The sequence below is a fragment of the Strongylocentrotus purpuratus genome, unplaced genomic scaffold, assembly GCF_000002235.5.
Source record: "Strongylocentrotus purpuratus isolate Spur 01 unplaced genomic scaffold, Spur_5.0 spur5_scaffold_9, whole genome shotgun sequence".
NCBI lineage: Eukaryota > Metazoa > Echinodermata > Echinoidea > Camarodonta > Strongylocentrotidae > Strongylocentrotus > Strongylocentrotus purpuratus.
Window position 1 is genome coordinate 16,626,610 of NW_022145615.1, and position 72,089 is coordinate 16,698,698.

The 72,089-nt window shown below is 36.4% G+C and overlaps 3 protein-coding genes across 3 annotated transcripts; 2 read left to right on the plus strand and 1 right to left on the minus strand.

Annotated features, from left to right (window-relative positions):
* The first annotated feature begins 2,793 nt into the window (after positions 1-2,793).
* Positions 2,794-11,498, plus strand: LOC588688 (fructose-1,6-bisphosphatase 1). The gene is made up of 6 exons (XM_030976697.1): positions 2,794-3,185; positions 6,558-6,813; positions 7,187-7,333; positions 8,133-8,270; positions 9,468-9,587; positions 11,121-11,498. Exons 1-6 carry the CDS (start codon positions 2,995-2,997, stop codon positions 11,319-11,321), a joined length of 1,053 nt encoding a protein of 350 aa, XP_030832557.1. The 5' UTR covers positions 2,794-2,994; the 3' UTR covers positions 11,322-11,498.
* Positions 11,499-17,463: 5,965 nt separating this feature from the next.
* Positions 17,464-30,345, plus strand: LOC588706 (transmembrane 6 superfamily member 1). The gene is made up of 8 exons (XM_788376.4): positions 17,464-17,867; positions 21,227-21,324; positions 23,044-23,147; positions 23,679-23,883; positions 25,236-25,337; positions 25,805-25,897; positions 27,362-27,481; positions 29,151-30,345. The coding sequence occupies exons 1-8, from the start codon at positions 17,666-17,668 to the stop codon at positions 29,370-29,372; spliced, it is 1,146 nt and encodes a 381-aa protein (XP_793469.2). The 5' UTR covers positions 17,464-17,665; the 3' UTR covers positions 29,373-30,345.
* Positions 30,346-37,362: 7,017 nt separating this feature from the next.
* Positions 37,363-52,686, minus strand: LOC105446077 (SH2 domain-containing adapter protein F-like). The gene is made up of 4 exons (XM_030976880.1): positions 52,055-52,686; positions 51,502-51,655; positions 46,754-46,873; positions 37,363-43,180 (listed from the first exon to the last, which is right to left on the minus strand). The coding sequence occupies exons 1-4, from the start codon at positions 52,665-52,667 to the stop codon at positions 42,991-42,993; spliced, it is 1,077 nt and encodes a 358-aa protein (XP_030832740.1). The 5' UTR covers positions 52,668-52,686; the 3' UTR covers positions 37,363-42,990.
* Between the last annotated feature and the right edge of the window lie 19,403 nt (positions 52,687-72,089).

Consider the following 72,089-nt stretch of genomic DNA (forward strand, 5'->3'; position numbering starts at 1 on the left):
TAGTACTTGCGTATGCGCAAATGGTCATTTTCCTCGACGACATAAATATATGAATTATTTCGTCAACTTAGTCAGCATCATAGCTATATTTTAATGCAGGCGCGGAGCTAGGATCTTATTTTAGGGAGGGGCGGTAGAGAGCAAGCGAATCACTTAAAGAGTGCGGGAAACGCGCTTATTAGGGGGGGGGCGGGTGATAGGCCTCCCGCGCGAAGCGCGAAAGCTTTGACGTTTCATTAAATTATTATAAAAAGAAGACGATTTGCTGTACCCGTAACCGTTCTCGACTGTTAATCCTTGTCTGAATTCAGTTTCTCCCCTTCCCGCGAAGCGCGGAAGCTTTGACGTTTCATTAAATTATGAGAAAAAAGATAGATGATTCGGTGTACTGTTCTCGACTCTGAATCCTTATCTGAATTCAGTTCTCCCCTTCCCGCGCGAAGAGCGGAAGTTTTGGCGTTTCATTAAATTATTAGAGAAAGTATACGTTGAACCGTGCTCGACTCTTAATCCTTTGTATTTACATTAAATTATGAGAAAAAAGCAGACGATTCGGTGTACTGTTTTCGACTCTTAATCCTTATCTGAATTCACTTCTCCCCCTCCTTCGCGGAAGTTTTGGCGATTCATTAAATTATTAGAGAAAGTAGACGATTCGTTGTACCGTGCTCGACTCTTAATCCTTTAACGTTTTATCAAATTATGAGAAAAAAGCAAACGATTCGGTGTACTGTTTTCTACCCTAATCCTTATCTGAATTCAGTTCTCCCCCACCGCGCGAATCGCGAAAGTTTGGGCGTTTCATTCAATTATTAGAGAAATAAGACGATTCGTTGTACCGTTCTCCACTCGCCAAAATGAAGTTTTCCCCTTCCGCGCGAAGCGCGGAATCTTTGGCGTTTCATCACAATATAGAGAAAGGAAAGTCGTACCGTTTTCGACTCTTAATAAGCCATATTTGTCTGAATTCAGTTTCCCCCTCTCGCGCAAAGCGTTGAAGCTTTGACGTTTCCTTAAATTATTAGAGAAAGAAGACGATTCGTTGTACCGTGCTCGACTCTTAATCCTTATCTGAATTCAGTTTTCCCCCACCCGCGCGAAACGTTTCATTAAATTATTAGAGAAATAAGACGATTCGTTGTAACGTTCTCCACTCGTCTAAATGAAGTTTTCACCTTCCGCGCAAAGCGCGGAATCTTTGGAGTTTTATCACAATATAGAGAAAGGAAAACGATTCGTCGTACCGTTGTTTACTCTTAAACCTTGTTTGAATTTAGTTTCCCCGAAAATTTTAAACCTCTGAATTCTTTAGCTGATATTATACCGGAGTGTTGGCTCGGTCAGTAGAGCGTCCGCCGCACAACCGGGAGGTCGTGGGTTCGAACCCCGGCCGCGTCATACCAAAAGACGTTAAAAGATGGGAGTTGTTGCTACCTTGTTAGGCGTTCAACAGCAAGGGATAGAGCAACGTCGATCTGGCGCTGCTCAGTGGCTGCCGGGCTCACGATCAATTGGGCAAAAAGAATTTCCGTTTCGGTTTAATAAAATTTGGAGTGGACTATTAGGCTATATTATTATTTATTTATTTATTATTTATTATTATAGGACAGTGAAACTTCGAGAAAATACAAGTATTGTAGTTGTAGTCACTCTCGAAGTAGTCACAGCGGATAAAAAGTCACAGTTCGTAGGGAAAAAAACTTGTCGGCCGACCGACAATATACATCTCACCGACTTCAAACTTCTGCATTGATATTAGTAAACGAGGATCGAGCAAGAATACCGACACAGCTGACCCGACACAGCAACATATTGGACCGTGTCTTTCTTGCTCCCTCGACGAGACGACTCCACCCAACAACCCCCTTCTCTCTTTTACTCCCACTCTTCTTCTCTCAGGCTCTTACCTCCCCTCTCTCTCCTTTCTTTCATCCTCCGTTTCTTTTGTTTCCCTTTTACTCTTTTGTTCTTCTTTTTTTCCTTTTCTTTCTTTTCTTTCTTTTCCTTCTTTTCCTTTCTTTCCTCTCCTCCCTCTTTTTCTTTTCTCTCTCTCTTTCTTCTCTTTTCTTTCATTTCTTTTTCTTTCTTTCCTTTCTTTTCCTTTCTTTCTTTTCTTTTCCTTTTCTTTTTTCCTTTCTTTCCCTTTCCCTCTCTTTTTTTTCCTCCCCCTTTTCTCTTTTTTCCCGACGGCAGCGCAATTTTACCGACAAAATCCTGACAGGTGGGGGGGGGGGGGGGCTAAACAATGGAGCAAGAAAAAGAAGTAATTACATACTTTATAATCATATGTAATTAATGACATAGTTTTTACATTAAATATTTTCAGCATAATTACTCAATGAAGGTAATTTCAGTTTGCGTTTAAAAACAATCAAATTTCTCAATGAAACATGCATTAAAGAATCTGTACATAAAGACCACCTGTTTTAAAAGGCCACTGTATAAGGACCGCTCATTGTCTCGATCCGCTTGAGTGGTCTGTATATACAGAGGTTACATGTACTGTACAATAACATGTTATCTCTAACTTTTCTTCATACAAATTTCAAAAAGGAAGGAATGCGTGAATCATCCGCCGTCATTTGCGTTGTTGTTATTAATTTTTTTCTATATTTTACATTTTTTTTTTAAAGTGATACAATCATGACAACGCTCTTTTTTATTCTGCCATGTCACGGCCCTGGGCCGAGTTTGTCAGGGCGGGGAGTGGGCGCGGCTAATTAATATGCATATATCATTGCATTTAATGCACAGAGCTAGAGAGTGATTACTTCCGTATAAATAATACTCGCACACACTACACGTACGTACATACGTTGACGATTTTGCTTTGGAGAAACAATTAACAGGTGCCCGGAGCTTTTCGAAGGTGTGCAAATTCGAGCAGAATAACAAACTTTGTAGCATCGTCACCATTCCAGAGTGTCACAGACGTGTGCAATTTAGGTACATTCCTATCTCATTTCCCCGAGAATCTCAGATATTAGAAGAAAAATGAGTGATACGAAGTCTTGCGCCATGCCCACTACTGTGGACACAGATTTCATGACACTGACGAGGTTTATGATCGAGGAACAGACCCGATGCGAGGGAGCTACGGGGGAAATGACCCAGCTACTCAACTCTATCGCCACTGCCGTCAAAGCAATCTCGTCTAACGTACGCAAAGCTGGTATTTCTCGACTGTAAGTCTTTAAATAGTTTTGTGTTACATAAGACTAAGGAACCTGTTAACATTTGTATTTTTATTGTTGTCCTGGTTGTTGTTATCATTATTATTAATATTATCATCATTATCATTACATTAAAAAAATGTAGACTATTACTAGACAGTCATTTATCAGTATCACTGTTTGTATTAATTAGTGGTAGTAGTAGTACCGGGGGCGTTTCATAAAGCTGTTTGTAAAGTAGTATGACTTTACGAACAGCTTTATGAAACACCCCCTGGTAGTATTATTATCATTATTGTTATCATTATTCATTCATTGAAGACAGAATGAAGAAATTAACTCAACATATAACAATTAATGGAATCATATCTGATGGAAGTCAAATGGATGTAGGAAAAAGAAAGAAAGAAAAAAGATTTTAAATCCGAATGACTTAACCAAAGCTGCCAACTTTTATGGAAACAAATAGTAATTATTACAAATTTCAGACCCTCTGTACGAATTGTGTGTACAACACTTTATTGATAATTCAGCAATAAAGGAACAGAGACGTTATTTATGGCAAAGTCATACAATTATTAGGAATGGAGAAAATTCAAGAAAAGCCAAGGACTTCCTATGCAGGGCAGGCGATGTAAAAAGATTGAAAAAAAATCATTAAAAACATCTTTTATAAATCTACAGAGTAGTTATACAGATTAGGTAATAGGTAGCCACAAAATGTGACACATAGAAAGCCTTGACAAATATTGAAATATAGTGAAAATTAAGTTCTTCATACAATCAGGGCATTTTAATCCAGACAAATTGTAATTCATATCCTGACACTGTCACCTTTAATTATTTTATTAAGACAGCCCCCCCCCCCCCCCCCCCACCCCCTCCTCTCAACCATATAAGTCTGGTATACTGGATCCTGGCCTACTAGAATCACAATATACACCATGGTACACAGCGAAGGGTTGGGGTTTTCCATTTGGGAGTTTTTTTTTAGCCTAATCTTTGACTATCACAGCAAAGCGGTCACCCACCTCAGCAGGTGTGAATGTATCCGCCGATAGGCCGTGGTGTAAAAGATTTGTGCAGCCAGATTGGAATTTAAGTTATTCCATTCTGTAGCACTAGCACGTAACTGGTGTAGAAGTACAAAGTACAGTAACAACCAAGACAGCTGATGAAAATATGTAGGTAGCATGAACTTTTTATATGTGGGACTAGACAAAGTCAAATCAATTCTGAAGATTCCCAGCCCTATAGTTCTAAGCAAAATTAAGTTATATGATAGCATTTATCATCCTCCATAAACAAACTGTAAATACACACCAGGGGGGTGTTTCATAAAGCTGTTAATTCGTAAAGTTACGCATGACTTTACGAAAGACTTGTTTATGAAAAGCCAAATGGGATGCTCAATCCTTATTAATTAACTGCATCAACTAAAGTTGAACTGTGCAGATATATAGTAAATTAACATTCTTATTATAACAAACATTTTGAATGCAAAGTATTTTTTGCCATAATTTAATTTGGGTTATTGGAAATATCAGGAAAAACTTTTGACATATCCTATCTGGCACTTCATATACCAGTCGTTCGTAAAGTCATGCATAACTTTACAAACAGCTTTATGAAACACCCCCCGGAATCCTCCGCCAAAATACTGTTAAGTGAATCACTCCAATGGGGTAGAGAAGTGCAAGATTTGCACATACTAGTCATGCAGCCATATCATACCACCATTTTTTTTTTTTCCTTCAAGTACACTCAATGGCAAACTCATATGATGTCAGTATGTACACACAGTCTTGCATGCTAAGATTGCCTTGTGCACTAGTTGCTATCCAGAGTGTTTGAGTTCAGTGGTACAAACCAAGGAGCTTATACAGCGCATTGGTGGGGGGAGAGATATCACGTTCAGCAATGTACGTGTGCTGCCTAAATCACCATCTGAAAAGGACCCTAAATAAGGTTCGAAGTCCAGAGGAAATAGGAAACCTGTCTACAATGTCCTATTTTTAGACCCAGGGATTTTATATCTTCCATCGTATTTTACATCTTATTCAAGGATTGCTTTCTTTTTATTGTGTATTTCCACAGGAGTTTTAAATCCTATTAAACCCTCTGCTCCTATAACCAGGGCTATCAAATTTCCTACCCTTTCCAGGTGAATGTATCTTCTTATCAACAGTGAATTTGATACAATATGATACCCTTCATGCGTCTGGTGATAAAAAGCTCCCCTTTTTTCACGTTTTGATGTACGCGGATGATGTAACCCTACATCTATTAACGCTCTTCTGTAAATCATAGACCTAGTAAATATACTGGGTAATTCCTTTTGTTAACCCCCTGGTGTAAGGATGTGTTCCAGGAATGGTGTCTACATGAGGGTACCACCAGAAATGGGTATATGTTGATATTGAGTGTGTGGCTTGTAAAATTTAGAATAGCTCTGTATACCCACATCATTGCTATTATTATTAAAACTAAATTGTCAAATATACTTCCTTGTTTCATTTTGAGCTTGTAGAGATTCTGTTTGCAAAGTTGAATTGTTGTATGGAATGAGGAAGCGGGATAAACTTTTAAGGAAATGGTTAGTTTAAAAACAGAAAGTTTAGATGTGAAAAGTTACATAGACTCTATAAGTTTCATTTTCATTAATGTAGCATACACTGTACGTCAAAGAGAGAGAGAGGGGGGGGGGCTCAAGAGCAAGTGTGTGTCTGTGTGTGCGTGTGAGAGAGATAGAGAGAGAGAGGGGGTGATGTGAGGAGGGGGGGGGGGGCTGGGGGTGGTACAGATAGTGAAGGAGGTTGAAAGACAGTGGAAGAGGTGTGCCAGTAAACATTAAATACAGATTTGGGAGGAGAGGGTGCTATAATGCCGCCCATTTTATTTGCACCACTTGACCCTGTGAATTTGAGATGGCCAGTGAGAATTAAATTTTCTGACATTCAAGCAGGCAAAATGAATACAGTGTAGTTGAATCTTGAGTTTTGTTTTGCTCTTATACAGTGTTCTGTACGATCTGATGCTTTTTTTCTCTTTTATTCAGATGAACAGTTGAAAAATTAACCAGGAACTTATTAAAGGGAAAAGCTTGATTTTCTGCCCAGACCAACATGCAGACAATTTATGATATGTGATAGTTTAAGGCAGGTTTAGGTTTAGAATGAAATTTAGAATTTAGAATTTAGAAAATTAGAATGACATTTGTGTCATATATTCATGTAAATTGTTAAACACAAGGGGAGGCATAGATGCCTTGAAAACTGGCATAAAAAAGGAAGTTAGACTGATGTCTAGATGTTCCCATTTTCGGGCAGGTTATAGTGTTTATTCCAAAACTATCTTATGATGTTTTTTTTTGTCGCTCAACAGGTATGGTATTGCTGGTGGTTCTAATGTTACCGGAGATGAGCAGAAGAAGCTAGACATCATCTCTAATGACCTTTTCATTAGCCAGCTCAAGAACTCCTTCACAACCTGTGCCTTGGTCTCTGAGGAGAATGAGAAGGTCATTGAGGTCGAGACCAACAGGAGAGGAAAGTACATTGTGACCTTTGACCCCTTGGATGGGTCATCGAACATTGACTGCTTGGTATCGATCGGTACCATATTTGGAATTTGGAAAAAGGTGAGTAAAATATCTACAGTACTAGGAGATGCAATTCTAATGGGAAGTTGACCAGTTTTCATTAAAAATGAGAATAAAGCTTTTCAAAGATTTGTTACTGGTATGTATTGTCATTGAGGGTAGATTTTTCTTTTGCAGTTGAAGCATAATAGTAATTTTAGTAACCACGCCCCCCCCCCAAGCTTTGTGTCAATTTTTGTAAAATTTATTTTGAGAAATATTATGGAAATGAAGAAATGTCCCAAGTTACTTTTTGCACAAATACAGCCTTGTTTTTGTACAGGTTTGTAGGTTTGTTAACACGTATTAGTTATGAAACTCATGTTAATCAAGAATCTGTGAAATGTATTTTCTCATCTCTCATATCAATTAGGAAGGGGATCCCAAGGGGGAAGTAAGTTCATCCGATGTTCTTCAACCTGGTTCCAGCATGGTCGCAGCTGGTTATGCCCTCTATGGTAGCGCTACAATGATTGTACTCAGCACTGGTTGCGGTGTCAATGGATTTCAACTTGATCCTGTAAGTATATTAATTAATAACCCGCCATTTAGTCCTGTAACAATTTGATCCAGGCTTTACTTGATCAGAGGTATAGGGCTAGGATTGCAATTGGGTTTTATTGTTGATTTAGGGTTAGGATTAAGACATAGGGTTAGTTATAATGCTGGGTCCAGGGTTGAAGTAAAGAATTTGGTTAGTGTAGAAAGTTGAAGCAGAGAAAATGTTGTATAGCAAGCGTCCCTGTTCAGTGCAGGACTAATCCTATTTATCCAAATGGCTTCTTCTAGCATTCTTGATCAGAAGTGTGTTTCAAACTCGATAATGCCTGGGCACCATCCGATTGAATGTTGTGTCCAGTATGAAGGTCGTTTTCTGCTAAACTCAATGAGATGGAGTGCCTAATCTGAGGGCTTTTTTTGTGATCTTTAAAACGATCACACAATAGGGGCAATGTAATTTCATGGGATGGATTAGAGTTTTTATCGCTCACTACGGCTATCTAGATCATGTTCTGTATTCTGTATTGCCAAAACTCTAAAGCTTAATTTAAATGTTTGCTCAGCTGAGGGGCCACATCCCCCTCAAACACCCCCCTGTCGGCGCATGCACAGAAGTAGAACGCGGCGCTGACGCGTCACTTCTGACCGTTTTTCAATGTGCCCCCCCCCATCCCCCCCCCATCCCCCCCCCCCCCCCTTTCCATAATTCCTGGATCCGGGCCTGTATACGCTGACCAAATTGGACTTGTCCAAGTGATAATAATAACTCATATAATCACAATAATAACACATGTTTTATCTGTCTTTTGTGTCTGTAGGCTATAGGTGAGTTTGTTCTGACTGACCGTCTGATTACCATCAAGTCTCGAGGCAAGATCTTCAGCATCAACGAAGGATACTCTCAGTACTGGGACAAGAGTATTGCTAAATATGTGGAATCAAAGAAGTATCCAGGGGTGAGATAGCATGATAATATTGAAATAATGGAATATGATATTGGTGATAGTATTATCTATATAAGGCTTCCTAGTGTTACAATGAATTGGTGTATTCAATATCTTTAGCGCAGTACCTGGATGACTGACCAATATTGTTTTCGCATTGCTCAGTCATCCAGGAACTTCAACTATCGATATCTATATCACACAAAAACCAATCCATATTTACAGAGGTAAGTCAAATATTGTTATTTAATAATAATATTATACAGTAGGTTTGCGAGTGCACCATGTGTGAGAGAGAGAGAGAGGGTTGAGGAGTCCTGAAAAGGACTCGGACTCAGTAATCTTTCTTGGGGGTGTGGTAGTCCATAGAAACCATAACAAACAGTCGTTTTCAGGACTACCACACCCCCAAGAAAGATTTGGTCATCAATAAGGGATAGAGCAACGTCGATCTGGCGCTGCTCAGTGGCTGCCTGGCTCACAATCAATTGGGCAAAAAGAATTTCCATTTTCAGTTTAACTTAATAAAATTTGGAGGGGACTTTAAAAGATTATTATTATTATTATTATTATTATTATTACAAAAGGACACAAATGCATCAAATTTAAAGTGACAAAACCACTAGTCCACCAGAAAGACTATTGGTTCCCATAAGTGTATTCCTGGCATATACATGTATACGATTTGGGAGTTGTTTGGAGATTGAAATGTGAGAAAGTGAACTGTTGTTGAAATTCTACCTCTGTCCTGTTCTTATTAAACTGTAGTGCAGAGTAGATTTCTCTTCAGTACACGCATATCTCTTCCTTAACAAAATTAATGGTAGTCCCAATTTGTTTTTTTAAAGTGTACAATTCACCTAATATTTTGTTTTGACAGCTAGAATACGTTACAAAATCAACCTCAAAAGAAATTTATCTCATATTCTAATGGGGGTAACGAATAAGAAGTATGCAGAAAATTAAACCAAGTGCATGGAACCTAAAGTCAGAATTGGGTTCTTTTTTTCATCGAGCAGGTATGGGTGTGTTGAGTAGACTAGTCGCATGTTATTTTTATGTTAGTTGAGACAGTAAACGTGCAATATAAATAAATAAATTAAATAAAATTGAACTCATATTTTTGTTTATATCATTTAGTGACATGAAACCTCTAACATGCAAAATAAAACATTCTTTAAAGTTGAATCTGCTTTTTTCTGTGTTCAGGAAGGGAAATCCCCATATGGTGCTCGGTACATTGGTTCCATGGTAGCTGACATGCACAGGACGATCGTCTACGGTGGCATCTTCCTCTACCCTGCCCACAAGAAGAGCAAGACTGGAAAGGTACTGATAAGGCAGCGTACATTTATAACAAACAAATCTGTTCACAAATAATAGGTGCAGAAGCAAGTTACATGTAAAGAGTGTAAACGTCTTCACTTCAAATAGGTCTTTTATCTTTCTTTTAATCTGAATGGGCCATTTTCAAATATTTAAGTGCCTCATTACAAATTATTTCATTCACCTGTTACAAAGAATTATATTTCAATGCACCTGGTAGTCAGACTGCAAATTGCATACATGAAGTATTTTTAGGTAAGACAAGCAATAATGTTTGTTCTTACAAAAATTAAAGATAAACTCCAGTTCTGGTAAAAAAAGAAAATTAATTCTCACAGAATCAAACAAAACTTACACTGAATGTTCAAGATTACAAATAAATGACATGTGCCAAACAATTTTGGAAGAAAAGGTATACTGGCTGAGTAATAAGCATAGAAAGACAAGGAAATCAAGGTACTATCCTCGACACCATGTGTGTTGTCCCATATATAGCTTTCTGTGTACAGTGCTTGTTACTTTATCAAGACTCGGCCAAATTTATGATGATTTTGATGACTCCAGAACCTTGCAGTGCACACCAATACTTACATGCTACATGATCAACTGTTTCTGATCCATTCCAAACCTTTTCTTTCACAATGCAATCGCATTACCAGAACTCACCTTTATCTTTAATATATGCAATTTACATTCTGAATATTGAAATACAATTATTCATAACATGTGAATGAAATGATTTTAACATGGCACCTACCAAAGGTTTATAAATGCATTTAACTTTATTGACATACCAAAATGGTCTATTAATACTGAGTGGTTTCTAATTGGTATTCAGAATTTGTTATATCTGTATATACTGTAGTACAATATGCTACATGCTTGTATTCATATTTTTGCAGTTTGGTTCCCAACTGGCAACAGCTGCACAGCTAATGATGTATTACCTCACAAAATATATTTGGAAATCAGAAACCAGATATAGGCTTGATGCTCGGACACAATTATATTGATTACAAGAATCAATTATTCTCCTTTATGGACATGTTTAATCAACCCTTTTTATGCCTACGCCCACCAAACTTGGTGCCGAAGGAATTATAACCCGGCAGTCTTGTGCATTTTGATCAAACAAACAAGTTACCAATATCTGAGTATTATAACATTTGGGGAGGAACCTAGTATACACAGATATGGACGTCTGATGGGCACCTCTGCAGATGAGGTACCACTTGAAACCATTTTTTTGCTGCTTAGGGGCTGCCAGATACCAAAAGATATGGCCCAAAGACCCATTATTTGAGCATTGACCCAAATTAAATAGTGTGTATCACCATAGTAAGACAATTTGATTAGATTGTGGGGTAAGTAGGTCAAATGTCATAGAGGTCAATATCTGAAACTGCAGATTTTAGCCTCACTATTGCAATATCAAGAAATTCACTAGAGGTACGAGCTTGAAACCTGGTGTGATCATGTAATATCATATAAAGACGATCTTATCACATTTGTCTTGTTCTTTTTCATTCACCATAGCTGCGTCTCCTATACGAGGGAGCCCCAATGGCCTTTATCTGTGAACAAGCTGGCGGGAAGGCTACTACAGGAAAGGAGAGGATCTTAGACATCATACCGTCAGATATTCATCAAAAGACCCCGGTCGTCATGGGATCCACGTTCGATGTTGATGACTACCTGGCCATCGTGAAGGAGTGTGAGGCTGAAGAGAAAAAATAGATGTAGAGAAGGAGAGGGAGAATGAGAGAAAGATAGAAATGGATTACTGGTAAATAGAGTACAAGTTAGAGAGGGTTTGAAAGAGAGAGAGAAAGATACATGTGAATAGTAAAAATAAGAAAAGAGAGAGAGAGAGAGAGAGAGAGAGTGAGTAACATGTATAGATTTCAACTAAAATAATTGATACTAAGTCACTAGGAGTTTTTTAAACTTAAAATGATAGTAAAAATAAGAAATCACATAATGTGAGTATAGAAACAGATATAGAGTATAGAGAAGGGAGAGGCTAGATGCAGAGAGAGAGAGAGAGGGAAAGAGAGAGAGAGAGAGAGGGAAAGAAAGAATTTGGTGGGGGTTAAATAAGAAAGAAGGTGAGGAAGTGTAAGCCTTTTAGGCTGCGTTCATGCTTAAATTTTGAAGGCAGAATGAGCATTCTGAAACGCTCATCGTAAACGCTCATCGTGATCGCAGTTCCACGATGCACTGTTCATGCTTACTTCTCTGGCTCCCCCAGGCAATTCTCAGTGTGTGGCCTTAATTGGTCTTCCAGCTGGATTCACAAACCTTCACTGTACATGCTACGTAGACCCACTAGAGGTCAGTGCGTTGACCCCATTTAAACGCGTTTACAAATTGTAAACGCATCTTTTTGTGAGTTTACGATCGGCGATCGTGATCGCCGTTTTTCGGTGATTCTACAAAAGTGAGCATGAACGCAAGCGTGTTTCGAACTAAACGCGTAACAGATGCCTGATTCTGGCCGTCAAAATCAAGCATGAACGCGCCCAAAGTAACTTGGATTGCCCCAATGACCAATCTATCGGTTGAAATTGAGCAGTTCTCCAGCTGCTGTTTTCATGAAATTATGAAGGTTTCATTATTCCTTTTTACAAATCATTCTCTTTGAAAACCTTGAAAAGTATATTTTCTTAGATATTTCCTTCTTTTTTCAGATATATATATTGTTTTGAAATAATGAGACCTTGCAATGAGATTTCATGATTCGAACAGTTATCATTATATTTTCAACTATAGTGTTTTTATGCCTCCGTTACGAAGTAGCCGGAGACATTATGTTTTCAGGTTTTCCGTATATGTATATATGTATATGTATATGAAAAATAGCTTGTAATCACGATATTCTGAGAACCTGTTAAAGGGTTACAATCAAACCTGAATTTAAAAAATTGCTGTTTTGGTTTGTAAATTCGCTCTATGGCAGAGGCATTAGTTTTGACTGCCACAGTCGAAGTTCCATCTAGTTACCATATATATTACCAACAGTACTAAACAAACAGCTCATCACTTTGTTTTTCAATTGCATGCAGCAATATAAGTTTTGATACCCGGTACCTTTGCGAAATGTGGTAGCAATGAAAAGATGCGTAAGGAATGAATAATGCAAAGTTGTCATTGGTGTTGATTGATTCAAAGTTCTTTTTTGGGGACATATCTGAAGGAAAGTTGAGCTAAAATGAAGCCTCACTGAGATGGTATATGATGAATTTACCCGCTCCATGTCCTTACAATGTTGTTCTACCTCTGTGTGATATGATTATAATTTTCAACATTTATGCAGTTTACATTGCAGACACATCTTTTTGTGGCGCTACTTTTTGTTAAGCAACTTCATGGTCATTGCTTTCAAGTAAATGGAATAAGAACTTTTGATGTCCTACCTGTTAAACATAATCATGTTGTAAGTGTTTTCACTGTGTTCATGCTACTTTCAAAACATTGATATATATTTTCTTCTAGGCTGATGTCAAAGTTGTAGAATGATGTTGCATATTTTGTTGTAGAAATATATTTGCTTGAAAAAATGATTTGTTTTTTCTAACGTTTGCACAAATGTTGACTGGAGAAAGGTGATGAAAATGTAATGATTAACAGGTAGTGTAATGCATAAATTTTGAATATCTTAAATTGTTGAATGCTATGAGGCTGATGATAACTTGGTATGGATTTAGACTTTAAATATGAATATGTTCACCATTTAAGGAGTGAAAATGTTTTCATAATGATAACTTGCTGTACTTATGCCTCCTTTACATTATTCAATCCAGGAACATAGAGTGAGGTGCAAGATGTTGAAAATGCTTTCACTCTTCAGCCTTTTTTAAATTGCTAGTTCTAGAGAGTTTCTCTGTGGATGGAACCTATAGGAAATAAATGACATCATATTAAAGGGTTTAACAATAGGATGGATTCACAATTAACAGCGCCCCCACCGGCAAGCCACAACAGGCCATTTTTTTTAGCTCGCGGGTTGACATCTTTCAACCAATGCAGCACAGTAAAAGAATAGGCACCGATCACAATGACAAAAGTGGTCCGAACCGTGTACATTCCTTCAATGAGACTGATTGTTCTGATATAAGTGTACATTTCTATATTGAATTTGGATGTCAAAGTTGACCATCGATTGAAAAATTGCCCTGAATTTGGATGGAAAGTGACAGAAACCTCATTTTCTAGCATCAGGGAACGTTTTTATTATTATTTTCTCATTAACTGATAACAATGATTGGACAAATTATCCCTGACCAAAAGTGACATACTGGTAGAGGTCACTTTGGGCCAAAAAATGGCCAAAATGAACTTAACATCGCAAGGAGGGTCATTTTGCCCCGGGTAAGCTATTCAAACCTTCCCCACCAAAAAATCTGATTAAATCCTCTTATCTCCTCGGTCCTAATTATAACAATACCACAGCTGATATTTTTGTCGACTTTTAGATATGAGGATATAACAGAGTTGAAGTCTTCCATAATGATGCTTCATGGAAAGAGTGTTTAACGTTCTGTTTGCAACCAGAGGCAGTGCCTTATAAAGTCTTTCATGATTATTACTTATTTTGTCTTAATACATATCACACTTTCTTGATGTAAGAAATGCCAATGATACATGTTCATGATTATCAGGTATTAAACAAAAACGTATGAAACATCTCTGTTCCTGTACATTTGAACTTGTTTTACCTGACTCTTTGTATCTCTCATCTTCTCACTCATCATGAGTCAACCCTTCTTTAGCGATAACCTGTCTATGAAGACCACCCCCCCCCCCCCTTGAAATAGCATTTTTGCTTTCCATAACCAAATTTACAAAAAGCAATTCAATCTTTTTTAAATCTTACTCGGTAAGGTAACTTTCTTGGCAAAGATTGTTTTTAAATATTCTATTATTTATACATTGTTGGTTTTCATTTATTGATGAAAAACAATTTTGGATTTGAGAATCTTGTGTTCCTTGATCTTTTGTTTGTTTTATCCAGTTTCTATACAAATTTCCAACAAATTTGACATGCCCAACTTGTCAAGAATTTTCTATTTCTTCAACCAATGTGCCAAGTTTAAATCTTGGTCTTAAAGTATCTAGAAAATTTTCTTTATCATACCAGACATTTTTGTTGACTACTGTGAACTAATCTACACCATCAGTTTATGATTCTATGTTCAAGATATTTCTCTTAGTTGAATCTTCCCCTGGAATCTTCCAAGTTCATCTTAAACTATAAATTTGCTGTTGATTTATTGACTCCCAATTTTTTTAACATTTTATATGAAAGATTTCCAAATCTCAGATCACATTGAATCCCTATACTTCAGACACATAGAGGCACTGGCATACCTATGGGGGGGGGGGCAGGGGAAAAAATGAAAAAGGGGAAAGAAAAGAAAAGAAAGGAAAGGAAAGAAAAAGAAAAAAGGAAAAGGGGAAGAAAAAAGGAAAGAAAGAGAAAAAAGGAAAAGGAAAGAAAAAAAGGAAGAAGAAGAGAAAAGGAAGAAAAAGGGAAGAGAAAAGGAAGAAAAAGGGAAAGAAAAGGAAAGGAAAAAAATTGGGGAAATTAAAAGGCCATGGCCGTACGCACCAGGGGGGGGGGGGCAGTTGACCCCAGATATTTTGAAAACGTACAGTTTTTTTTCCTGAAAATGTAGTGTAGGCCACAGGCGCATACGCAGGGGGGGAGGGGGGGTTTGGGGTTGAACCCCCAATTGAGTTTTTTTTTATGTGTATGTTTTGTGTATGTTTTTTGGGAAAACCCCCCCCCCTTCCTTTTTTTTTTTATAAAAAAAAAAAAAATGCCAAAGGCTGTGACCTTACCCCCCCCCCCCCAACGGAACATAAGGTCAAATTTTCAAATTTCGAGACCAAACAAAAACAAAAAAAAAGTGTCTGCTTACCCCCCCCCCCCCCCCCCCCCTTTGCTTGCTCGCTATGCTCGCTCACCAAAATGGAATTGACACCGCTAACGTGCCCGCCCCAACCTGAAATCTGAAATTTATGAACCAATTATCATTACAAAAAATTTGCTCGCTTGCTACGCTCGCTCGCCAAAATAGAAATAACACCGCTTTTAATTATCACATCCCTGACATGGAACAATGAACCCAAGTTATTTCCCTATAAAAGAGAAGTGATTTTTTTTGCTCGCTCGCTCGCCAAAATAGAAATAACACCGCTTAATAATCACGTCCCTGACATGGAACAATGAACCCAACTTTTATGTACCATATTTTCCCTATAAAAGAGAAGTGATTTTTTTCGCTCGCTAGCTCGTGGAATTATGTGCCCACCACTAACCTGCTACAACATCATTAAAAAGATAAATGTAGGGGGTTGCCTGCCCGCCAAAATGGAATTGACATTGCCTTAAACACGATTGTGCCCGCCCCCGACCTGCAACAATGAAACAAATTTTATATAGCAATTCATTGAAAGATGTATTTTCGCTCGCTAGCTAAAATGGGTATAAAATCACCCTAAACACAATATTGTTCCCGCGCCCTGCATGGGACAATTGAACCAAGTTTAAGTGGCAATTATTAAAAAAGAAGTGATTTTTTTCTTGCTCGCTACGCTCGTTTGCAAAAAAAAATGAAATTAACGTCGCTAACAAGTGAATGTTCCCCACGTTACTTAAAGATTTTTTTTTTGCTCGCTCGCCAGAAGTGAAAATTAGCATCGCCTTTTTTGTTTGTTTCGGTCGCTTGCCCCCCCCCCCCCTGACGGAGTACCCCAGGTACGCCACTGCATAGAGGAGTATGGTAATATTAGTTGGTCAAATAATTCAATTTGAATATCTATATTTGACTCAAGGTGATAATTCCTAGCAAGTAGACGATACATGGCCCTTTTTGCTTGATTTAGTTGCTTCATATGAGCTCTTTCAGAAACTGTTGTTTCTGAAATTGAGCCTTTGAATTTGCGAGACATGCCCCTTTTGGGAATACCTCTTATAATTGTCCTTTTTAACTTTGACACATGTACCTTTTCTTTTCTAATAAAAGTAATTTTTCCTTCTGATAGTGCCCCTTTCCCTTTCTCCATAATATGTGTTCCTAATTTAAAGCGACCAAGAGCAACTTTTTCCACAATTTCCCCCCAAAAGCTCCCTTGCTATGCCTGCTCGCATTTATAGTTGATGTAATTAGTGTTATTTATCCAAGGTCTTTTCTTTCATTCTAAGATTATGCATAAAACACCATCATGATTTTTCCTCTGTATAAGATCTAATTAATTGGTTGCAATGATCTCACAAATCTTTAAATTTTTGCTGATAGCCTTACTTTCTCGCAAATGTAAGACCATCACATCCCCAATTGTAAACTATGATGTAAAATATTGAAATCGTCCCTGGTAATGTAATACCACAATGTAGGAGTTTATACCAATGTCTAAAAGGTGATGTAGATCTACATTTTCCTTATGAGGATTCCCTTTGTAGGTGCACTTTCTTTTTCTTCCGGAAAGTGCCCTTTTTTGTTGGTGCATGCCCCTCCCCCCAAAAAATTAGAAAACGCTCCACGACCCATGGTTATTTTTTGTTTATTTTTTGTTGTGTGTTTTTGCTTGGAATTGTTTGAAATAAATACACCTTTAACAATTAAATGACCATTTTTTTTGTGGTTATTGATTTCAATCCGTTACAATGTAAGATGGGGCGGGAGATCTGCACCCACCACCCACCCCCCCCCTTTTTTTTTCCCACTCTAGACTGCCCGCCAGCGCAGCACGCGTGCTGACCACTGACCTCTACACCTAGAGGTCAGTGGTGCTGACGCTCAAGGCGTACCTCGATAGTCGATCGGGATCGCGACGCGACGCCCGCCACTGCACTTAACTTGCAACTGCACTCACTCGACTCCAAGACTAGACGTAAGACGAGGGTTGCTGTAGGCCAGCGCCTGTACTGCCCTGATCAGACTCTAGTGGTAGTAGATCTAGGTACCCATCAAATTTTGACCTGAGGTATCTCTTTTTGAGCTTAAGAGATTCGACATTCTAATGCGGTGATAATCAGTGAATCTTATTTTAATCAATTTAATCAATCAATCATAATGGCGATGGCGACAGGTGTTTTTGCCCTCTCCCTGACGGCGATTCCCGTCACTTATCTGCTTAACGCTCTGCTGGAGAACCGGGAAGAGGGTGAAGTCCTCGCCGTGGGTTACGGCATGTTGGCCTCCGTAGCCCTGATGAGCTACCTGATTGTGCGGCTTTCCAGGGGCTCACAGAAAGTGTCAGATCCTTTTTTCTATGGTAAGTAAATCAAAGCCTAATGCTAATTTGAACTTACTATCTTAGTGAAACAGTCAAGAGGTTATTACTTCTAGCACTTCTATTTTGGTGTTGTGAAACTTGTGGCTGTGCATTGTAGCAGAAATAACCATCTGATCTGGTATGAGTCATTCTTTAATAAAACTGACATTTGATTTGTCAACATTATGTAACATAGGGAGCTAGGCCTATAGATAAGCCTAGAGGCGGTCAGAGGAGCCAGATGTAATCTCGGCGGAACAACCGTCGATATCAGAGACTGAAGCTTTGGGTCTAGTAGTAGTATGAAGGGGTGACCAAAGTTCGCAAAGATTTTAGAACATATTAAAAAATGTGATATTCGATCCATGTTTCCTCATATTCTACACAAATTATTTATTTTAATTAATGTCAAATGGACGGCAATGTATTTTAATACCAATTGGTTCAACTAGAAAATTTATAGTCAAAGGATTTTGGAGATATCGCGATCTAAAAATTTGATGTCCGATCGTGCGTGCGCGCTGCATCTATAAAAACAATGCACCTAACTTCACGCACGGGGGTTTAAAGCTGATTTATTCCAAAATATGATCCATCAAATAGTTTTTTCCCCAGTTAACCCTTTCGAGAGGCAAAGCGCTCACTGCTTCTGTCGAGTTCTGTGTATCATATTTGATGCCTGGGACAATTGAACATAGTCTATAGAAATACCCATGGAAAAAGAACTGAGGGGAAAGATGATTTTAAAATAAAAACATTGTAAGTACATTATAACCTCTGAAAAACTCTGCAGCTGTATCAATTTATCCAGGGCCCCACAATTCTTTTCTAAGGGGGGACCAGATTGAGCTTTATATGGTTTGTTTGCGGGCAGGTCCAAGCTATTTGCTTTGTGACGTACGGGACATTCAGAGACTTTAAACAAGAAATAACAATGGATGACATTATTTATATGACTATCTTTTGGTATGAGTCTGTGGCTATTATGGGCTAGTTCATTTGTGGAAAGTTTTAGTTCTGACCAATTCATAAATTAATTTTTAATGTAATTAATGTGCTGCGTGACGTACGGGACCAGAGAATTTCTGACTTTTTCAAAAATAAGTTCATCATAAAAGTTCTCTGAATTTATTAAGTTATGAGATTTATGGTAATGATATCTTAATTCATTATGGAATCAAGCATTAATCACAACTATCACCATATTTTTCTGACCTTTCGTTGTTATGTAATATACCAAAACATAAATGTGTGCATGTGACGTACGGGACACGTGACGTACGGGACAACTTTTCCCTATGGGAAAATGCATTGAAATGGAGAATTTTCGTCAAAATTTGTTAAATGTGAACAATTTTAACTGAAATCAGTGACAATTAGAGTGTTTTAGAACCCAATTAGATCCTCTGACCATCACTTATTATCATCTGTGTTAATTTATGAGGTAAATCAATACAAATATTACTTTAACAAAGAAAACAAATTGAATTAATATTCATACACACTATATTACCATTTTTATTCCATTTACCCATCTATCATGTGCAGTCATGCTTCTTTTCTCATTTCTTTTATCCATTCCATTCAAATTTGCAAAATGTTTTTAAACAATAATTAATGAAGAAGATGAACTTGAACTTGAAAACTTTTATTCAAACTTGTTTGAAACACAGGGGCACATTCGGCATATCATATTTTGTCAAAGAACATTTCTTATGTTCTAAGTGTTTGTGAACAAAGATACATTAAAAATATGAAGTCTTTTCTTCATAGCTTGTTTGAATTATTTGATAGTAATATCATAGAATTTGGAAGGAATTCAAAAATAATGCTGGACATATTGTCTTTTTTTATATCCTTTTATCACAGATTAGAACTTGTATATGTTGCTGTCATATATTCAAGAATTTTGATGTACATTAATGTAGCCTACATGTTTGTGAAAGATGGATACAAAAATATAAATCTTGAATGTATTTTGTATTGATTAAAACATCTTATTAACACCACCAGATACAAGCAATTAAAACTATAAAGGTTTGTGTGATCTTTTCCACAATTCAAAAGATTAATTTAAAGCAAAATCAACAAAAATGCATGGGTGTAAAAGTGATAAAAATCTTAAGTGGGTGAGAGTGTGAAAATAAAAAGGCTATCCTTCCTTAAAAGTTATGATTTAGTTTTTAGGAGATCAGAATTCCAGAGCTGGCTCCATAACATGTACAGTGCATGCTGTAATCCTTTACCATTATATATGACATTTATATAGAATATTAAAAAACCTCACATGGAGAGCTTGATAGCATACATGTGCTATTCTTACCTGCAGCAACTATGAGTTGTAAAAGCCAGCTTCTGGTGCATCCACTACCATATAATTTCATTAGACTCATTCCAGGAGCTAGTACACTACTATGATTTACATATTTAGCATCCTGCCAATGTTGGGAGACATCAACTGGCAAAATACCAAAGTTGATAATACCAGGGGTCTGGCTTGAAGACTAATTACATTAACAACAATTACATAAAACAACAACAAAAGTACAAACAAGTTAATTCCTAGAAGGGACCCAGTTGGAATGTTCATACATGTATATCCCTGTATACAACAAGTTTCCTAGCACAGTATATATTCTCCTTTTGGTCATTTCCTTTTTCACATCTCGCATTGGTTTTATATGGGGTTGTCCCGTACGTCACACACTTGTCCCGTACGTCACATTTCTTAATTTGATTATGTAATCAACACAGAATTTTTGAAATTTTTGTTAAACCTATTTTTTGTTAGGTATTCATCTAAATTAGAACTTCCTAGAATATCTTTTAAAAAAAAAATTATTTTCATAATTAAAATTAAACAAATTATGATCAAATTGTGACGTACGGGACATCACACTTTGGAACCTACCTCATTTGCATAATTAATTAATTTTGAAAGTTTTTATATTTTTTTCCTATTTTCTAGCATGATGGTCTTCATGTCCTGAGATATTTAATTTTAAACAAAAAATTCAAATGAGATACAAAAATAAAAATGTAATGTCCCGTACGTCACGCTAATTAATACAAATTGAAGTTCGTGACCTTGGCACTCTTCGTATTTTGATAATTTTTTTAATTTTTTATCAGATTCATAAAATTCATAGTTTCAGCTTTAAAATGAGGTATAGTTTGTTAAATATATATAAAGATGAAATTTGACCCCCAGAGGGGACAATAGCTTGGACCTGCCCTTGCATTAAACCTATAAGTTTTTAACATTTTTTACTTCGGGTTTCAATTTTGTGTCCTGGATGCCTTTAATAGGTTTCCATTCCTGAAATGACCTAATTATCCAACATTTTTTTGTATTGTAGTGTTTGCTGTATTTGCTTTCACAAGCGTGGTGGACATTGTTCTAGCGATGGAGTTGGATGGTATAATTGATAACTTCATGGCATCGTATCTCAAAGAGGTAAGTTAATCATTGAATAACTCTGAGATGTTGACATTCATAGATTGCAATGGAATCTAAAGGGAAAGAAGTGTATACAGCCAGCATGCTGTACTGTGGTTGTATAAGGTGTAATTTAGACACACTTGTGGGAGAACAGCATGAATACATAGGCTTATTGACAATTGCACTTTGACTTCTTTCAATTTTCTGTCTTACATGGACATTGTATGTATTTCTTCATCTTACATATTAAATTGGAGAGATGAAAGTTACTCTCAGCCTTTAAAAAACAAATTGAAATGGGAATTTACCATCAATAATACAGTGCGTCCCAGAAAGAAGAAAAAAAGCCCGAAAATAAACAGATATTGTGAACAAAGCTGTATGAATAGGATTTCTTGCTTTTCATAAAATAGACGTTATATACATGTACATGTACGGTGTATATATATATATATATATATATATATATATATGCTTTAAAATGATACATTGATAACTTAATCAATACAGGCTTCACTGAGCAACATTGTTTTGAAAATGGCATGTCGAAAATAAAATCGTAATCCATTTGTGCCAGATTTGAGTGAAAAAGTGAAGATGCTCGAAAAACATTAGTATCACTTGAGAACAGGACAAAAATTACCTGAAGGAAACCTAAGATTTAAAACCGAATGAGAAGATTATTGTCATGTGATTCTGTTAATAATGGGGCCATGGGGGCAATTATATTGCCATCATCATAAAATAAAGGATCATGGAGAAACTGCCAAAGTTGAGGGTGAAAAGGGCAATTGGTATGAACAGTGATTTTAGCATTTTTGGAAACTGCAACTTTTTTAAAGAGCAAAGCTGGCAGTCTATTGATATTTCAAAGTAAGGGGCATCGTGCATTTTTATAATGGGGGAGGGTTTGGTGAACTTTGGTCCAATGGGCACATACTGTACATGTGTGTAAGACAAAATGTGTAATTTTTCTGTCAGGATTGGCTTTTTTAGTCAATAAAACTGCATTTTTTCATAACTCAAGGGATATCTATTGATTTTGAGAAACCTGGATGTTCCTTGATATTCATAATCACCTCTATTTTTAGTACTGCTTTAATATGTAAATGCCCACCATCATTGAATGGAAATATTGTATTTTAAAGCTTACATTTCCCTAACTATAATGCTATAAGTTGCTAGTCGTGCATTGCATGAAAGCAAAGATGCAGGTATATCCTTGTAGATCAACCATAAGGATGACTGTGTTAGCCTCACGCATGGATATGGATACTCGATCAGTCATAAACGGGATAGGCTGGTATGGCTTGGTTTAAATATTCTTTTAAATTTGAGAAGCAAGCCATAAATGCATGTACTGTATATTGCTTTCTATTGTGAAAAATCCATGAAGCAAAAACCTTAATGTAGTTAATGCCTTGGGAACTTACAGTTGAAAATTTACTATAACACAATATTTAAACAGTTTTAAAAGTGATTTATAGGAAATTGTTGTTTTGAGCCATTGCACATATATTTATTTTTGTAAATCTTCAGACATGCACTCTGACCAATCATTAAATCTATCCCATACATAATAAAAACAAGTAACTACTGGTCTTATAAATGTTTGTAAAGGGTGATTCTAAGTTGATAGGCCCCAAAATCACAAGGAAAAGTTATGTCAATCAACCCATCAACGTAAATCACTGCTTCATGCATTTTCCTGTGAAATGTTTGGATTGCTTATAGGGGGAGCCATACCTGAATACAGCACATGGGACTATGATCAACTACTGGGATGGATCAGGTCATTACTGCATGTATCTTATGATGGTTACTGCTATTGTATGGGGGTAAGCTTAAGTTATAATTAATAATGATATAGTATAGAATTTTATAGTGCACTGTCTGACAAAAATGTCACTCAAGGCGATACAATAATTAGCCTCATTCAATGATGTTGTAAACCGAGGCATTCTTGTTTAATAATGACATTCAGTAATACGCTAAACATTTCTGTATCATAGCATGGTGCCCAAGCCTCTTTAAGTAAAGTACCAGCCAACCACCACCATATTACCTTAATTGATTTATAATTAATTACCTAATTACCTAATGATAATCAATCCTGTTTCTTATAAACTGTTTTAGCGTTTAGTGACAAAAGTGCTTGCAGGATTATTATTACCCTGGTCACTGAATTCAATTTTTATTCTACACATTACAGTGCTCATTCTCCACTCCCTTGGGAGCATTCCAGCTAGAAATTTACAGACTCAAAATCCATTTTATATTGTACACTCGTGAAACTTCAAAGAATGCTTTTAAATATTTGCCATCAATAATATATTTCTTTTCTCTCCTATATCCCCTTCTCTTTATAGTCAAAGCTACCGAGAAGTTGGTCTTTACTGGGCAGGATCCATCTTAAACAGTATGATAGTCTTCATGCCAGGCAATGTCTCTGGGAAGTACGGTTCTAACGTGAAGGGTTCTTACTTCCTCAACGTCCCTTATGTCCTCTTCCCTGTCCTGGTTGCTATAAAGTGTGTACGTCAGAGCCCACAAACTGATGTCGAAAGCAGGGATGTGAGTATCTAAAGAGATTGTTGGTATACAAAATTGAGGGATGCCAGTTTTCAGGCAAAAGCCTGAATTCAGACCCTGGCGAGTTATTTTGAGGCCATACTTTAGGCTTTTTTTGTGTACAAAATAGCTCATTCTAGGTGATTTTCAGGCCCTCAGATTAATTCTAACTGGCATCCCTGAAAATTGAAGAAAAGCAATTAATACAGACATGATAAAGGGCAATTCCACGGTAACGGAAGGACACTCAGACAAGATTTTTGAACTTCAGGTTCATACTAAAAGAAATGTTTATTAGTATGTATTAAACTATGGGGAACAAAATGTGTTTCAGTCAAGTGGAAAGCTTCATCAACTTCACAAAGTTTGGATAAACACTAATTAACTGGAAAAACCATGTCCATTTTTATGTCCTTCCGTTACCGAGATAATTAATATGCACATTCTTAAACTACTTAACTATAATGACAATTTTTTTGGGGAGAATTAAAGGCACTTATATAGGTATTATATCTGTACTGTTTCACATCTTATACTAATAAAACAGTTCTTTTAGTATGAACCTGAAGTTCAAAAATCTTGTCTGAGTGTCCTTCCGTTACCGTGGAATTGCCCTAAAGCTTTTTTGTCTTGCTTTCATCAGAGTAAATCGCAAGCATGAACAGAAAGGTGTTTTAGATTTTACATGTAAGAATCAAGATTTCATGTGCAAAACCCACAGAACATATCTATACAGTTTATTAATGTTTTGCTTATTAACTAGGCCTGAGTCATGTCAGGATTTTCATAAACCAGGTCCCGACGGCCTTGCACCGAAATCAGCTCGCAGGATTTGTCACTTGCCTCTATAAAAAGTAATTTTCAGCTTTTAAAAGAAGCATGCGGTGTTCAAAATCAAAGAAAAAATATCTATTTTGTCTTTTAAAAATTATTATGTTTTAGAAAGCCGTTTTATTATTCAAACATTAATGTTTCTTTCAACCTGATTTATTAATCCTGCCGAGAGACCCGGCCAGTACAGTAGCTAGCTAGCAGCTGGCAACAACAACCCCATGGGGCGAACTGCTTTGCAACCCATATTTATATCAGCAGTTCGGATTGATTCAGGATGAGCTAGAATAGGATTGGGAACTGGCAATAAACATACCAACAAATTGAATTATTTGGAATAGGCTGCTTCATCAAATTTTTGTAATGAGAACTGTTCATTTATACGAAAATACATACAAAAATATCTTTTTCAGCCTTGTGCTTTATTTTTTATTGAAGGTATAAAAGTATCCTGTGCATCTTTGGTGACCAGTTTACAATATAATTTGTTGCTCAGCATTTATTTTCTTCTTTCTTCCATTCAGGTGGTAGCTGCACATAAAAAGAGTATCTGGAAGAGGCCTCTGGATCTGTTCTTTGTTCTCTTTCTCTTCTGTGCCATCTTGATCTCTTTCCTACGGATGGCTGTAAGTATCTAAAGGCTCAATTAAGCATATAATATATACATATATATATTGGCAGTTTCTACAAAAAATTGCCAATATATACCCGTAAATCTCTGTGTATGAGACGCACCCCTTTTTAATGGCTGAATGACATCTCCTGATGGAGCAGCTTTTAAACTGGAGGGAAATTATATGTGATTATAGTTTCAGCGCTTTGTAACTGCCAGGAAAAGGCGCTATATCAAATATCTTGGATTGGATTGAATTTATCGTTTCCTCTTTGTACCCACCCTTCCAATGTATGTTTAAATTTCTTTCAAAGTCATTACAGTGAATTATGACCTGCTAGTTCAGTCTCTGAAATAGTGCCGTAAAAATACCTTGAAAACATGCCTTTTTTCTGTGCAGTGCAGCACAATGAAAGATGACAGAAAATACTGTTGGTTCATTGTTAAACATTTGCTCATTCATGGTTTTCTATGTTACAGGTTGCTTTGAAGAGCCCAGCTTCCATCGCTGTCTACTACCTCAATAATGTTGAGCCATACTTCCAAGATCCAGTCTTGTATCCTATGATTCAAGTAAGTCCATACAAGTAAATGTATCAGTAAATATGAGCAAGAATAGGGTTACACATCATTATACTTGTTTAAAGCCCCACTGTCCTACTTGTAGCTACTTGCTCCCTCTATATAGAAAACTTCCCCAATTGGTGCCTGTTGGTCCCCCATGATCCTCTTTTTCTTATGTTAGTTGAGAGCTGAGTTAATGAGATAACCACCTGTCAGTGACCTCGCTGTGTGGTCTTATCCCTTCTGGCCCGGTAGTATTGACGGTCTTTAATTCATACAGTTAGTAGACTGTGAGGGCGATGCAGAACATTTCCATTTGTATCTTGCACTCCAGTTTTACAAAATTGAATCCTACCAACATACCAGCAAGTATATTAGTCATGGCAAATCTGATATCCTCATGCCTTTGTTTTATAAGTAACAACAAATATGTTTAGCTGATAAGATAGATCATTGAAGTGGTTATTTTGTTATTATTTTATTTAGAATGTAAACTTATGCAATAATTTGAAATACATTAATAACAAGTTAGCATTGAAAAACAGACACACTAAAGCTTTTGAGTCTTGCCCTCATCAGAGTAATTCGCAGCAATGAACAGAAAGCCGAAATCAGACAATATAAGTAGAAGCTAAAGGAACAAGCACACAGAAAATTAATGGGCTGTAATTGGCTTCCGGAAAGTAGACGTAAAGCTACCTGTTTAATGACCATGGGCTGAGACAATGCCAGCTAGAATAACACAAGTAGAAATCAGACAATATAAGCTGAAGCTTGCATTGTTAAAGCCCATGGGCATTAAACGGAAAGCTTTACGTCTTCTTTCCATTAGGCAATTACAGCTGTTATTTTTGTGCATGCTTGTATGTCCTGTTAGCTTCAGCTTATATTGTCTGATTTTAACTTGCTCTGATGAGGGGGGTTTTACTAACTTTTTTACTTTGCAGTATGAATCATCTCTTTCAATACACTGATACATGTAATATGAACTGCCATTTTAATAATCATGTTGGATGTCAACATTTTCCTTTAAATATCAGCTACAAAATATTTGTATATAATCTTGTTCAGAGATATGTTCCTGTATATAAAGACTCACAAATAAGCACTGCACTATAGGTTTATGGGAACCAAAAAATAGGATGTGAAGTATTATGCATCATGTTCTCATAATATAGAAGGGTGAATATTGTCCTTTTTCATTTGTGATTTTTTTCTTCCCTTTGTTTGATGGATAGCTTTAAATTTACCAGTTTGCTGCCACTCATTCCTTTTATCCTTTTATAATGTTTTTTTGTTGTTGTCGTCTCTTGCTTGTTTTGTTATTGTTTGTGCTTTTGTTTTTATTTTTGTCTTTAAAAATATATATATGTATTTTTTGTAATTGAAACTTGCATGTGTGTTTGAAAAAGATGGTCTAACCTTCAAAACTTGAGAGGAAATTATATATTATTTGTTTGTTTTTCCTTGCAGGCATTAGTATACTGGTTCTACTTTGTACCTTACTTTGTGTGTGCAATCTACGGCTTCTTCAAGCCCGGCTGTACATGGATGTCGGACTGGGCATTGTTGAGTGCTGGGGCATCAGCTCAGGTGACTTAGCATAGAGTTTACTCTTTGTATGGCTCCGTGACCGCTTAAACTTTTGCTGTGTTCTGTAGGTGCATGGTGCTCAGGTTATATCACTGTTTAGAGCATAAATCAAGGCATTCTAAATATCCTCTCTCTCTCTCTCTCTCTCTCTCTCTCTCTCTCTCTCTCTCTCTCTCTCAGAGTCTTCTTTAGTTCTGTCTCCATCCCCTTTCTCTTTAACCTTCTTCTTCATTATGTCAAATGATTTGTCATCTGACACCACCCAGATTCTTGGTCTTCCTCTTTCTTGTTTACCATCTGTATTTCCTTATGAGATGCCCCTGACTGAGCATGTTTCAAGTTTCAAGTTTATTTCCACTTTATCAAAGATAACATAATCGCACATATTATGTACATGGTAATAGTTATGACAAAAGATACAATCATAAGTATGATAAATACATTGAAAAAAAGCTAAATAATGTCGGGATCTCCTAAACAGCAAAGCTTGTATTATGAAGGTCCAGTTAATAGGTTTGTATATAAATTAGGATATCTGAATAAACATACCGGTAAGATATTTACAAAAGCATATGTTTATACGAGGGTTATCTTTAAGTGACGTATTTTACTAAACATAGCGTAGAAAATTGAGAAAAAAGGGAAAAGTTCTGTGCTTTCCTCAGCATAACCAAACGTATATAAATTAGATATAAGGATCAGTGCTTATTTTACCACTACTTGTGAGGAAAGAAAGAATAATTGCAAGGAAACCAATTAAGAAAAGAGAAAAGGTCCGTAAGATGATTAACGAGAGTGGAAAGTAAGAAGAAAAATAAAGGAAGAAGACAAATAAAGCAATACAAAATAAAATAAAACAAGGTATAGAAAGACAGTCAAGTGATTATGTTGTGAACAAGCGGGAAAGAAAAAAAAAAGGGGGGGGGGGAGAGCTAGCTCTCCCCCCCCCCTTTTTTTTTTCTTTCCCGCAGGGGCAGAGATATCAGAGATATCAGAGAAGGAAGAATTAGCTTAGGGATGTGTCCTATCCAGGTTTTTTCCCCGTCTCCATAAAATGCCACTATAGACATTTTTTGAGAAAATTGCATTTTTAATAGGATATTTTTAAATATTAGCATTAATCAATGGTAAATGAATGAGGAACTGAATCGTAAAGGACTAAAAAGGAAATTACAACAATTTTCATTTATGAAGTTGTATTCTTTAGGAGCTTTTGTTTTCATTAGAAAGGGTAATAAATTTCCTACAACTTTTTACCCTAAATGTTGTGATACCAAACATGGTTAAGGAAGTGCCTGTATTTAAAATGTAAGCATTGCTTGAGTTTTGGTAAAATTGCAAAATCTGTAGCACAGTATTATTATTCTTGAAGTTATAGACATCAACTCATTGGTTAAGGTTCCACTTTTAAAAACACATCTCAACTGGGTTCAATCCTCAGATTTCCTTTGCTTGGCATTAAATATACCATTAAACATTTTGACATGGTTATGAAAGTAGTTAAATCATTTGTGAATATTGTTTTCAACCAAAATAACAATCAAGATTATTCTCGTCAATAATTTGATTCAAATCTGTAGCATGAAAAATAGGGTATTTTCTTTAATAGAAATGTATTTTCAGTGTATTAACTTCCATAATTCTCATTCATTCTCTCTGCCTCTTACAGGGCCAGTTTTCACACATTGGGGCTTCCCTTCACAGTCGCACGCCGTACATCTACCGCGTACCTAGTGATGGTCTTTCAGCTTTCTGGCTGATCAACATGGCTCTTCTGCTGGTACCGCAGCTCATTGCTTGGAGGTGTCTTACCTGGCCAGAGTTCTTTGAGGCCAAACCCTCGGAGAGGAGAGACGGTAAAGCCAGCTTAGAGCAGCAGAAGGATAAATAATAACAAGTAAATGTTGCAGGTGATGATATAGAATGAAGATGAAGCAGTTGATATTTCTTATGTAGAGAGCCAGAAGGGTGTTACTGTTTTTATTCACCATGGATTGAAATTTTGGACTGCCACTTTGTTTGGATTATAACCTGTACGTGACATGTTAGCTTTCACGTGGTATATTGTCCATTGCATGGGCTTAGGTCAGTATTAAAGAGCATCACTGAATTACTGTTTAGTTTTAAAACAAGAATACTATTGTTATCAGGAGGCCGGGAAAGGATACATGATTGAAACAGTTGCTTCTTCTCTCTTTGGTTAAATGTATATACTATGCAGAATATAGGGGGGGGGGGGGGTCATGGTTGGGGCACTCTCCCTGCCCCCTCGATGCAGTGTATGAGGGCATTGTTGGGCACCTCCCTCATAATTACCAGGTGTATGTTATGCAATGTACATGTACGAGGGGCATGGCTCCCCCAACATTAAATGTGTAATTCCAGTCCATGTATGATGCCAATCACTCACTACTTATCGTCATTGTAATTTAGGTAGCTTTGGCAAAATGTAGTGGCATAAAAAGCCTTGTCCAGAACACAAACGGCATAACAATTGGTGACATCTGTGCATTACAAGTTGTAATTTGAAATTCCTTGATGACCATTTTTGTTTGAGTTTGATAAAGGTAATGGAGAGCATTACTAGCTCCATGTCCTAATGATGTTGTTCTACCTCAATAGCATACCAATATGATGTTTAACAATTTTGCATGGTATACCAAAATAAAATCAGATTTGACAGGTTAAAGGTCATCTTGATTTTATGATAATGATCAAACAGCACTTATCATACAACCAATTCAACAAAAATAGCTGCTTAATATTGATAGTTGTAAATAGATCCACTTAATGATTATATATGAAGATAATGTGCAATGGGCTTAGTAAATACGAAATAAAAATTGGCCTGGAACTCCTTATTACTCCTTTTTACTATTACTCCTTATTACTCCTTCTTACTATTACTCCTTTTTACTATTGATCTTTAGTACTCCTTTTTACTATTACTCCTTATTACTCCTTTTTACTATTACTCCTTATTACTATTACTCCTTATTACTCCTTTTTACTATTGATCTTTAGTACTCCTTTTTACTATTACTCCTTATTACTCCTTTTTACTATTACTCCTTATTACTCCTTTTTACTATTGATCTTTAGTACTCCTTTTTACTATTACTCCTTATTACTCCTTTTTACTATTGATCTTTAGTACTCCTTTTTGCTATTACTCCTTATTACTCCTTTTTACTATTGATCTTTAGTACTCCTTTTTACTATTACTCCTTATTACTCCTTTTTACTATTGATCTTTAGTACTCCTTTTTACTATTACTCCTTATTACTCCTTTTTACTATTGATCTTTAGTACTCCTTTTTACTATTACTCCTTATTACTCCTTTTTACTATTGATCTTTAGTACTCCTTTTTACTATTACTCCTTTTTACTATTGATCTTTAGTACTCCTTTTTACTATTACTCCTTTTTACTGTTAATTTTTTTTTTTACTATTACTCCTTATTACTATCACTAATAGTGTGATTTATCTGGAGGGGGAGGGGCAGGACTTTTAGAATCAGAAATAGTTGAACTGAAATTGAGGTGATTTAGTCTAGGAATAATTTAATTGATTCAAGTTCCCAGGTCAAGGAAGGACCATTCAGATCTCTCTTATTGCAGGCATATTTGACAAAGAATTGTACATGAAATAGTAATTGGTGCAATTGATGCAACATTTGATAAGTATTTGGCTCACTTCTGTGTTGGTGCTGTGGTGTGTAGCAGGATTGTTGTGTTGTGTGTGTTTAGATAGATTGTGAGTTTGAAGATAATGACTATAGCGTGAATTTCCAGAAAAAAAATTATGACCAGCAAACACAGTTTATGTGCTAAAATAAAGTGCAGTTTAATTGATCTTGAGTCAACGAATGATCATGGGTGGGGAAAAAAGACTCACTATTTAACAAAGTAACTGTAAACGAGGTTCACAAATCCGCTTGGTAAAAGTAAGGGAAATATGCCTGTTATGTTTTCTGTTTTATTTCAGAAATTGTTAGCTTACAATCACTCAGAATTATCTTTGTCTCTTTCCCTTTAGTATGGAACAGACATACTGTCACTTGGGGGACTTCTAGATATGTTTTGCTAATGATTCAACAATAATAAAAATGGTGGTTCCATGAATCAAAAAATAATTTTAAGCACTTTCATGAAAAGGTAGTCCATATATATTACGTCACAATTCATTCAACACTGAATTGCCGATGAAAATTGTCCTCATTTCAATACTGAAATTACATGGGTTTTTTTAATTCTGTCTTTATTCCTGAAACTTAAAATGTCAATTTCTCTGATCTTTCTATTTTCAGTCAGTTTTAAAACTATGTAGAATGTTTTTATAGAATGTGTCAGAAATTGTATGTCAATGCAATGTGCATGTATAGTGAATTGAAGAGTGGATTTGATTACCTATTCTGAAATAATGTTCATTGTGATGATGAATCATGTTGATTGAAAGAGTCACACATTTTGTATAATTCTCTATATAAAAATTGTAATATTAATCATTTGTAATATGAACATGTACTTTTTATACTGAATTTGATAACTTGCAAACAGTACCACCCAATGAATGATATGTTATAGTTCCATCATACTTTTATATGAGTCAATTATTCTTTTTTTCTCATGTTCCTTCGTCATATGTAGTACCAGTACTATCTACTGATGGTAGAATATTCATGGTTGTACTCTGCATGGGTTTTATTGTTCATTTTAAGGGGCAAGTCCATCCTGATAATATCTTGGGTTTTAATCAAAGCAGAAAATGAGAGAAACTAACTAGTAAATGTTTGAGCAATATCTGATTAGGAAAAAGAAAGTTATGCATTTTTGAAGTTGTCATCAGTGAAACACAAATTGGCAACACTGTGACGTATCTTGCAAGCTCCTCCCCAATTTGATCTGTACAGCGAATTAAATCAACTTTCATATTCTTAGTTATTGATGACGGAATAGACTGGTTTCAAACAGGGGTTGTATTTTTTTTTAAATATATGCATTAATTTAAAAAATTCAAGGGAAAATATAAAGTTTTTCAGTACAGGGCGAATGGGAGGGGACCTTGCGAGATACGTCACAGAGTTGCTGATTGGACTTTCAGATATCGCACCTTCAAATTTTTTTAATTTTTTTTTATTGGTGTTTGCTCAAACTTAATGAACTGACCTCTCTAATTTGTTAGCCTCTATTAGAACCAATGTGATATCAGGGATTCGGGGTGCACTTTCCCTGCAAAGGGTGCTTGTGGCTTTTTTGAAAAATGTAAAGAGGACCATGTAAACTAATTGATAATGTATTGTTATTAATACAAAAAACATATATATATATATATATATAACTTTTGATGCTCATCAATTGTAAATCTATACCAAAGAACTTCCATTTATACTTTCAAATGTATTTATATATTTGCACCATTTATACCTAATTTGTATATTTTCGCTTTGACTTTAATTTAGTCTACATTTGAGCTCATTCGTTGGTCTGTGTCAAAGTCATATGAAGGGCAAAATTTAAGAAATGTGCAAATGTCTATTTGAGCATACCCTTCAATTACTGACTGATATGCATTTAAACTGCCAAAATATGTATAAGCTATGTATATATCTTTGCCAGTACATTGTACTTGAATATTTCATGAAATTACAGAAAACTTTCCTCGGTTGGTAGAATCATAACATGTAGTTTAAGGTTCTACCAACCTTGCGATTTAGATTTCATGATTTTTCATCCACTCCTGTCTATTTTCTCAAGCCTGTTATTGCTGAACAACAGAGTTACAACAGAGTTGTAAAGCAAGAACCATCATTGGATTTAGCAATCTATTCTCTTGTTTACATTAACTAAAAAGCTGCATAGGATTTGTTGACCAAATTTCTAATTTCTTCAAACCTTTAATTTTGACAAGAATCTTTCGATCTTGTGTTGGACAAAATAAATGTACTTGATTTTAAATTTGGAAAAAAAAAGGATACCCAATAGACAGTTTTGATTAAGTTTTGTTTGCTTACAGATTTTTTTGTCTTTTAGATTTATTATTATTTTCTGCTGTTAATGCACAGAAATATTGGTTCTGTAATAAGATTCCTTTTTACAGTTTTAGACTTTTTAATTTTGTTGTACTTCATTTTGTTTTTATTTTTTGCTGTGAATAGAATGATTTATTGGAAAAATCAAATGGATCAAACTGTTTTTGTCAAATTGAGTACAATGTGTTTATACTGATCTGTGTGGTTTTACAGACATTCTGTGATCTAAATAAATCTCTCACTTTGAATAAAAGCATTTGCCTTTTAAATTGTTTCATCTGTTAGAATAATTCTAGACTCTGACAATGTGAGTGCTGATAAGTGTCAACATTTGTGAGCTATTAACAACGTTTGAAGTTCTGTTTCAAAATATGAATTTCCATGCACTTTGGAAGGTTGATGTGAATTATCATTGAGAATGAAAGAGCCCCATCTCTTGACCGAAACATTATATGCGTCCATGCTGATCATCTCTTTGTCTTCTGAGATTGTTTAATACTATCTTTAATTATGGTAGCTTATTTACATGAAGATCTGAACCATTTAATTAGACAATAGGGCCTCTTGAAATATATTGCGGGGATGAGGGAAGCTGCACTATTCATTTTCAACAGAAGTGATGCATTTAAATTTCCTTTGTGTAGAATTTTGTAAAATCTTCAGTGCAATCCTTTGACTACCTACATGTGCCCTGTGTGATGTAAACAGGAAATGCAATGGTTTCTGAACAAGGCTGTTCTTAGAAAATGAATGATTCATTATCCAATCAAATGCCAGGTAGCAGCAGGTGTAAATCAGGGATTTTAATTCTATTCACAGACGATCTTGGCAGTTTTGAAATTTAAAGTTTTGTGGGAAAGGTGAATTAAGTAATTAATTTGTTTGCTAACTTATTTGCTTTTATTTCTTGATTTTGTTTTTGATCTATTCATTTATTTAATTAGGTATTCATTCTTTCATTCGCTCTTAATTTTATCCATTCATTCATTCACCAAATCATAGGGCAACACATATCATAGTAAAGTGATATATTCATGTATAACATAATGGATAGAAAACGACAGCATAGCATGGCTTCCTCTTAGGTGAGTTTGATCAATAGTAGTATAACAATGGGTCAAATTTCAGTGTAGTTGTGACTCTGATTAGTATGCATGCTCTATGGAATCTTAACCAATATGTTCAAGAATAGAAAGGGGGAAAAGATCACTAAACAGAAGATACAGCAGATACCTATGTCATATAGGTAAACGCTGGTTCTGTTGATACATGTATGACTATTTCAAGAACATTTGAAAACCATTCTGCATTTTTTGTCTTGTAGTATTCGGGCTAATTGGGCCAGCAAAAAGAAAGAAAAAAGGACATAAGGACAAAAACTTTATACTGAAAATTACATGCACTCTAAAACACCACCTCAGCGATGCAAACTATATATATATATATATGGATTTACATGCTTCATTGGCAAACTGGAGAGCTTGAATTTCTCAGTTCATTGGTGCTTTATTTCTCACTGTTTATTAATTTCTCTTATAAAAGAGGATAACTTTTTTTCTTTAAGGAAAACGAGCTAAAATATTTGTAGAGACACAGATAAGTGGATGAATTTCCTTTCTCTTTGAAAAAAAAAAAAAATCTTTTTTTTTGGTTAAGAAAGTTCTGTTTGATGACATTTGCTAACACTATGTGGTTATCTTTGTAATGATGGTGGGTCTTTTTCAATGAGAAATCACAGTATTTCCAGGAAGGTCATTCAAAGTCTCTAGTCATGTCAAGACACTTCTTAATCCATACCCACATAAGGTTTCATCATACACCAGCATCACACCTGCATGTATCACGATTATGAATTTAAGAAGTAACAGACATCTTTACTTCCAATTTTTTTTGTCACAGCAGAGTTGTTTATTTGTTTACATTAACCAAAACATATCCACAAACATCCTCAGCTGTACAACAAAGATAAAAACAATATCAATCGACAGGAAAAACCACACAATATCTCATAATTTCTCATCTTCTATATATAGTTTAGAACTTTTGTACAAATTTCATCCAATATAATTTCTGATGGTGTATTACGCAGTGAAAACAAAAATACACTTAACGTGTACGTGGTTATATCATATTATCCCGACATATAATACTTGGATGAAATAACAGTGGAAACATGAGCAACAAATTATCACAGGAAAGTGAGAGAAAAATTACTTGTTTGCAGCTTATCAATGATTTATACATCTTTACATCTGCACAATAGTTTTAGTGTACACGTTATAGAACTCTTTTTGCTCACCATTACATGTATTAGCATGTCCATTTATTGCAATGTGACAAACCGTAGTGAAACAATATTGACTCGTAATATATGGAAATATATACTTCAATCTTTGTACATCTAGAGTCAAGTTTCCACGATTACAGTTTGACTGTTTTTACTAAAATGCAAGAAATAAGAAGATGACTTTATATTATAAAACTGCTAGAAAATAAGTACAGATATTCAAATCATTCTGACTATATCGCCAGGCATGATTTACTTTTGAAGAAAAAAAGGTTTACTTTATCAGGAATTTCAGAAATTGAAATTTATATGTCTTAAAAAAAGATGGCACATACAATTTCCATGATTAGAATAAGAAATAAATGGATAGAGACTTAATAAAATAATACTAATAAAAACCTTTCCTCTTTCATGATTTACAGTAGTCAAAGTTTACTCCTTAGGACTATAAAAAACTCTCCAGAGAGGGCAGCATAAACACACAATTCTTCAACATAGAGACAACGACTTGCATTGCAGTGATGCCATGCATCGTGTTAAACCCGATATAAATTAGTAAATCTGTTATACATGCAGTTCTTTTAAAAGTACACATATATCCCCATCACCTGTGCACAACCATGCCACATGTTGCTTAAAACAATGAATAATACTGAAAAAGGAACAAAATATATCACCAACAAAGAAAAATACCAACATTAACATTGAATGGGTGAAGATTCCGATTTTTGAAAGTCTACATGTATAATGAAAATAACACCAATGCAACCAGTTTTTGAAAAACATCAAAGCTAGATTTGACTTCCATATAACCATATTTCTACAGGCTTGCTCAGATATGGCACAGTAAACCGCTGCGATTAACATGGTGTTTGTTTTTATTGTGTGAAATGAATGGCAATTGCGCGCAACAAAAGAACTTGTTCATATTCACCAAGCTCTGTGTTATGCGATTTAGAAATGTGAAGCTCATTACACTTTACCTCATTGTAAAACCGCTGCCATTTTGTCGTGTCATATCTGATCAAGCCTTTGAGAAAATTGAAAAACTTAATACACAATCGTAACACCTGTAAAACTACTCATAAGGCAGTAAATCTCATGTTGACATGTACGCATTCTTTTCCTTTTTTGGTATGATAGTCTGAATTAAGAGATTCAGTTGTGAGCACCTTGTAAAAGCAATTCAAACATTCAGTTTACACAGTGAAAGAATAATCAACATGTGAAAATAGCATAAAGAAGTTCAGTGTATCAATGATTATACAATTGATCTACACAGTGTATCATACAAAATACATGTATAGCAGATAAAAATGCATGAATCTCACTATTGATGTAGAAACCATAGACTGAGAAAGAGGAGAGAAACAAACATTTCAGATACAATATCAAAGACTTGGTGTCTGCTCACAAACAAAAGCCTGTTATTTCATCGATACATTCGGAAAGAAATATTTTTCAAATAAAATGGAATGAATGATGCCCCAAATAGAAATACTGAAAAACTAAAAATGTATGCGATTAAACAATCTCCATGACTTTTGCAAGTGGTTCAGCACTGTGAGTTCCATGCCCAGATAAATTGAAATCACAACTGGCATACCTAACACTTAATTATCGCAAATGTTTTGTCATCAGAATCACCCTTGTTTTACAAATCATGAAAGTTTCATCTCAATTCTATTCTTGGTTTGACAGTATTTAGTGTGTGAAACATGAAGTTTCATACTTTAATTGTCACAGTAAAAAAAGAGGTTTCACAAGGGGTTCTCACATCCGTCAAAAATTGCATATTTTGCATTAGAAATTGAAAAATGGACTAAATGAGTTGTAATGAGGAGGAGATCTTTATAATTTCAGCAACATCACCCTGCAACCTTAGTTCTAGAATGTGCCTACATTCAGCCCTTAGCACCTTTACAACGAGTCTAAACAAAAATCCATCATTAATTAGACTAGTTTTCCATGCCTGTATGAGAGTGAAAACTGATCGTCCTTCTCCACATCAAAAACAAGATGGATGCTAACAATCTGCAACAAGCAAAGTGTATGCTTCAAGATTTGATTACTAGCTTCAACCATAATGCTCAAGGATCGATAGAAGCTCTGGAATTTCATATCTTCTTGGCCGTCGTCACATATTAGGGCAACAGTGTTTTTTCCGGGAAAGGCGCAGAAGGGGTATTCATCATGCTTTTTAGTATAGAGTCGTGTTACCTGATGCAAAGAGAGTTAGAGCACTCAAGCTCACTGACTGAGGAGTATAGTGATGATCTTACTCAGCCTGGGGTGGGATAGGAGCTTCACTTACAGGAAACCTAATGGGCATGAGATGCATGTTATCAACCAGAGGGGTTGGGGGGGGGGGGGGGGTGCACACAAATATAAAACATAGAGGAGAAGACACCTAAAATTAGAGCATGCACTACTTGTGCCTTGCTGATTGAATTCACTATTGTTTTCTTTATAAATGTATTACATGTATATGTATTTCATTCCCTTTAAAAAAATTAGAAAAAAGAAATATCAAAGCAAAACCGAAATTTTGAAGAACAATGTTTATTTTTCTACTTAAATTCTTAACACAAGTAGGTCCTATGCATATACTTGAATTTGAATATTTGTTATGACATATTTGAAGGAATTGAAAGTTTTTCAAAGTTTAGTATTTCTGACTACCTTGCCCTCGAATGTTTGTCACCACCTGTCAGGTCCCCTTTACACAGGCAGGCAGGGTAACTTGATTGGGAAACTGGGATGATACTCAATAAATATAGTTAACAGTTCATTATGAAATTGCATTTCTCATCTCATTCATTTGGGGACCTCACATCTGCTGCATTCTCACCCTTTCCCCCCAAAAAAATAGATTCGAGAGAGAGAGAGAGAGAGAGAGAGAGAAGGGAGGGGAAGTGAAGGAGAGATAGAGAGACAGAACAGAGAATTAAAGAAAAGAAAGGACTAAAGAGTGAGGAAAGAGACAGAGGGAGAAAGGAAAAGGCTGGCCAAACTCTGGCCAGTCTTCGAGATGACTTTCTCCCAGATAAAAAGAAGTCTGGGGAGACTATTCTAAGGAAGATAATATTTCAAAGGACCTCTCGAGCATTAGCCAGTCTCCACCGACTGGTGCGACACCACAATTAGCATTCATGGCGGGCAAGAAAGGCCGCGCTGAATCATCGGTCGGACGACACATGCAGCCGTCCCAGGAGGCGGATCAGGTTTCGGCTCGTCTTTGTAATGGGCTTTCTGCCACAGCCTCATGGTTTGGTGGAGGGAGGTATGGAGAGGGGTGTAAGAAAAGGAGGGCTACAATAATTACATGCTCATGTCAGTATTCATTGTCACTAACCACAATGTCTTTGAGATCTAAAGATAGAATCCACAGAGAGAAAGATACCATGAAAAGAAACGTTTGATTCCGTGCTGAAAGTGAGATCCATCTTATTATCTCTGTGAAAGTCTGTTTACATAAGACTTCAATAAAAGTTGGGACATGGACACAGACAAATTTTAATTAGATAATTGTTTTGTGGTGACATTTGCCAGACAAACAAATAATCTACTGACATGTAGAAACAAGTATCCCCCGGATTTTTTAATTATGACAAAATAAATGAAAATAAGACCGAAATTCGTCACTGCTGACAAATTAGGCGATCTGCAGCAAAATATGAAATGACATAGAAAGGATCGCCAGACGGCCTCTGACATACAATCGACAATAGCTCACAGAAAGAGAAACTGTATTTCAATTCTTGAAAAGAGATCCGATGATGAGAAACAGATCAGATTACTTGATTACAAAGAAAACTGAAAGGATTTATGAATGCTCTGCTTGAAAGTGTTCAATAATGTAAAATTACAAAACATTAATTACAAAGTTAATCTAGCGTACCTTCCTGAAAACAATATAAAAAATATTTCTTGTAACAAAAAGAGATCAAGTTTACATGTTGAAACAGTGGAAATAAGATCTTATTGGGTTATATATAAAATAATATAGCATGAAATAATAGAATAAGAAATTCTACATTTAAAAAATCCATGCAATCTTCAATGTTAAGGAATGCAGGAAAATATTTCTTTCAACAGAATTCAACCCAAAACACTGTAAAAGTTCTAGGAGCATTAATGTATGATTGCCTGACATAGATTCACAGAGTATTCCACCAAAAGTGAATTCATTGTGAGGAGAGATAAAGGCAATGAAAAGAGGAAAAGCAATATCTCCAAAAAAAAGTGTAAAATCAATACTTTTAAATAAGGTACATGTACATTGCACATTGAAATTAAACATGAGGAAAAATGCTCTGAAATAATGAACAGAAAGACAAAATATTTCATGATCCATTGACAATACAGAGAATATATAGTGATAGTACCATATAAAAAATACCATACGCATGAAAAAAGGTGTATATGCATGGCTAACTAGTAAGCTACTTTCTTTGGGATAAATACCTTTATTGGATGTTTATTTTTATTATGTTCTGCTCTACAGGTGAATGTCCTTTAGAAAAGTCTTTAAAATGATGTCAAATAACTCTAGAATATATGACTGGAATCCTTGCCTGCATGGGAGTCGATCTTAACCCTCTCACCACCGAAAGATAAAAAAAGACAATCAATTTCACACTTGGGACTAAGTTATTATGTGCCATAAGGAAACTGCACACAGTTGATCTATATCCCATGGAATATAAACCTCCTCTTCCTGAAACATGACACGGTTTTGGACGAGAGGGACTACACAATTACCAAGTTGAGAAAGAGTATTGATCCTAGGCTGCAAGCATGCATCATATATCGTCTAAAGGTCGAAATGTTGTCTATCACGTCAAGCTCCTCCAGCTTATTGCAGGGACTGAAAATGTATGCACTTTGGGAGTTGGGAAAGACACGATTCACTGCACATGGGACTGCCTCATTACCATGATAATGATCTCTTGCTATGAGTGGAAAGCACTTGTACACAGCACTTGTGCATGCCTTTCTCATGCCTAGGCTATAGTCAAGAAATCTGTTTGAACGTATGCAGTATGCATGCAGGCAGGCAGGGATCAGTGAGCTGTGCACCATATCAAACACATGGGACTACACACTTGTTGTGTTTGCAAACATCACTGATCTCTAGCTTAAGGCCAAGTTAAAGGTAAATCCATCCAGGGTTTGAAGTCAAAACTGCCACAAAACATGTAGATTCCTTTGGTAATTTGAATGTATACCGTACAAATGATTTCACCATGGTACAGATGGCGTCACAATCTGCTACAAATCAATTAGGTTTTAGATTTAAATCTAAATTTTATTTATCCCTCAATGGTCTGATGCTTTAACTTTTAATAACATTCAATCAAAAATAGGAATAACATTTCCATTTCTAGATTATGTTTGTTTGTTTTTTCAACTTTGCCATTTTGCCAACTTTTTCAAAGCTTGAAACCGCTGTAAATCATATCCTCTGTACTTTGGTGTACTTTTAATCACTGAAATCTAATCTACATGTATATGTACCAATTCACTATAAATGTAAAATAGAGAAAACTTGGAAAAGAGAATCACCATGTAACAAGTCACATCGTGCAAAGAATATTCCATGTACATCAAAGTATGTTAATATTGCATATAGTGTTGCACTGCATTCAAGCTTGGTTTATTGGAAGACGGAACCTGCCATCTTCAATCTGTATCTACATGTGAGATGACATCGTAAAGTGTCACAGCTGTCTACCTTCATTTGAATATTTGAATAATGACCTTGCACGCTGAAACATGTCTCAGCAATGCTTCTCCAACACATGATGAAGAACGTTATTTAAAGATTTGGGAGATCTAAGTACAAAATTGTATCCATTGTCATCATCATTGACTTGCATGGAAAAAAATATACCATGTCGAACTACGTCCTCTTGCCAATAAATGATATCTGTTTCAAATGAGAAATTGTTTTTAAAAATTAAAAAAAGAAAAAGAAGAATGGTCCACAGAGAGATGATTTGAATAAGCTTACATCATATGCAAATGTCTACATTAGTGTATCACTACGATGACCCTGTAACACATGTAGTATGATTCCAAATAAAGTACCACATACACCATTATCAGTTTATATCTTTGCTTCTTTATAATCATAGCACACTTCATTTTTTTAATTATAATTTCATATTTATAATCACCATAGCTTTTGTATCTGTGATGAAAGATAAGTCTTTGATAGATATATGCCTTTCCTGTGTTACATACTACCCATCATGGGTAGCACCAAAAACGTTTTATCCTCTGTTTCATTATCAATAAACCTACAGGTGGCAAATATCAATGCACGTTTAGAAGCAGAAGGAAGTAAGTCCCTGACATACTTGATTGACATCCATCCATCCATTCATCCTTCAGTATGTGTAGAGCTTACTAAATTGCTCCAATTGTAGCAAATCCCTTCCAAACATTGCCATGTCTATCACTTCACACCAGAAGCAGCAACAGTCTAGCCAGCTGCTGTCTGGGTGTACCTCTGACAATCACCATGTTGCAGGCCATCCTTCCTTTCATTCCCCTCTCAAAGTCGATGACAGCTGCAAACAATATCCTTTTAAAGAAAACTGCCATAACTTCATTTCTTTTAAATATTTACACAGTACTCTCAAAGCTGTTTGTTTTTCCATTCTAGTGTCTTTCACAGAGTGGGAGTTGTACCTTCCAAGCATCATCCTCGGCCTGCGTCAGTGTCCGGTATGTGTCCAGAAACTGTCTTCACGCCTTCAAGCTTCCATGTTTCTGGAACAGTTTTTTCTAGGAAAGGTCATCTGCAGGGGTGTTCCTAACCATACATATCTCCAACAACATTTAATTTAGTCTATCTGTTAGACCTGGACTGGGGCAATATGGATCTCAGTAGCTGGCTTTTCTTGCAGACAGTAAACCCTCTGGACTATCAGATAGTCCAGAGCCTCTTCTGGGACAATCCGGAGCACCAGGACAGGCTAAACACGGAGAAGATGGACTCCTCTGGACTTTTGAGGACTAATATTTATTCTTTTGTTTGCTCTGCCTCCATCAATCCATCTATTGAAGACAGATGGAGAGGGAGAAAAACTGATAAAGCATATTCTTCGTCCCAATCACTGCCAGTCAGTCTTTCTAGAACAGTCTATCTTCTACAGGGTTCTACATCCAGGACAGGTCCTATAGTAGCTGGTCTATGACCGGGTGTAGCAACGCCATGTGCTCGGCGCCCCTGATGTTGAGCTTTTGCCTGGTGTAGTAGCAGATCATTTCTGAGATACTAGGGAATGGTTTGCTGAACTCTCCTAGGATGTAGCCGTCTGATTGATGGTTGAAGACGATCTTCATATGCATGAAACCCTTTGCACTCCTGTAAGAAAAGGAGAAAAGAAACACAGTCATGTTAATACAGAGGTTTAAATAGCATATTCATATCTTTCAATATCAAACTGCTGTATATATTTTTTTAAGTAGTCTGAGTTGAACCTGGCTTAACTTTATAGTCCACTAAATTGTGGAGAGCTGGGTGTCACCCCCTAATTTCTGTATAAATTACTGTCATCATGAAACAAAATAACTTTGATGAACAAGAATAAACTGGCAGGGTCGTGAAATTAAAATGAGATATACATTTCAGAGTGATAAGTTTTTGAATTTCATTTATTTTGTCAGAACTCTGTGGAACGTCGAATGTGACTGTCGTGCAAGAGAATATTCTAATTTATATAGAATACATACCATATGCCTCTTGAGACTAACATTTGCAAATATCAATAATATGACTATTCTGAGTTAAATTTGAATCAAGTTTCACACCTAAGAGGATTTTTACTTCTTTTTTTATTATGGGCGTGTCATCTATAAAAACATTATTATGAATTACATGTACATGATTAGAGTATATGTTCTTAAAATCAGTGTAATAAGTCTTATTTATATTTAGGGAGAGTTTATCAAATTTGAAACAAGATGATAACTTATTCAATACTAAATTGAAAGTTGTAATGAGAATGTAAGAGGTTAGTATCATCTGAAGAACAAAACGTACGTTGGGAGTGGCGATGCATTAACAATATCAGTTGTGTATATTTTTACAATAACCCACATTGCAAACAATTTTGCAATGAAAATAATACATAGACAATTATTTTAGTAGACCACAATAATATTCATAACTTGGTTCAAGGCAAGGTGTTATTCATTTCAATATTGATGACTGATGAGTTTTGAGGAAGAAAAACAATTGAGATGATGGCAAACTTGGTGGTTTAATTCAAACTCCATTCACCATGTATAATCCTATTGTTCCACAAGGTCGATTAGTTCTATATTCAGCAAGTGATATGATAAGGTTTTACTATTAAAACAAAGGAATTCAAGTGCTTATTTCCAGCATACATCCTTGTATTGAAATTTAAAACCAAATCATAATTACAAGGATTTCTACAAGGATACTTGATGAAAACAAATTACTTCCCTATTCCTGATATTCATGATTCAAACTATAAGAGTTATTACAAGAGCCTCCATTCTTGTAATACCACAAAGCTTAAGTCAACCTTTTATAAGGTCAGGTACATGTGTATGTGTATGTACGACCACAGTAAAATATCAGAATGTACTCTACTTTTAACATGCTGTTTTGAAAGAAAAAAATGAAGACCATCTCTCAAATGGGTTTCTTCTATTAGTCTAATACTAATCTACATGTATGCACTATTCCAGGATTTTATACACATTTCTTTTATTCATGAATCATAAAATGTGACGCTTTGAAATGAAGAATTCACTCTCCACTGATCTATAAACCACATATGTGGCCTCTCCTTTCCAGCGGGTTTAGCTATTGGGGGGGGGGGGGGTGACCCTGCTTGAATCGAAGGGCATTAACATGCACTTTGATTTCCACTATCACCCTATGTGTAATGTAGTATACAAATTGAGTTCCTTGCCATTCCACTTGACACCGCTTATTCAATGTGAACAGACCATGGGCCATGACAATTATTTTCAACTTGACTAGCACCTCATGCGAAGTGCAAAATATATTTTCAGTTCACTTCACACTAACAATCAAATGTGAACAGACCTTGGACCATGAACATTTACTTTAATATTCATTGTCACCCCATGTGAAATGCAACAAAAATATGCTTTCAATTCTTTGCTGTTCTATTTCACACCAATGATCTAGTGTGAAAGAGGTGAAATGGAGGTCCTTAGGCAAGTGTGAAATATATCTCTACCCCTTTTCAGGTGTAAGACATTTTTCCAATCCTTTTGAGAAAGAAAATGAGTGTGAGATATGTCTCTGCCCCGATCACACCTGAATCAAAGGCAACTTCTAGTTCTTTTAGTATGTGTGGAGGGGCCCAACCCCTGAAGCTGTCACCCAAACAATAAACGCAATGCAGTCAAAATGTTTTCATTTTCAATATGCAATTTAACACCTCCACTGATCCCTATTCAATTTTGAGATAAATACCATTAAGTTTTAAAACCCATGGTTATGAGTGAATGTTTTTTTTTAGTATGAATTTTCCCCTAGCAAAAATCAGATGAGTTTGAGATGTTTTCCTTTTCTAATGCTTCAGTCAACAATCCCTCCCCCCCCCCCTCTTCCAACCCAATTCACATTTCAAAATCAATACAAATTAGAGACGCTTGCTGTCTATGTGTGACCAATTTTTTTCATTCTCTTCCAAGATATTTAATGCTATGTAAATAGACCCAATGTTAAGGATGACTTTTGGGATGTTTTCCTTTTCTAATGCTTCAGTCAACAACTCCCCCCCCCCCCCCTCCCCCCCCCCCCCCTCCCCTCTTCCAACCCAATTCACGTTTCAAAATCAATACAAATTAGAGACGCTTACTGTCTATGTGTGACCGATTTCTTCATTTTCCCTAAGATACTTCATGCTATGTAAAAAGACCCAATGCTAAGTATGAAGAGGCCCCCTCTCAGCTCAGTCAGACAGTACCCCCAATGCCCCATCTCTCTCTTGATATGGAAATTGAGAATCGCCATCCACTCCTCTCCAGAGTGACATTTTCAAGGAATACCCGCTTCCTCCGTCAATATTACTGATACATTTTCCTCCATCGCCTCCTCCTAAATAAACCTCAGACCGTGTTTGTTCTGGAAATGTCACCAGATCCCCCACTCTTATATAGCACTTCTCCTTGTTGTTGAGGAAATATTGCTCTTCACATCAGATTAGTTTAAGACGAGCTCTAAAATTAGCGGGAGTAAAACCCATCCCACTATACATGCTTATGTATTTTGAACTCGTTTGTCAGGTACATTTTGTACTGGAAGTCTGCATTCCTACATTTCCATGATCTATTCATTAATACCCAGTACAGTGAGACAAAATTGGTGCCGGTCGGGACTATCTTTTTCCTTTTGCCCTCATCCCTACTCCCTATTATGAGATTGACAGTTCTACTTTCCATATAAATACATTAATACATGTATCAGATTGATGTAAATATTCACTCAGTAATGGTCAAATTTTCATATGTGTACTTAATACTGCCACAACATTATATGATATCTGTGTGTGTGTGTTTTTGTTGCTAATATTCTTAGATGTAGTATATTTATAGTTTAAATTTTACAGTATTATGAAAGCTATTGAATTACTCAATGATTATTACTTTCAATACGAGATGCTTGGTGCTCTCTCACCCACTGAGTGCTTTTTAGCTGAGAGACAAAGCATAGGTTTAAAAACTAAAATCCTAATTAGGTGTCGATAATATTTGGCATATATAAGCATATAATATCTTAAGGATTCTTTTATGCATTTTTGTTGTTGGTGTAAATGTCAATGTTCCCCCATGGTGCCTATGAGACACTTGTTTCCAGTCGCTACCCCCACCCCTTAACCTCCCCTATTAAACCTCCCCTCCCCTTACCTCCCATCTCTATGATACTTACTTTAATGATAATGAGTAATCCCTTGCTGCACTCTCACTCTGTCTAACCAAGTAGCTGCCTTCAACACATAATTTTAACTTCTTCTCCGCATCTGATCTTGAAAGCTTCCCGTGATACCACCTGTAATAAAGAAAAACAAGATGAAAAGTGTGCATTTTAGATATCTTTCCCATAAGTATTAACTACCGGTAGTTCCTCTGATAGACTGCAGGAAAGAAGATGGTTAACAGCTAATAATGTACAAGTCACATAGAGTAGCTCATGATGACGATGTGATGATGAGGAGGAGAAGAATGATGATGGTAATGATGATGATGATGATGATGATGATGATGATGATGATGATGATGATGATGATGATGATGGTAATGATGATGATGGTAACGATGATGATGGTAATGATGATGATGGTGATGATGATGGTAATGATGATGATGGTGATGATGATGATGATGGTGATGATGATGATGACTGCTTGTATAGTGTCAGAACCTGCCCCTGTTGCGTGCTCATGGCATATAATGATGATGGTGATGACGCTGAGTCAAGACAATCACTACATAGCTAGCCCTACCAATGAATAGCCTTGTGTGTATTGTAATCCTCCTCATGATAGAAAACCATTTGTAGTAACATAATATACAGAATACATATGTACGCATGTCGTTAAGTCACCAGTGAAAGACCACCCCCCCCCCCCCCCCCCCCCCGAGAAAATAAAAAGGAATGGCAGGGAAATAACAGAGAAAGTGTCAAAAGGAATGTGTATGATAACAAGTTAATACAAGGAGAGAACTACCTGGATATTACAGACAAATCTGATATCTAAAACAAGTGGTAAACAAAGTAAAGTAAAATGAGAAAGGGGAAAAGACCACCTCGAAAATTACTCTTTTAAAGCATAAGGTAAATCATAACTGACAGAAAAGGGAAATAAAAGAATGAAAAGGTATCCAAATAGACCACAAGAAGTAGGTTGAAAATGAAGGAAATGGGAGAGTTCTAAAGAGAAATAGAAAGACTAGAGATAAAGACATTGAATCATTGCACATGGTGGTACGAATGAACATCTAACACCAAGCTAAGAATGAGAGTGAAACTATCCACTATTCTCATAACTTCCTGGTGCTGATGCCAAAGACCTAAGCATCCAGTGGTTGGACTAACAATGATGTCACAGCGAGAGTTACCTAGGTCTAGAACCTGTTTTTAATGTCACAAGGTGGTGTTGATGCCAAGGACCTTAGCATCCGGTGGTTGGACTAACAATGATGTCACAGCGAAAGTTACCTAGGTCTAGGACCTTCTCTAACGTCACAAGGTGGTGCTGATGCCAAGGACCTTAGCATCCGGTGGTTAGACTAACAATGATGTCACAGTGAGAGGTACCTAGGACCTTCTTTAACGTCACAAGAGGGAATTAAACCGTTAGCGTGTCTTTGCATTTTGACTAAGCTCAAGAGGGTTTTTAGCCACTCCTTGTTTTACAAGGTCTTCCAAACAGCTTTTGATGGAGGGAGTTTCCTTGTTGGTAGGCTGAACAGCAAAGATGCGTCACATAGTTTTATCGATATTCAAGCAGCGTTGAAAAGGTCATATCGTATTTGATTTCATAATAATAATAAATCAGATTTTGAAAGCCAAAACAGCAGACCCCATAATAACAAGAAAGGGAGGGGGACATAAAAAATAATGCGCTGAAATATTTAAATGACTGATTTCAACAATAACAAGAAAATGTAAAAGCTTCCTGGGATTACATACATCATACTTGAGTTACTCCTGAGAAATTATAATGAAGATGTGGCACACTTTAGAACTCATTAACAAGTGATTTCACAGGACTGAAAGCTACATAGATACCTAATTTCTTTTGTCTTAACTTAGAATCTGATCCCTGGAATTGTTTCCTTCTATGTAAAAAGAGAAGATACTTCCTTGTTGTGAAATACCCTCATGGCCAAGTTTCATAAATGCCTTTGGAAGAGTGGAACTCATGTTCCTGTCATGAAAGTCAGGATTTAATTATTTTCATGTTAAAATCAATGGGGTACATGCAATAATAAGGAAGACATTTTTAAGCAGAGATGATGTCAGTAACAATATGCGGAAACCTTTGAATTTAATATTTCTCTGTAAGCATACAAATAATTTTCTCCTCGTGCATGGGTAATTCTTCTGTAACTTCAACATGACATTTGAGTGAGGTAACTACATAAATGGTCCACTGAAACATGGAAGGATGATGAAAATGCTTCTTTTTTATACAATTTGTGTTGCCAAAAACAATTTCATAACACATAAACCAAGACTGAGAGAGCCAGAATGATACCTTTTTCATTACACAACCTTCTTGCTCATAATGATGACTTGACCAAAGTCTCTTGATAATAATATATTTTTAAGAAACAATCCTAAAAATGATATGGGTGTGGAAAAGAAAGGTATGATTCATGAAATCTGACCTTGAACAAATCACTTCTTATATATAGACAACCATGATGTAGGAGAACTTTCACTTCAGACTTTGATTTTTGATTAAAAACCTTTCTTAAGTAGATATTAACAGTTTCAGTTTGGTCAATAACGCCTTTCACAATGCTCCATTAAGAAAGGAAAATTCTTCTTTAACAGATAATTAGTTCTGCTATCAGTTTCATTTTGGGCCTAACAGGCATAAGATTGAGGCCTTTTCTTGTCTTATAAACCTGCATTAAAATTGCATTTTGTTAACGCATCATTTCTTCATATCCACTTCAAAATTATTTATATCTTAAATGAAATCAACCTCTCTATCAAGTGATTCTACAAAACTATTACATTATGATAATAATAATGAAATTAAGTCATATATAGGATGTTACTTTAACTCTCAAACTTAAAGGAAGGTTGTCACTTTATTGGTAAAATGAAGAACAGTCCACAGAATATTTCTATTCATATTAGTCATCCTCCATTATGACATCACAAACTACACAAAGCTTTGTAAGCTGTGACATCACAAAACACTCTCAACTTTTCCGTCAAGATGGTTGCCCTGGCGATTGTCTGTTGTTTCAAAAGAATAAACATGAACATAGTTCAACAGCCACCTCAGTACAATCTCAAGAGTTGAGTTTTGAGTTACCAACAGTTTCATTGGTGACGTCGTTGCTCTGGTTGAAGGGCACCTACAGGCTACAGGACACAATTGTGACGGCATGATGATGTCATGTCAAGCGGAAAGCATACACATGTATTTTAAATGCATTTGTCAGGCATCTGTCATCATCTTTCGCTTTCTTTGCCAGTCTGTCTATCTGTCTGTTTTTTTCTTTGTGTGGGTGGTTGTATTTATTTTGAGTAGGCCTAGATTTGTCTTATACTATCCAGCACCTTGTCTTTCTTTCCAGGGGAGTGATTCACAAAGACTAAGATTGACTTTAAGTTGGACTTAACTATTGGAGGCCGTGCATGCCACTAGTTGCTCTCACCATTGGTCTCTCAATTATGATCTTTAGAAATATTTTTCCTACAATAATGAACTATCAAAAAATGTTAATTCTGTAGATTTGTGACCATGATTGCTACGTCCTTCGAGAAACCAATGCGAGTAAATGATGAAAGAAAATAGCCTGCCATAGTTAAGTCCAATTTAAAGTTGATCTTAGTCTTTGTGAAACACTCCCCAGGTCTCTTTTTCTTCAACAGATCACTGAGATATTGAAAACTCCAGCATTGCATTGTGCGAGCACGGATACAAAATACAGTGCAGTGTGTGTGCAATTCCCGATTGATCTTAACATTCAGGCGACTTTCTAGCAAAGATTTACAGACAGTGTGATGTTGTGGTCTAGTGGATAAGTTGTCGTACTGTAGATCACAAGGTCCGTGGTTCGGGTCCCGTCACAGCACAAATGTCCTTTGGCAAGATATTAATCTACATTTGCCACTCTCCACCCAGGTGTTAGATGGGTACCGGTAGGAAGGAATTCCTTGAATGCTTGTGAGCACCAAAATCAGCTGCCTAGCAGAGCCGGAGTATCAGTTGGAGCACCTTGAGCACCATGCATGGTGGATATGTGCGTTATATAAATATCCAATATTATTATCATCATTATTAACCATTCTTTACTCAAGAAAAGAATAAGGTAAGAATTCTTCGTAGATTTTTTTGTGAATTCGGCATATAAAAGATATATGGAATGCTTTAATATTTGAAGCAACGCTGTTTCTATACTGGCTCTCTGGGACATTAGATCCTGCCGATAACCCCTTGAGCCTACAGAAATAGCGATGCCTCATAGCAGTCAATATATCTATATTATTAATATAATTATTAAGTGTACCCATGGAATTTGTGTGGTATAAGATACAGAGATAGAAAGTGAACTACACCATTTAGAGGTGTCATACTCTAGTGGATAAGTCACCAAACTGAATCCCATGGTTCGCACTTCATTTCCTGCCGCAGCACTAATGTCCTTTGGCAAGACACTTTTCTACATTTGCCACACGCAACCCCGGTGAGATAAATGGGTACCTGGTGGGAATTGATTTCTTAAAATACTGCAGCTCCATAGAGGCAACTATGCTAAAGTTGGGGTAATAGCTGTGGAGCTCCAGGAGTGTCAAAATTGACAGATATGAACGCTATACAAGAACCAATTATCATTATTTAATTATATTTTGCAGTGCCACTTTTTACAAAGCATTTTGTTTGATGCGTGAACAGGGCCTTAGAAGAAGATAGTGAAGAGAATACTTACGTTTGATGTGTGAGGGGTATATTAGGATCTACAGGCTCTCCTGGCATTTCTACCGGTCTTGACTTGATATCTAGCTTCATGTTACCCTTCTTAGCTCCCCTAGTAGGAGTCTCCGGGAGGGGTGAGATACGCCCCGCATGGTGCTTCTCTTTGTCTGCAAAAGAAGATGATATAATTTAAAAGTAATAGTCTTCTACAGCATTAATGGTTTTATAAGTGACAACAGTTTTTGTTGTTAAGCTCTCCCAATACATGTTCTTGAAATTCTCCATTATGATTATTTGCAATTCTGTATTTTCAATATCTTTCCTTATCCTGTCAAAATAACATTCCACTGCTTTCTAGCTGTTGTGTATTACTATTATTATTTTCTATGGTAGCACATCACTGGCGTTTCCTTCTATACAATTCAATCAGGATTTATTATAGAGCTTTCAAGTGGAGTAACGCTTTTACTTTCAATTCAGTTCTTATATTTTTGATAACTTCCCATTTGCTATAATTCTAATATTAAAATGAAGAATATCAGTCCCGATCTCTCCCCTGCACCCACCTGTGATAGCTTGTGAAAGTTTTCTATTCATAGGCATCCACTCCCAGGGTGCGTCGTACTCATCCCCTGGTCTGGTATCCGACTCAGGACTCGTCCTCATCACCCTGTTAGCAGGAAGTTCAGACCTGCTCCTCCCTCTTGGACCTTCCAATCCTTCTGGACTAGGACCAAGTTTAGCCATCTTCATGTTGCTCCACTCCCAAGGGTTGTCATACTCAGCCGTCGGTCTCCTGTCGTGCTGTGGTGTCTGCTGACGGTGGTTCTGAGATGAGGAGGAATGCATCGGTGGGTAGGTGTCATCCGCGCTCTCTGACGACATCGGCGATGATGAGTGGTGATCTTTGGAATAGTTGACCTGCCGATGAGGTGAAGGTGACATGCTTGCTGGAGAGTGTCCATTGAGTTCATCGCTTGATTCCCCGACGTAACTGTCGGGCGTTTCAGATCTTCTGATGGGAGGAGAGACATCGGGTGGCTCTTCATAAGTGTGATGCTTGAAACGTTCTTTTCCTTTAGGAACTGACCAACCCTCAGGGTCATCTGTATGCCTTGACCCTTTCTTTCCCTCCTTCTTCTTCTCCTCTCCTTTCTTCTGTTCTTCTGATTGTCGCATCACTGAAAGTTACAAGAAACAAATAAGCATTAGCATTATATATTTCCAATTACAAAGATTTCATTGACTTCTCTTTCATTAATGAGTTCATGTTAAGCTTTTAACCTTTCCAAATTTCACAAATAAAAGATTTGGTTATAAAAAACTGTCTACACATACATCACATGAAAATTCCATGAAAAGAGGTAAAAGTAGTTGGAGTAGTTGGATTAATTCAATAAAGGGTATCTGTAAAACAACAATAGTTTGGGACAGGAACAGCAGGGAATCACAGTAAAGTACAATAAATTAAGCAGATATCATCAAAACTTAATATTGTATCATGGATTTCCTCCATCAGTATATGCATTTGTTCTAGAAGTAATTTCTAGAAGCAGTTTCTTGGGGTTTTTTTTATTAGCTATTCTTTTGGTGTTATCAATGAGACTACTTATAAAGCACCCCGTTCTAATTCAGAAAATCCAACTGCCAATTTCAAGACAAACATTTGTCTAACATGATCCAGGTTTAATCCATTTACAAATATTTGGAATCCTAGTTAAATTTATCAGTTTATCTTGGAATTACCAACATTCTTTTGACACTGATGAAAAATTTCAACCCCAAATGATGCTACCTGTCGACACTTAACAACAGACCTAATCGCTTCTGTCAAACGTGATCAAGAAAAGAACGAGAACATGATTCAGAATGCACCCATGGTCTGTGACTAAGAGAGCCTCAATCACCCATCAAGTAGCCTGGTTATTCATGTTGATCATGCTGTAATGCAATCCTCCTAACATACACACAAATGACACTGTACTCTCATCAACCCCACCATCTTAGTCACTATACATCAAGATTTTTTTTTGTTTATTAGAGATGGCCTTAGATTTGGAAGAGTTCTTGTTTCTAACCACTAATGGCTCTTGAAGGCATCAAGACTCTTATTTTACCTCCGCTGGGCTGAACTTTATCTTATCTAATAGCTAGTTCAGACTATAGGAGATGTATATGGAAAATTTACAGTCAAACCGGTCTATAGCGACCACCCAATACAAGGGAAATACAAAAAGTGGTCGTTGTAGACAGGTGGTCTTTGAAAACAGGTTGGTGTTGGCGGCCATTTAAAGCCAACCGATAAATCTTAAAACTCCAAGTTTCCATTTAAAAATTCAATAAACAAAGAGTGGTACAGTTTTTAGTCAAAATTAAAATATGAAATGATTTACCATATTTTTATTACTTTGAAATTGTCCGGCATTTTTGTTTCCTGTTTTGATTGAAGTTTTAATAAAGGCTTGGGATTGAATAGTTTTTTTTTTTTTTAATGACCGTTAGATCTAGCGTTATAGGCTGCCGCTGTGTGAGCTGTATACACCAGAGCGAGAGAATGAAATTGCTCAAGCACTGCTGTTGCTGGTCGCTACATAGTGCTGACCCCGGGTCGTTGTGTGGGTATTTTAGGTGGCCAGCGGAAGCAAAATGAGTGGTTGCTGGTCACGTTAGGCAGGTGGTATACAAGGAATTCTGATTGTCTGAATGTGGGGTTAGTGTCTTAAAAGTATACAAAACATGCACCCTTTCCCCTCTCCATCTCTCCAAACACCTGGGGTATCTCCTCCTTCACTTCCATCCAAATGTCAAAAGGAGTATGTTCTATGTTACAAAGCACAGTCAGTTCTCTCCCACAGAGCAGAAATGCAATATATCTAGAACATGATTGCTCTCAAGTCTAACCAAATTAATGTGTATATGCAGTCGTGTTACAGTTTTGAAGGAGCTGGAAACGAGTGAATAGCTATTGTTTTGTCCTTACACCATAACATAAAAACAAATTGTCTCTTTGGAGTCAGAGGGAAATTAACTCTGTGTAAAATGTTCTAGGAGACAAAATGTAATTTATTCTACTGGTATTCTATAGAAAGCTGACACTGATAGAATATGCTAAGTGTACTTGATTGATTTATAGGACCATAAATCATCAATTGTCTTGAATCTGAAAGGAAATTCGGGTCTGTAGTTTCTAAAAGTATTCAAGTATGACAAAAGGAAAATTACAGAGATAATTGAATACTGACAGAAGAGTGTAAACCATAACTTGTCATAATTTAACTTCCTTGTGGTTCCCAAAAAGATGATAAAATTAAAAAGATACAATGTTCATGTTTGTGAAATAATCCTTTCCAAAATTAAAATTGAGCAATGTAATCACAGGGATTCAATATTTCATGTAATAAAATATTGTTATTCACATCCCTACCCTCTCCAAGATTCCTTCATTACATGCAACATTGAAGCTAACGAGAAGTCAATGAGACATTCGGTAATATAGAATCAACACTTCAGCTTTCCGTTCTTGGTTTTAAATTTGTTTTGACAAATCGCCCTTGGAGCTTTGACTATTTAAATATTCTTGAAAGCCATGAGGGAAAGTAACACCAATGTAAAATATCTTCCTTGTGCAAGCATCCATTAGTGCTTAGGATTAGTCTGTGCATCCAAGATGCAGAGGGTGCTTGGATTTTACAATTCAATTTCTATATGGCCACCACCATACTAAGATATCAGTGGTACTCCAGAAGTAAAGCTAAATTGATCTTTAGGAACACACAAAATATGATAGCAATCATGTCTTTATGACAGCTAGTGCTACACTCATTCCTCTCAAGAAAAACTGGGATTTAATTAAGAGACAAAGAGAAAACTACCTAATGTTTCAAAGAAAATGTAATAATTCAAAACTGTCTGCAATAATCCATGCCCTTACTGTATACACACTGCAAAAAGAAAGGGGTGAAAGGACAAAAAAGCTGACACTATAGATGATCTTGTTAGTGTATCAGAGATCAGAAGAATAAATTGATGTCATAATTCGCTATACAATGCTGTACAGATCATTGGTAATCATATCGTACATATCGAATCTCTGCCATCATAATAATAATGAATGAAAGAAGTACATGTACATGGACTTCGTTTCCTAACGGCACCTTGAAATCATGCAAGTCTCGAGGTTTCGCACACACTCATGGTGGGGCAGTGTGCATGGTAGGAAAGTGATGATAATGATGATGTGATGCTTCCATAATGTTTGCATGCCTGCAGGGGATGGATGATGAGGCGAAACCGTCACATAGGCGTTTGTTTAAACAGGTCCTCGAGGAACTTGCTTAACACATTGCCTCCTCAAACTATACTCTCAAATTCCTTCCAGTTAGGTTTTCATATGTTTATTCATTTTCATTGATGCCTTTTCCTTGAGAAATATTTCCATACAGACATTTCATCATTTTGCACTGAAATAATATACGATGAATGTTTCTGAATCAAACATTTGATCAAACATGTCATAGCATGTATTAACTTAAAGAAAGAACTAAGGAAAGAACCATAAAAAAGTCAACAAAACAGGTCAGGTAAAACAATCATCGATCATTCAACAACATACAACAACAAACCTGCATTGTTGCTGTTCTATCACAAAATGCCTTCGACCATATAATATCATTTCTTATCAGCTTGACGATGTGAATTTATGATGGTACTTCCTCTTGCTCACAAATACAAAGGTGGTTTCATCACACAAGAGAGGAACAAAGTATGGAAAAACAAAGTCAGGAAAGAAAAAAGAACTTCACATTGGACAAATGCACTATTCTCACAGTACATGTATATAACAAATCTATAGACAAGGAGAGTTACTGTACAGTGCGTCCCAAAAAAAACGACCGTAGACAAAAGACTTCATGCATGGCTGATTGTCAATGAAACGGAGTTAAGTCTTTTGTCAACTATGTTTATTGCTATGGCAGGCAGCCAGTGAAAACAAAATCGTTGATAAAATTATGGAAATGCAAGCAATACTTTAATCATATAGAACGTTGTTGTTCCAAGCTCATTTTTTGTGATTGAGGTGTCATATGAAAGGGCAGCAACTCAACTTTCTAGAAATGTGATTTTTTTTCTTTGAAATTCAGATGCCATCCGCCAAATGAATTTGTGGTTTCCTCTCTTCAAATTTATTTTAATCACTCATGCGTGAAATATGCATTATATGAGTTCCATCAAATGAAAGAGGAGGATCTAAGCTTTCCAAATATGTGTCATTTATTAATTATAAATGTAACTAAGTTATGTTAAAACATTGATAATTCTCAGTTTCGTTTTTTCTGGGACGCACTGTATATTCAGAGGATTAAATCTCTAAAGTACAAGCACTTCCTAGTTTCTTGCATGAGTGATGGTGCACTGGTCTACAAAAAACAGAGTTATATTGTAATATTACTTTCATAGAAGAAAAAAATACTACAAAATACTTGACAGAGTAATCAATGTGGGAGCAGCAAAATATTTTTCTTTAAAGATATCCAGTCTTTAAGTGTGAGTTGAGAATATACAAATGACAACTTTTCGGTTTTGTTTCTTCAGATGAACAAATCATATACTGAAAGCCAATAATATAACATCAACATTTAAATGTAATTCATATCATTTTGCGTACATCCTATTCTCGCTCTAAACCAAAAAAACCCACTCATATCACCCTTAAAAAAAATCTTCTGACAACAACTCATCATTGCCTCATCTCACTGGCCCTACAGCTGTACATGACCAATGGACTCTATTTTCTCCGACTGTGTGATTGGTTAAATATAAAGACCAGTTATGGCCATGCAATTGCATTGTGAAAGAAACGTTGTGGAATCGATCAAAAAAGGTTGATCATCTACGTAGCATAGATGTACTGCAAAGTTCTAAAATCATCAAAATGATAAGAAATTTGGCGCAGTCTTCATAAAGTTACAAGCAGTGTACACAGAAAGATGCATATGGAACTACGCACACATGCGCGACACATGCGTTTTCATCTCTCACATACCATTAGATAAACTAATTTACCAAATATATCCATGAGTAGGCGGTTTCCCAGCAAATTTTTTATCATCATGTATTATTCAAAACATATTCTTTCACATGATTGGTAATAAGAGCTTCCATTTCATTTTTTGAATTGGGGTATTTCCAATACTGGACTTTACCTTTAAACTTGAAGGCTTATGGACGATGATTTTGGATGTTTGTTTTTCTTCTTCTTGACAGCTGCAAAATCGAGAAAGCAGCTCATCATCTCATGCCCCTGGCAAGAAATAAATAGCTCATTGCAGATAGTGCCCAGGATTAAATCTACTCAGTGATGAACACACTCCATGCATAAGCTTCAAATGTCATGCAACCAGCATGGTATTATTCTCTATTTTCTCCTCTCAATCTAAAGCTAATGAATATTTCACTGCTGGTAGCATAACAAGGACTAAATTAAAGCCGCACTGTGTCTTCTACACTTTTTCTATTAATAATCATTATTTTCCCCTCCTAATATCCTCTATTCTTAACGTTTCCTATTCATATCGCAGCTGGGCTGCACTTCTGATGGCTAATAATGCAATGAAAACCACATATTTCCCCCCTTCCTCTCACAAGTGCATAAGTAGGATGCCTGCAGTAAGACCATACTGCCACTGACCCTGCACTGCTGTATTAAACAGCCTTCTAGCAGCAATCTGGCGCCTTAACATGTAATCATTATTCTTCCATCTCGTGTGCTGCACCCATGGCACCCTCGCGCATCCCTTCACCCCTTGTCAACTCACACGGCCTTCCTCTTTCCAATATGGCCCACCATAATTGCCGATTATGAACTGTAAAGGGGGATGTTCCCTCCGCTAATGACGCTAATCCCCACAGCCCCATCAACTTAACCATCCTGCATCTGCACAAGCTATCTAATGCATACATCAGCCCATACGCTTTAATGGCCAACGCTACCAGCAATTCGGAGGCAATTTCTTCAATCATTTTAATGCACCAGGAATATTAATCTTCACAATTTTCTTGAGTGCTCGTAAAGTTGGACACATGCACGGTGGAGGATTAGAACAAAAATTCATCCCCTAAAATAATTGATTGCCAAACCACAAGCATTATGTCAAGATGCAAGGATTAACCTTGCTTCATTTATTGGCGTTATTCAGTCAGAAGCTCCTATGGTTACCATTGTCTCATCTACTATATTTAGTGTACTTTTAAAGGTCAATTCATCATCATAATTATTCATGCAGATTGCAGACACTGGGAAATTCAAACCTTTCAATTCACAACTCCAGGTTTCACTCAGGCTTAAATTTCTCATGCGATAATTTTCTCTCATGAACATTCTATAAGTTATCTTAAAGGTAAAGACCAGTATTGGAAACGCCCCAATTTCAAAAAATGAAATGGAAGCTCTCATTACCAATTATGTGAAAGAATATGTTTTGACTAATACATGATGATACAAAATTTGCCGGGAAACCGCCTACTAATTCATATATTTGGTAAATTTGTTTCTCTCATGGTCTGTGAGAGATATAGGGTAGTCCCATATACATCTTTCTGTGTATAGTGCTTGTAACTTTACGAAGAATGGGCCAAATTTCTTATCATTTTGATGATTCCAGAACCTTGCAGATGCTAGATGCTAGATGATCAACCTTTTCTGATCGATTCCACAACGTTTCTTTCACAATGCAATCGCATGACCATAACTGGTCTTTACCTTTAAACAACTTTTTTAATTGTTTACTGGCAATCTGGCATATTCTATAACCATACATTACCGTATTGTATTTTCCCCTACATGGAGATCCACAAAATAATATAATATGTTTCTTCTTTCAAAACATCCTGACATTAGACGAACTGCAAATGTTATAACCATAAAAATAAAATATCATTTCTTTTCTCTTATTTGGAACTAGAACCATAGATTGAAATTCCATCACTATTGATATCACAAAATTTATCAGGATTATAACAAAAAGCTAGATATCCATGAACAGTCATTTTAGGTGTGTTTTTTCTTCCAAATTCTCATACCAATCTCATAAGCCTTTTAAATTTTGAAGATTTAGCAAAGTTTACTAAATGGAACCATGTATGGGGGAGGTTTTTGTTTGTAGACTATGAAACTCTTGCTCACTACCGTAATCTAATTCTACACAGTTCATGTGCTGATGACAAGGATGCAATGCCTCTTTAGAGAGAAGTAGGGCTGATGCTTTTTTTTTTTAAGTCATCTTAAATTGCTATAGTGAAGAAGAAATGAAGAATATCATCGCTATCTCTGGTATACTAAAGTTCACAGAGTGGAGGAAAATTTGAAGGAAGATTTTTGTTGTAGACTATGAAAGCTTGAAAGGTAATCTACACAATTCATGTGCCCATGCAGGACATGATTGAAGACAGTGATGTGCCTTCCGAGAGCGGTAATGGTTTTGTTTACATCCTCAGACGTGCATGAAATATTCAAGTACATCCTGATTGCAGGTGAAACCTGAATACCTATACAGCTGAACAGGGATAGGACAAAGTGTTGTTACAAAGTAAGACTGAAGGTCATTTTTACATAACTGTAATTACTGTCTGTCACTTTATTTTCTTATTACAGCATGGGTAAAATAGAAAAAAATTGTCAAGAATCAGAAAGATCTTATGCAAAGTTCAAAATCCAAGTCCCCTCTCACCCTTGGCTGATATATATATTATTGCCTACATGGAACAGATGTGCAAGGTCTCTGTTTTATTTCTTAGATTTTGTTGTATGCTTTTATTATATCTTACATAATGTTTTCATTACACAGCTAAAGAATCAAAAAATCTAATACATTTTTTTCCCTTGTTTGTTTTATAGTATACTGTATACGATATTAGAAAACCTAACTTAAATAACCATTCATCAAATTGATATTAGTGTGCACAAGATGTTTGTACAAAAATTATTGATGCTTCCGGATCTGTGTGGTCTACTTTGAAAATCAGCTAAATTTGTTATAGGTGCAAGTAAATTGAATAAATGTATACCTTCCCAAGGATGAATAAAAGTATGTCTAATCAAGTGCACGGCTTGGTCAATCTACTGGAATTCATTTAGCTGAAAGGTTAATACCGGTGAGTCAGTGGAATATGGAGACAATTACGGTCAATTTGTTGTGTGCTTGATATAGGTTAAGTCCACTGCACTCCATTAATACCCGCAAATCATCTCAGGATCATTGATTTTTATAGATAAGAGCAACGGGAAAAAATAAATATTAGTAGTCCCGTGACTCCCCTGTACGCGGAGGCATGTCCCCCCATGATACGCCATGCATAGGATTGCCTTGAGCGACGTGATATCCAAATCTTTCTTTTGTTAACTGACCGAATAATGAAGAGTGGACATGAATAATTTTGAAGAAGTTATTTACACCGCTAGTAATATCAATAGATATCAAAAGACCCAACCCAAAAGCAAGGAAAGATCTTATGTTACAAAAGACATCTACATATGTGTGAGTAATGCCTGCTCTTCAATACTGATATATAACAAATTTATAAATTTATTCTGCATGCCCGGGCCCCCACCTTTTCATTCCTTTGGGCAAATGACTGCATTCACTAAAGAGAAAGACTCTCCATCATTCAGTGTCTGCATTTTGTTCCATAATGATTTCCATAAGGCCTCATAGGGAGTATTCGCTCACACAAACTATGAAGAAAAGCCCCCTGCTCTGTTCCTAGAATGTTAACATCTCATATAGATAGCTCACCTCTCAATCCAACACAATCCTTTCTAGACCATACTGGTGGGACAGAAAGCATCTTCTGTCTATTCATATTCACTTAAAGGCAGGGTATTCTACTGACACTACTTCAGATCTACATATACTGCTATCTGCTGCTTACAATGTCCTGATATGTCGACAGCCATGTTCCACAATGCATCATCAACTGCATGACACAGCATTTGATGAGGCTTGGGTACAGGAACCAGAAATGGCTCTACAGGTTCGCCTTCAGGCAAAGATGGTGCCATTGAAAATAAATTACATCAGAAGTAGCCATGTCTAGTAGCCATGTCATTAGAATACTCTTGACTTAAAAAAAAACACTCTTTTTTGCAATCCAAAGGAGTTCAATCTGTCTATTTGTTGTTTCGTTAGTTCTTTGTTTATGAAAATATATATTGGTAAAATATTTTAAAAAGGAACACATATCTTAGAATTACCGGCCCTTATAAGGTCTCAAACATAACTTATATATATGTTCTTTGTCCATTGCATGAACTCCTCCCCTTGCATAATTTCCATCAGGCATACAATTATATTACCAAGAAAATAACCTGAACCATCACTGCCTGAATCTGTTCCATAATCATTTCCAGAAGGCCTCACAGTGAGTATTCACCCACACAAACCCTAGAGAAAACCCCCTGCTCTGCTTCTACAAGGTTGATATCTCATGCAGATAGCTGAGCTATGACTCCACCACTATACTATTTAGACCATACTGACGGGACAGAGAACATCTCCAGTCTGTTCATATTCACTTGAAATCACCCTCTCCTCCACAATTTAATCTGTCTATGTTTTCTTTTGCATTAGTTTCTAGTTTATTTATCTACTAACATGAAAGAGGGGAATATATGAATATGTACAGCCTACATCTTTCAAAACATGCCTTCATAAAAACATAACAAATAACATAACTTTTTAAACCATGCAAGAGCCCCAATCAGGAATACATTGGTATTGACAAGAAAAGGCCCCCATCTCTCCTGCCTGAATCTGTTTGATAATCATTTCCACAAGGCCTCACAGTGAGTAGTCACCTACACAAACCATGGAGAAAAACCCCTGCTCTGTTTCTAGAATGTTCATATCTCATGCTGATAGCCGACCTCTCAATCAAACACAATACCATCTAGACCAATCACATGGTTAGAAGATCCCTCTTGTTATAAATATTCTTCATGTCTATCCTAAAACAAGTTCATTGCAAAGCAATGAATATTTATTGATTCATCCTTTGAACCCATATCGTATCTCTCTATTTGTAATTTCAATGACCTTTTAGTTTGTTGCAAAAATAATCAGCAGTTATTGATTTATCCTTTCCCATAAACTTAATTGTATTTGCAATTTCAAGTTCTTTTTTATTTAGTTTCAAACATATATTCATGGTTTATTGATTTAGCCTTTTCACATAGATCATATCACAATTTTAGGATGTATCCGATTACCTATTTTGCTTCGCCAGTTTATTTATCTGCAAGGATAGCCATATTTTATATCAGGGCAATATAACAATCAAGCTCAATGAAATAAAAAGATTGATAATACCTTAATAAATCCAAGACATACCTGCACAATTCCTTTTCTCTCTTGGCTCCAACCCCCCCCCCCCCCCCCCCCCCTCCTCCCCTCCTCCCTTTCACTACTTAAAATGTATCGTAATAATTTCCATTGGGGTTATCTCTGTTACTCTGCAAGAACAGACTCTAGATTCTAATTTAATATTTTACCACAATTCCTAAAGCATTGAGCAGAGCCTAGATATGTAAGTCTATGGCTGTGTTAAGGTACATAAAGTACATAGCAGATTGTAGTCTCATAGTGCAGACACTGTTACCTACAGTGACTGATGAGGGCTTGTGCCTTCAAACACCATCTGTGTGCTGTCCTTATCTTGCCCACACAGGACTTCACAAAAGCATATCCGTTACACTGTTCCCACCATGTTAACATCTAATGGAGATAGCGGAGGTTGGACTCCACAACAATAACGATCATTAACTCTTTATCTGCTCTGGTCGACTAATGGAACTAACAGTGGACTGCCACAAGTACAGGCCATATGTACCATGTACATCCAAAGAATATATTATGGTAATCTGGACTTGGATCCATTTCAACTAAAGAGTTAACTCTCCCATGGCCATATGGTGGGCTGCCAAATTGATATAAAACTCAAAGAGGCAAGTTTACAAAGATCTAGCTTCTTTTATAGTGTAAAACATTAAAAAAAAAAATTAAAAAAAGGAGAATGAGGTATTGTTCAGTGTGTCTATGTAACACTGGTTGTGACACTTCAATCACTAGGCAGAACACCTCACAGTCTACAAAGAATCTTAATAGCAGTAGAATTTTGTATGAACAAAGCTCGTACAAGCTGACAAGAGTTCCATGTTATAATCCACCATGCAGCCAGCTTAAATTCACATGTCCGTAAGCGAGAGGAACAGCTGAGACCTACAGGGGAGCAGGAGAATGATTAACTTGTATTTCCAGGCACACAGCAGGCAGGCAGGCAGGGGAGCCGGGGAGGGGGTGTCTGGCATCAGAGATAAAGATGGTATTCTTCTACATGAAGGCGGCTGAGATGCATGCTCATGAATTACGCATTTTCATCCATATAATGTTTGAGCGCTAGACTTGGCACAGAGTACATGTACATACATCAAATAGCTTATCCATCATTGGATAGCAATATCCTGCATATCGACACGTTTCTACGATTTTCTCGGGGTGGAGGAAAGCTGGGGCATTTTTCAAGTATTATACAAAATAGCGAAATGTTATATAAAATACAAATCAAAGCCTAACAATATGAACAAAAGAGAAAATTAATTTTCTACAACACAAAGGTGCTCTATTGTATCTGTACATACTTCTCCAGGGAATTGTCATTATATTTTTATAACAGAGAGAAAGAAAGGGTTATTGTGTAGAAAATAAAACCTTGTTTAATATATATGGCCAAGAAAAAGAAAACAAAGAAACTGATGACATACATGTAAAGAAGTATTCCAATTAAATTTTGAATTTCTATTTTCTTCCTTTTTGAAAGCAGGCAGTGCATGATGGCATATGTGAGATACATATTGGATAGTTTAACTGCCTGCCTGCCTGCTACAGCCTTGAGTGATGAATCACAGATTCCTTCCTTCATATCCTATCAATTCTCAGAGCCCCCCCCCCCCTTCTCTACTCAACATACCACCACAGACATACACGTGTAGATTTCATGGTCAGGCATCCCAAACAAACAGAGGAACCACAATAAGATGGGCCAGCTGAGTATATAGTCTGTCTCAGGAAAGACATTCTTACATGACTAATCCCGTGTTCAGACTAATAGCATCCATCATAAACCTACATGAGAATTGTATAGCTTGTCTGACTGTCGTATAAGAAAACATTGTATGGTAAATCGCTTGTTTGAGCGTCATTGAGAACGAAACTTGAAAAAGAATCAGGGTTCTGCTCTCGTCTGAACAGTATATTGCACAATTGTTGAAATGGGTGGAGCTTATTATGTCTGCACAATTGTGATTAGCCAGCTGTCCTATCATGTCGATTGGCCTTTTTTTAAATTAGTTTCTTTATAAGATGTTGTTAACTAGTATGTACGCGCCTTTCGCAGTATGATTCCTTATTCAACGTTTCTTTGGTACGAGTTGGGTATGTCTGAGCAGGCCGTCTGTAATAGATTGAATGACTAATGTGAACCAACCTACATTCTGTAAACATACCTTGGGATGTGTCAACAGAGAGACTCATTATGACCTTGTCAATAGGTCATCTGTACTATCAATGTGAGAGATTAACTGCCAAATGACACTGACATTGGCATGCATGGCATAACAGCAAACACATGGGAGAGACCCCGAGGCATGTAGATTACACAAACGAACAGAAGGGATTTCCCAGTATTTAATAACATGATCTAAGTGTAAACAAAGGATGAATCATGTTTCATTCTAAAGTACTAGTAATTGTTTTGAAACCTATTTTAGCACAGGTGCAAACCCTTTCATTAATCAAGTGATATAAGGGCATTTGTACCAGCATGACATTTAGAAGGCCATTTACCACTAGAACCATGTCTACATCTTATGAAGACAGCACATAAAACAAAGTTAGATGTCTGGTTGAAGCCAGAAGGGCATTAACTCTCATACTGTAACCAGAGTTAACAATGTTTTTGGTTCTAGATATATGACATTTCTGCCTACAATTCATTAACATCTTCCTAAAGATTTCTTTTGATTCCCTTTCAGGATTTTCATACCCTGGCAAAGCCATTTCTGTCATAGGTAACATCTTTATATCTTCCTCACATTATCACAAACCGACCAAACAACAAATATGATACAAAGTGGGGGAAACAATTTCAGAGCTTGAATAGTTAACCTATTTAACACAGGTTTGCCTTATTGCAGCAAATCTAAGCTTTCAGTCACCAACATATGTTAGCAGAACTGGAATGCAACTATGTTATCACAACAGGCTCTTGAATGTGGTCTGTGCACGACTCAACAATTTCTGTTCGTCTATTCTCAATTTCACCTGCACATGTACCTTCTCTACTGTAGTACTCTACTACATTGTAAAATCGTGTTAGTTGAAGCCTTTTTGGCGCTGAAGAGACGATATGTGTCTTTACGATTCTGGATTAATACCGGAATTTTCCATACATCATTTTGATGTACAGGTAAGTGATAATGCAGCCGTGTCATATTTTCACTTCAGTTATATGGTTTGTTGAGAGGAAGACAATATGGAATTAACTCTGTGTACGTACTTGTATACGGGTTAATGCCCTTCTGGCTCTCAACAGAATTTATACAAGAAGATATTGACAATCATGTAAAATCATTATATACTATTTTTCAAAGATGAGAATTAACTTTATGCGTTCATCATAGAACACTTCCCCCATTTTTGCACAAAAAGAATGTTCCATGCCCATTGTTGATTCTCTGTTTTCTGTATTTCTCCATGCCAATAAACTGGACATGCGAACTACTGCCTTGCTTAGTACCTCTTGAATACTAATGAGGGGAAATCCCTACTGATGGCATGAAATATACATTCCATTTCACCCAGGTGCATAAATGATACAGACGGACACTCGCCTTTGATGAAGAATGACATCGTTCAGTCTGTCTTGAGCACGTCTCCATGGAAATAATTGCATATTTATGTAATTCTTGTCTCATCCTATCATTAAACTGTCTTTCTTGTATTTGAGCTTTTAACATTTTGATTGCTTTCTTTGCCTTTCTACATGGTTGCTAGTTAGCCACATTTTTACACAAAACAATATGCACCAATTGAGGGAAGGATTGCTTTGTGCAACACAATGGATTTGCACAATTACCAATTTCCGGTCCTGATTAGCTCCATGACAACCCTTTTAACACGGTATGAATTAATCTTGCTCTGAAAAAGGTCAAATAATCTTGAATCCTTTTGTATATCTATCCAGTGATAGTTATAATGTGGCACAGAAAGATTATTTATGTGGCATAAAGAATTAAGATCATGAGATGAAGACATGCCTTTGATGAATGGAGAAGGAGGTTGTTCAACTCATGACTGTGAGATTGTAATAGTTGTCTGCCTATGGGGACAGGCCTCTGAACCTAACCCCCTAGCCACACACAGCATAAATGTGAAAAATTTGCATCATCAATAAAGCATTGGAACTGTCAATAATGCGTAATAGACACGTCTTCAAGCCGGGTAGAGATTTCAGGGCTCTCTCTCTCTCTCTCCTCTCTTTCTCTACTTCTAAAGCACTTGCTCTTTATATTCCAATATCTTCATATGAAGCTCACCTTTTCTTTATCTTCCACTGTTTATTTTTCATCATGAGATATGTTTTTTGCCATTTTGTCATTTTGTCATTTTCACCTCTCACCTCTTTGTAACTTTATAGTTTTCCTTATACTCTCTCTGTCTCTTCTTTTTCGTTAAAGCTATACTAAAACAAAATTATCAGTCCCAGTTGTATATCAAATGGTCTATTTTTGTTTATAATAGTTTACATTCAACAATCATCATATTATGTTATTGTAAAATCCCAAATTAACAAAGTACTTAGACTTTGCCAAAACATATGAGGTATAGGAAGGAAAAAAAGACCCAAAAGACAAAGAAATTCAAAGGAAAATTATAAATACATGTGTCTGTTAGCTATGATGGCAATCGTTAATAGTCTACAATTTCCTGAAGGAAGTAATGCATCATTACCAATGTTTAGTTGAAAGGGAATAGACAAGACTGTTCAACTACCCCCACCCCCCCCCCCCCCCCACAATCATACCAACACCACAGCAGAAACCTACCAGCAACCACAATTTACTTTAATTAAAGTCATACATCATTAAGAGTGTCAGCCCTTCTGACAGCAAACATCATTCACTTTCTTTCAAACCAAATAAATTGTGTGTCTATTCAAAGTAAAAAGGGTGTTAATAATATTAAATGATATGAATTATGAATTAACATCCTTCTGTCTCTCAAGAGATGGAGCTGGTAAAAGGAAACTATTTATACACACAGCCAGTGCCAGTCCTTTGAATGTCATCATTGCTTCATCGATGCGTGTCAGTACTTTGACATATGGGCTTCTTGTTCTCCAGAGATAACTATCACATTTCCTCCCATTTTGTGACCTGCATCTACAATACATTGCAAGTGAACATCTATGTCTTTTCCATTTTACATTCACATGCCATTTCATGGAACTCCAATATTTCCCCAGGAATGCTTCTAATAAAAATTATAAAGGGAATGTTTGCATTGACTATAAATGGAAAGAATCAGTGTTTAATCTGTTTAAAAAAGTAATCAATCAAACAATAATGGATATAATAACCACAACTTATTGATTGATGAGTCGTCATTCCAAAAAAATTCTAGCTGTTTCATGATTCAAGTATTGATACAAGCACAAAATTAGATATATCTGATACATCATCACAAGGCATGCATGAAAGAAAAACAGGGAAGGCATTCTTGTTCACAGTATGTGAGAACCAACACTCCTGTTTATAATCACTTTAGCGCACCAGTTCTGTAATGTGTCAAAAGCCGGAGGGGTGCTGTGCCAAAGGCCGGAGGGGTGCTGAGAAGTATAGGAAACCAAGGAGGTAACTGTATTCTAATGAGGCACAACTATGCACGCTCTGCCCTCCTCACCATCCTCCAAAAACACTTCACAAGTATTGTGCCCATAGCATAAGAAGCACTCCAACAAATGGAAAAGGTTAGAAAGGATAGATGAAGGGAAAATATCAGACATTTTTCAAGATACATCCTGTAGTCCCTCATGTTTGCGAATGATGTGTGTTTGGAGAAGAAACAAACATTAATGCAGTTGAATCATCGTCAATCATCAGCATGTTCACATCTTCTTTTGATAGATGATTTCTAATCTTTGTTAATAATACTTTAAAGCCACACTGTACTACTTGTAGCTACTTGCTCCCTCTATATATAAAACTTCCTGAATCAGTGCCTATTAGTCCCCCATGATCCTCTTTTTCTTATGTTAATTAAGAGCTGAGTTAATGAGATAGCCACCTGTTAGTGACCTCGCTGTGTGGTCTTATCCCTTCTGGCTGAACTAGGACAGCCGGCCTTTAATACAGCACTTTTCATCACTAATAACAATCTACTCCATATAGCCACAATATGTTAATTTACATCCAACTGCAATTAGCTAGGACCATTGGGCATGATTGCTCATTACATTTGAGGTCATACTCTCCCTACATGCCCATGCATAGCATCTTAATTTGAAGAGAATTTGGAATCATCACGTGGAATGAAATTAAGTCATTTCCAGCAGAAATAACCAACTCCTGTCCAATTTTATCTCAGATTGGAATCTCTGTGAGGAAAATGAATATTGACGTTTGTCCAAGTTGTTCAATATTTTCATAATAAGCATGCCTTTAATTACAACTAGTCCAACATATTGGAAAATGAGCGAGCTGATTAGAGAGGTAACCTTGTCGTAACAACCCTCAAACCAGATGAATCATCAGACCTAGGCTGTCATCAACGGAAGAAGCAAAATATCAAAATGGTATTTCCCGTCATCCTTAATCCCATTATTTACTTGTTACGAAGAGGGAGATAGCTATTGTTTTGAAATGAGTCATGCTTCATTTTTTCCCATTTTTTTCTTCACTGAAATTAAACAATGTTGAAGCCAAACTTTATTACTAGACAGTATAACTAAAATATCTCCTTGTGTATAGTGTGTGTCCATTAGAAAATTAATATTTTTTTTATTCTGGTTTAAATTTGGCATGTACATGTATGTCTATGAATGCCCACAGAGTATATTCAATCAGCTTATTCCTATTGATATCTGTTCCCACTTACTGACTTTTGTTTTTTTTCTCTCTGTAACTCCTATCCCTCCCCCTTCCCTTCTGGATACATTCTAGTTGAAATGAGGGTACATGCAGGAAATTTTTGGTAGAAAATGGTAGTCAGTTTCCATATGCAGTACCGGTAGGTCATAATTCGCTGTCACCAGACTTGGTGGATATTGGTGGATATACCATTAATGGGTGTACACATATGCACACAACAAACCAGTGGTCCCATCAAGAAATACTCCCGTCTCTTGTAGAGTGGAGGTCCATGGTCTTAGGGTGAGGGAAAAGTAAGATAATGACTTTTCCAAATGTGATGGACAATTACACCTGTTATTTGGTAAACACCTGAATAGTGTCAAATTCGCCATGAGAGCCCACTATTATGCATTTAAAACACCAAGTTTTCATACTCTTGTAAATTTGCCACAATTTTTTTTTATTGATATGGGCACATCCACATATAATATACATAAGCAATGAAGTTGTATCTTGAGACAAACAACTTTTTCCATATTTCTGCTAAAACCATCAAGAATAGCGAGGGCCGTGACCTTATCATGAACCTCCCATCAACATCTAGGGCTCTGGCCTTTAGGGATAGACAGACAGACTGATGAAATCTTGATCAAGTACTTACTGCTTATGTCTCTAATCCATTATTGCCATGTGAAACAGAAAGCAATGGAGACAAGGAAAGCAGGTAGAAAGCATGAGATAAACCTCTATCTCTACAGCGACACAGCGACATGGCTAATCTCCATTGCTTCAGGCATCACCATAGTGAACGCAGATGGATGCACTTGGGAAGTAGGGAGCACTACTAGTAGGTTTTTATTGAGGCAAAAAAGGTACATTTCCAGAAAGGTATCACAGTGTCTTGTAAAACATTTCATTTTATTGATACCTGCTTATCTATTTTTCGTTATCTGTTATCAGCTTTAAAAAGGCATCTTTTGTGTATGATGCACTGGAAAAGTTTATAAATGCAAATTTTATTTGTTTGTTTTTTGTATTTTCATTTTTTTGTATTTTAGTGGTATTTCCTTTTAGGTTCTATCACATATTATCCATGTTCTTGCAACTTATGACTTCCATGGAAATAATGAAATGTGTGAATCTAGCTTTTGAAGGAAATAAATCCTCTGCAAGATTTAATAAAGAGATTACAATCAGCCAATCTTTCAGAATTTGAGACCTGTGACAAGCTCATTAGGGGTGAGGTACGATACAGTCAGGGGGTGATGACCGACCGCAAGGGAAATCACTAAGTGCAAGCCGTGCTGCTCCTGGGATATACTCGATGCCTACCTTCCCGCTGCGCATGAGGGAGCTATTTAGCCGATCAGCTAATCAGCTTATCATGATGCATGACATTGCTGGCCACCAATCTTTCTCCTCAGCCCAATGTTTTATCTTTGTACTCTTAAGAACTGAATGCATGGTAGGATCTATCCTTTGTCCTCGTTAGATACTGAGAAATTAACCGTTTATATGAGAAAATGCTATCAGGTGTTGCATTTTACCAGGATGTAAGACAATTCCCAAATCTTAGCAAACCATCCATTAGACATGGTTGGCAGGAAATCTTCAAGTAAAATTAAACCAAGCACATATTTTGCATGACAAGTTAATCCACATTTCACAGAATAATCTGGTTCTAGAATCATTCCTAAACCTTATTTGAATCCCATGAATCAATTAATCTCTGCGATTTGTGACGTAACAACAGTACAAGTACGACTCGACATAGTCTGCAGCCCAGTGCGCTAGCGCCTAGCCTATACTCAGCATGTGTTTGTACTGTGTCAAAATGGTACTCTGCCAGGCATATTACTGCTGTATAACAATCAGACAGGTAAAAGGCCCACAGTTAGTGTGGTTTTTTTTTTATTCTTGACCCTTAAAAAATGCCAAGAAATGGCTGACTACCATGAAAATTGAAAAATTCTTAATCTGGCTTTGGCTGTTATATTTCGTAGATAAAGGAAAGTTTGAAATACATGTGAAAGATATATTGTGTGAATCCTCTACAACAGTCATAAGCAACATACACCCATCTTAAAAATTTCAAGAAATCAACTGAAAGAGCAATTTCAGTACCCAATTGTATTGCTGATAGAAATCATGTTCAGATTTTATAATATGTCAATGCGATGTTCAAAGTGAAGAACAACGTTATTGAACTTCTTTTTAAGTCTTTGCAATGGTGTTTTAAAAAAAAACCTTTGCTGCCTATTTACATCTTCTATTTTGTCAAATCTATAATCCATTTGTGATTTTCTCAAAGCTCCAATCTCTTTGCATCACAATTAAGCTGAAAACACCCACTGACTCATCCAATCTGGTCATATCAAGGGTTGCTTTTTCTGGGAATCTATTCTGAAGAATAGAGAAGA

Excerpts from the sequence above, each read along its gene's own strand:
- LOC588688 (XM_030976697.1), top strand. The coding sequence starts at position 2,995 with ATGAGTGATACGAAGTCTTGCGCCATGCCCACTACTGTGGACACAGAT. Across the intron at positions 7,334-8,132 it reads ATGGATTTCAACTTGATCCT|GCTATAGGTGAGTTTGTTCT; the intron begins GTAAGTATATTA and ends TTGTGTCTGTAG. Across the intron at positions 8,271-9,467 it reads AATCAAAGAAGTATCCAGGG|GAAGGGAAATCCCCATATGG; the intron begins GTGAGATAGCAT and ends TTCTGTGTTCAG.
- LOC588706 (XM_788376.4), top strand. The coding sequence starts at position 17,666 with ATGGCGATGGCGACAGGTGTTTTTGCCCTCTCCCTGACGGCGATTCCC. Across the intron at positions 21,325-23,043 it reads TGGCATCGTATCTCAAAGAG|GGGGAGCCATACCTGAATAC; the intron begins GTAAGTTAATCA and ends GATTGCTTATAG. Across the intron at positions 23,148-23,678 it reads GTTACTGCTATTGTATGGGG|TCAAAGCTACCGAGAAGTTG; the intron begins GTAAGCTTAAGT and ends TTCTCTTTATAG.
- LOC105446077 (XM_030976880.1), bottom strand. The coding sequence starts at position 52,667 with ATGCGACAATCAGAAGAACAGAAGAAAGGAGAGGAGAAGAAGAAGGAG. Across the intron at positions 46,874-51,501 it reads ATACCCCTCACACATCAAAC|GTGGTATCACGGGAAGCTTT; the intron begins GTAAGTATTCTC and ends TCTTTATTACAG. Across the intron at positions 43,181-46,753 it reads GATTACTCATTATCATTAAA|GAGTGCAAAGGGTTTCATGC; the intron begins GTAAGTATCATA and ends CTTTTCTTACAG.